Raw genomic sequence first — 72,089 nt, 5'->3', positions numbered from 1 at the left:
AAAAAAAAAGAGGGGCTATATTAAACTGAAAAGCTTCTTTGTAGCAAAAGTAATCATCATTAAAACAAAGATATACTTTATGGAATGGGAAAATATATTTACAAGTCACATGTCAGACAACGGGTTAATAAGCAAGATAAAGAACTCACAAAATTCAGCAACAAAAAATAAAATCAAAGAACGAGATCAGGTGGTGGTACACTTGGTTGAGTGAACATGTTACAATGCTCAAAGACCCAGGTTTGAGTCTCCCCAACCCCTGACTAAATTTTTGGCTGTCTCTGTCCAATAAATAAATAAATATTTTCAAAAAAGATAAACCAATTCTGTTGTGAGAATATTTTAAAATATCAAAGAACCCCATAAAAAGTTGTCAGAAACAACTGAACAAGGTCCACCACACATATTTAGATGGGCAGCAGGTGCATGAAAATGTGATTGGGGGGTGGAGTCAAGATGGTAACTTGGATGCAGCTGCTGGTGTGAACTAGGACAACAACTGATGGAAAGGGTAGGATACCTGAACATCAGTAGGACGGTGAATAAGGGGTCCTAAGTGTGACACCAAAGAGGTGACTATAGCTCAATTTCATTTAGAAAAAAGAAAAGAATTTTTTTATTATTATTTCTGAAGCCCACCCCTCTCCCCTACTCTATAACCAGACCCCAGGGGCTGAAGAGCTGCTAGTAGCAGGCTCACTGCTGAGCTTTCTTCTTTACTAGACTCCTGGCTCACCAGGGGTGTAATTTTTTATTTTATTATTATTTTTTTTAACAATTGGCTGTCTTTTCTCAGGCTGCCTGAGTCAATCAGGAGCCGTCCAAGTTGCAGACTGACTATTAGTGTTTTTCACTCCGTTCTATTTTATTATTACTATTATATATACCCATGTCCCTATCACCCCACCCCTTCAGGTTGATCAAAATTAACTTTTAGTGTATTTTCCATTGCTAGGTGACTGGGTGTCCTATCCATTGTGAGAGGAACTTGTTTCATTCTATCTAACTTCTCTATCCACTCTTCCGCTTCTCCCTCTCCTAGCTGATAAAAAAAAAAAAAAAAAAAAAAACTCTTTCCTTTCACTGCTCTTTTTTTGTTTTACTTTTCTTTTTTTTTTTCTCATTCTTGTCTTATTCTCTTCCTTCCAACTTCTTCTGCTTTCTGAATTCACTGATACTCATTTGTGAATTATTTTGGGGAAGAAATCTGACTCAGAGTGGACTCTCTTCCTGTGTGTCTATTCTCTACTTCCCTTTCTCCTCTTGCTACCTCTAGAATTTACAGTGGACAGTAGATTTGCATAATTGTCTATTCTTGCTTTCCCTTTTTTCCTGTCTTTCTTTTTCATTTGGATTTGGTTGCTATTTTTTCTTGGACTGGAGGCATTGTTTGGCTAACTGGTATTGGTTAAACTGCTCCAATCCTTGCTTAAGTTACTATTGTAATTTCTGAGGTTGGTGACTGCATTTGTCATAAAGGTATTTAGTGTAGTGTGGCTTGTATTCTAAACACAACAACTGAAGAACAAGAGAACACACACACAAAAAAAACCTCAATAAAAAAAATGGTTAAAGCAAGAGCAAATAAAACTGCTACTACAATGAATGAAGACAGAAGCCCAGAAGAAACTCCAAATCAGTCAGAAGTAACCATAGATAAGAAAAGGATGCAAGAATAGTAAACTTAATAATCACAGAAATGAAGACAACTATGGAGGAAAGGGCTAGCACAATTAGGGAAACAACAGGTGAAACCCTTAACGAAAATACTAGCTACCTCAAGGTAATTAGAGAACTGAAAGCTGAAATAGCTGAACTGAAGAAAGAAGCTGAGGGAAGGGCAAGCAGACTAACAGAAGCAGAAAACAGAATTAGTCAGACAGAGGATGAGCTAGAGAAAACTAAGAAAGAGGTAAAAGAGCTCAAAAAGAGATTTAGAGACACTGAAAACAACAACAGAGACATATGGGATGATCTCAAAAGAAGTAACATTTGTATAATTGGCCTGCCAGAGAAAGAAAGAGAAGAAGGGGAAGCAAATATTCTAGAGGAAATTATAGAAGAAAACTCCCCAGACCTGAATAACAGAAAGGACATTAAGATTCGAGACGCCCAGAGAGTCCCAAACAGAATCAACCCAGACCTGAAGACACCAAGACACATCATAGTTACAATGAAAAGAAGTAAGGATAAAGTAAGGATCCTACAGGCTGCAAGAGATAAACAAGAAATCACATACAGGGGAAAACCCATAAAACTGCCACCAGAATTCTCCACTCAAACTCTAAAAGCCAGAAGAGAATGGCACTACATCTATCGAGCCCTGAATGAAGCCTACCCTGAAAGAGGTTCTAAAAGACCTTTTATAAACAAGAACATCACTATAATACTTGCTATATGTCAGAGCAAATAAAAATTGTTGAATAATGGCACTACAATACATTAAATCCGTAATATCAGTAAATGTCAATGGCTTAAACTCACCCATCAAAAGGCCCAGAGTGGGAGGATGGATCAGAAAACATAACCCAAACATACGCTGCCTGCAAGAATCCCATATGACCCAACAGGATAAATACATACTTAAAGTGAAAGGGTGGAAAACTATCAGACAGGCTAATGGAACACACAAAAAGGCAGGAGCAGCCATTCTCATCTCTGACACAATAGCTTTTAAATTAAAGAAAGTAATAAAAGATAGGGAAGGCCATAATATAATGATTAGAGGATCAGTCAGCCAAGAAGACTTAACAATTATTAACATCTAGGCACCCAATGAGGGACCATCTAAATATATCAAACGTCTACTGAAAGAATTATAAGAATACATCAATAGTAATACAATAATAGTGGGAGACTGCAACACCCCACTCTCACACATATACAGATCAACAAAGCAGAGAATCAACAAAGAAACAAGAGAATTAAATGAAGAGATGGTCAGACTAGACCTCCTGAACATTTTCAGAGTTTTTCACAACAAAAAACTGGAATACACATTCTTTTCAAATCCACTCAAGGATAGACCACATGTTAGGCCACAAAGAGAGCATCAACAAATTCAAGAGCATTGACATCATCCCAAGTACCTTCTCAGACCACAGTGTAGTAAAGCTAACATTTAACAACAAATATAAAATTATTAAAAGACACAGAATTTGGAAACTAAACATACTGCTTAAGAACCACTGGGTCAGAGAGACACTCAAGCAAGAAATTCAAATGTTCCTGGAAACAAATGAAAATGAAGACATAAGCTATCAAAAATTACAGACCAATGTCTCTGATGAACATAAATACCACAATATTAAACAAGATCTTGGCCAACTGTATACAGCAGCATATCAAAAAAGATTGTTCATCATGACCAAGTGGGATTTATTCCAGGAATGCAAGGCTGGTTCAACATACGTAAATCAATCAATGTCATTCACCACATCAATAAAAGCAAAGCCAAAAACTACATGATTATCTCAATAGATGCAGAGAAAGCCTTTGACAAAACCAACACACATTCATGCTCAAAACATTACAAAAATGGGAATAGATGGGAAATTCCTCAAGATAGTGGAATCCACATATAGTAAACCTACAGCCAACATCATACTCAATGGACAGAAGCTGAAACCATTCCCCCTCACATCTGGGACCAGACAGGGCTGTTCACTATCACCATTACTCTTCAACACAATATTGGAAGATCTTGCCATAGCAATCAGGTAAGAGAAAGAAATCAATGGAATACAGATTGGAAGGGAAGAAGTCAAGCTCTCACTATTTGCAGATGATATGACAGTATACATAGAAAAACCTAAAGAATCCAGCAGAAAACTACTGGAAGTTATTAGGCAATAAATCAAGGTGTCAACCTACAAAATCAATGTACAAAAATCAGTAGCATTTCTTCATGCAAAAACTAAATCTGAAGAAAACATCCAGAAATCACTCCCATACACTGTTGCAGCAAAATCAATAAAATACCTAAGAATAAAGCTAACCAAAGAAGTGAAAGACTTGTATACTGAACACTATGAGCCACTCTACAAGGAAATAGAAACTGATCCCAAGAAATGGAAAGACATCCCACGCTCATGGATCGGAAGAATAAATATCATCAGAATGAATATTGTGCCCACAGCCAAATACAAATTTAATGCTATACCCATCAAAATTCCACCAAGCTTCTTTAAGACAACAGAACAAAAACTACAATCATTTATTTGGAACCAGAAAACACCTAGAATTGCCAAAACAATCTTGAGGAAAAGAAACAGAAATGGAGGCATCACACTCCAAGATCTCAAACAATATTACAAGGACATCATCATCAAAACAGCCTGGTACTGGAACAAAAATAGGCACACAGACAAGTAGAACAGAATTCCTATCGACATCTAATCTTTGATAAGGGGGCCCAAAGGATTAAATAGAAGAAGGAGGCTCTCTTCAATAAATGGTGCTGAGAAAACTGGGTCCAAACATGCAGAAGAATGAATCTGAATCACCTTATCTCATCAGAAACAAAAATCAACTCCAAATGGATCAAGGACCTGGATGTTAGACCCAGAAACTGTCAAATACTTAGAGGAAAACATTGGTGGAACACTTTCCCACCTAAACCTTAAGGGCATCTTTGATGAAACAAACCCAATTGCAAGGAAGACTAAAGCATAAACAAACCAATGGGATTACATCAAATTGAAAAGCTTCTGCACAGCCAAAGAAACTATCACACAAACAAATAAATCCTTCACAGAATGGGAAAAGATCTTCACGTGGCATACATCAGACAAGATACTAATAACCAAAATATACAAAGAGCTCATCAAACTTAGCACCAAAAAAGCAAATGAACCCATCCAAAAATTGCCAGAGGATATGAACAAAACATTCACTTCTAGGGAGATCAAAAATGCTAACAAACACATGAAAAATTGCTCCAGGTCACTGATTGTCAGAGAAATGCAAATAAAGACAACATTGAGATACCACCTCACTCCTTTGAGAATGGCATACATCAAAAAGGACCGAAGCAACAAATGCTGGTGAGGTTGTGGGGACAGTGGAAACCTTCTGCACTGCTAGTGGGAATGTAAATTGGTCCAGCCTCTCTGGAGAGCAGTCTAGAGAACTCTCACAAGGCTAGTCATGGACCTTCCATATGACTCAGTAATTCCTTTCCTGGGGATATACCCCAAGAATTCCATAATGCCCAACCCAAAGGATATGTGTACACCTAAGTTCATAGCAGCACAATTTATAATAGCTAAAACCTAGAAGAAACCCAGGTGCCCAACAACAGATGAGTGGCTGAGAACCCTGTGGTATATATACACAATGGAATACTATATAGCTATTAAGAACAATGAACCCACCTTCTCTGACCCATCTTGAATGGAACTATATGTTAAGTGAGCTAAAGCAGAAAGACAAAGATGAGTATGGGATAATCCCACTCATCAACAGAAGTTGAGAAGAAGAACAGAAAGGGAAACTAAAAGTAGGATTTTACTTAATCTAGCTTAATCTAGAATAGGGCACCAAAGTAAAAACCCTGTGATGAGGGGGAGGGTAGACATTCTGCTTCCCGGGGTGGCAGGGGTTGTGGGGGGTGGATGGGTGGGATGGGACATGATCTTCTGGTGGTGGGAATGGTGTTTTTGTATACTCCTATTAATGTGTAGTAATATAAATCATTAATTAATATGAAAGGGGAAAATTGTTTGTCTGGAACTTTTTGAAGCACAGACTGTCTTTTTAATATATAGGCTGAGTCTTTGATATGTTGAATCTCTCAAAAGCCTAGACCAGGGATAACAGAAGCAACAGGTGGCACAGTTATATACAAGATGTTGGGTATTATACAGCAAATCCTAACAAAGGGACTTTTCAAAGTTAACCCAATTACCAAATAATGTGATGATAACAATAACTATCCACTATCTTCTTAAACCCTAACACAGCAGGAACCTCATATTTCTACTATAGAGCCTATATTTCCCCCAGTCCTAGATCCTTAGGATAGGGTTAACTTTCCTGCATGCCTCTCTCAATTCATATCAAATAATTCATATCAAATAAATCTGCCGATCCAAACCTAATCAATGCAACAAGTGCCACCTCAGCATGCTTCACTTCAGACTGTGTCCAGAGACTTCCTGTGTGGAATGACAGCCCTTCAGCTTTATTACTCGAGTGAGACCTTTCCTTTCATATTATTCTCTAATTACATTCCAGGTAGTTCACTTCCTAAAAAGTCCCAAATCCTAGATATAGACCTGGTCCCCTGAGATAGAGCATATGTTCACACATATCTATAAACTAGGGCAAAATATATAGCTGAATGCAATAGTATACAATAGTCTGCAGTGAGTACCCCTCAACACTTCATCTGCACTATTCCAGCCTTTAGGTCCATAATAGTTCAACAATTTGTTTGGCTTTGTATGTGAACTCTCTTTTCAGCCACCAGGTTCCAGATGCCAGCATGATGCCGACCAGACTTCCTTGGACAGACCACCTCACCAATGTGTCCTGGAGCTGCGTTTCCCCAGAGACCTTACTAGGGAAAGAGAGAGGCAGACTGGGAGTATGAACTGACCAGTCAACAACCATGTTCAGCGGGGAAGCAATTACAGAAGCCAGACCTTCCACCTTCTGCAACCCACAATTACCTTGAGTCCATACTCCCAGAGGAATAAAGAATGGGAAAGCTATCAGGGGATGGGATATAGAGATCTGGTAGTGGGAATTGTGTGGAGTTGTAACCCTCCTGTCCTATGGTTTTGTTAATGTCTCCTTTTTAAATAAATAATGAATAAATAAATAAATAAATAAAAGAAAATGTGATTAGACTGGGGAAAAAGCATAACTGTTATTCAAAGAGACTTTCATTCTTGAGATTCTGAGATCTCAGGTTTAATTCCCAGCAAAACAATAAGCCAGAGCTGAGAAATATTCTAGTCTCTCTCTCTCATTAATATAAATATAATATAACATAATTAATATAATTTAATATAGTATAATATAATATACTTAAAATACAACTTGCTCAAAGTCACTGTTTAGCAGAGAAATGCGAGACAATGAGATATCACTCATACCTCTAGAATGGCCTATAACAGAAAAAGTTAAAACAATAGCTAGTGAGTATGTGGAAAGAAGAGAGTGCTCCTTTATTGTTGATGGGAAGGTAAATTAGTGCAGCTCTTATATTAAACAGTTTGAATATTCTTGCAAATATTAAAAATCAATTTATTATATGACCCAGTTATTCCTCTCCTATGTGTCTATCCAAAGAACACAAAAATATTTATCTGAAAAGATCTAAACACATCCATTTTTGAGGCAGAGCTGTATAGAAGTCTAGATTTGGAAACAAAGCAAGTGTACGACAATAGATGAGTGGTTAAAGAAGTGTGGCATTTATTATTATTATTATTGTTAAACTCTACAGTTGAAAGAATTGACTATACTACTTTGCTACAATGCTGATGTATCTAGATGGAATCATTTCAGTGAAATTAGCCAGAAGGAGATGGATGAATTTAGAATGATCTCACTCACAGATGGTATATAAACAAATAAATAAGTGGGAAAGGAACAAAACAAAGGACAATGCAATGTGAATCCCCAATACACTGCAGTCACACACACACTTTAGCAATAATATTCCAAATGTTCACAAATAATATATGTTCTCCTCACAGCATTGTGTGAAATACATGGAATTCAGGTCAATCCTAGAAAGCAAATCATAGAAACTGAAGGATTCATGTTTGAAGTTTGTAGGTGGGTAGTAAGTAGGCTTCATGATAATAAGAATTTCTCTATAGACAGGAAACTGGGAAAGTCTTTATTGGGGTGAATAGTAATGAATTTCATGACTGTCATTTTTATATCACATTAAAGATGACTGATAAAAACCATTTAAGCAAATTGTTAAAAAGTATGAAGTCATACTCATAAATTACTATTTCATATGATTTATTAATACTTATAAATCAGATTTTTAGAGATTGTACCACCTACTAGTGTTTGAAAAAATAGATGAATGCAACACATGCATTTAGTTAGAATTTCTATAATTTGGAAGATTATTCTTCCTGGTCAATTATTTGTATTATCTAGAATTGTATAAGTCTTAACCACTGGTAATTCTTTTAATTATATATTGCCACTGTAGTAGCCTCATTATTTTATTGTTTTCTTGTTGACCTCCTGTAGACATATATTGACATGAATAATATTTTTTGTAACAACTTGACTTTAAGAAACATAAGCACTCAGGTTCCAGAAGAAATACTCTTAGGTGGTATTCATTTGGAATCAGGGGACATTCTACACAGTATATGTAGACTAAAGCAGAGTTTTATACTACTAAAAGTTTGACATAAACAATCTAGTTACTATTTCCCAATCAGACCAGTGGCTAACCATTCAAAACTCAGAAAAAAAAAAAAAAACTCCCCACTAATTTTCCCAATGACATAGTACTTAGGGATTAAAGAGAACTGATTCAGTACTATTAATAAACTGACCAATCAGCTTATTTTGCAAGCATTCTTTTTGTGTGAGGAATTGAACTTTGAGAGATAAAATTAAATATAATGGCAAGACAGTTCATGTGGGACAATGCCTGTTTTGCCATACACGTAACCCAAGTTTCACTCTATTTTGGATAGAGGAAGAGGAAAATTGAGAAGAGAAGAGAGATAAAAAGTTGAGGGAGACACAGCACTATTTTATGACTCCAGCAGCTTCCGCTTGTCCTTAGGGACATGAAGCTTGAACCCAGTTCCTTGTGCACTATAATGTGTACACTTAACCGGGGTTCCACTATCAAACCCCTTGCACAGCCCAGGATTGAGCCTGGTCCTACGTACACTGAAGAAAGCATTGGTGTTATAGTCTGTTTCCCTCTCTCCTCTACCTTCTGTCTCTGTCTCTCTTATCTGAAATAGCTGTCTCAGCATTGTGAAGATCCAGCAATAACAAAAAAGAAAGGAAGACTCGGGGATTACTAAAAGTAAATTTGAACTATACATAAAAAATAAAGCCTAATTATTCAGATGTAATCTAGACTAATGACGACTCAGTACTGATGACATATGGATTAATAGTACTTTTGTACAATATCATGAGTCCTGACTTTTCAATATAATTTTATTTTTGTCCTTTTACAAGCAAACTTTGCACTTCTTTATTTATCATTATTAGGTTTTAATATTAATTCTTTTAAATTATTTATTTATTTATTTATTTGTATTTGATGGAGACAGAGATAAATTGAAGGGCAATTGTCAAAATGGCAGGTGCATTGCCATGCCAAAGAGCGAGTAGTAATGTGTATTTTTAAGGCACATCAGACAGTGCTAATATTAATTAAAAATTTCAATAATAATGAGAACCTCATCTCCACATTATCTTCATAATCTCAATTTCATTTAACTTTTGTAGGGCTCACTGGTTCTGCACAAAATCAGAATCATCTTTATCATCCTCATCAATTCTATTAGACTCACTTGTGTAAATAAACTAACTCAAAGCAGCTGCAATGAGAACTAAAGTTGTCCTTGTCAGAGGAGTTTGGGTAGTAATCACACATCTACTGCACATCTATTCTTGTTGATTCCAATTCACTCCATTGGTTTAATCTCAGTTTATGGTGTTTTGAAGAAGCATGTTTAGCCTCTGATGACACATAAGCTGTATGTAATGCAGAAGATAAAAAGCTGGTACATGTAGACAAGATGCTGAAAAAAAAGCACTTGACTTTCAATTTGAGGACAGTAAGTACAAAAGATTTTAGCAAGTTCTATAACTTGAATTTTCCTTTTGTTACGTAATGGTGGGCCAGATGTCTCCTAAGTTCTATGTGACATAATGAATAAAATATCTCCTCTCCCTTCTCCATTTAAAAACTAACTCATATAAATTGGGCAAATGATATTGCTCTATGGGCATAGTGAGTTGGAAGGTAACTAAGCATTTTTTTTCTTCTTTTTCTTTTTCCTTCCTCATCTTTATTCTATCTCCAGGCATCTGCTTTCAGAGCAATACATAATATGCATGATTCATTGTTCTAGATACTTTTTCTTTCAGGAAAAGAAATAAAGAAGGAAGGAAGAAAGGACAGAGAATAACAGAGAGGAGGCAAGAGCCCATAGCACATGAGCTTCCTTTGTTTACATAACACCTCCTCTATGGTGCTGGAACTTGAACTAGGGCCACTTACATGACAAAGTGAACACTCTACTCACTGACCTAACTCTCTGGCCCTACCATTACAATTTTGAAGAAATAAAATTGGTTCTACCTCATACTCAATCTGTTGGACCTGTGATCCTTTATTTTATTACACTGACCTTTGAGTCAAGACCAAAAGGTATGTCAGTTTACAACAGAATCATTCTCTGTATAAGGACTTGATTTTCTCTTGGGTCAGAGACCAATTCATGAATGGGGCACATTTCTTCCACTTGTAGTATGCGTGATTTACTGGAGACCTTTGGAGAATATGCCCCATATCCTCTGATAATGGGAATGATGGTGTTTCTGAATATACAGGCCATCTTCACAGGAATATTCAGGCCCAGCTATTCTAGTTACTCACACTGTACAGAATTGCCAGTGGCAGGGACATTTAACTTATTGTTTGATTTCTGGATTATTCAGTCTGCTTTCATTTAGGTGATGAATGATGTTTATAACCCTAATAAAGTATAAGTCAGCCTAAATGACTTGGGACTTTCTAATTTATGTCCAGCTGAAATAATTATTCCACCTGCATTACCTTGATTCCCAAGAACCTCTAGTTTTAGTGGATTAATATGTGGGATGAGCTCCCTGCCCTGAGAACCAGTATCTGTGACCTGAGAGGAGAACTACTATAAAACAATCAACTTCAGGAAGAAGAGACACATCATTGGGTTTTTGGCCTGTCAAGCCTTATTCCTTTTACAATTCAGGGCACTCTAAGTTCACTGAATATATTTCTATAATGGGAGACTAGTTTCATTTTTATGCCTTCCAGCATAGCATGACATATTCCTGTAGGGTTCCCTAAATTGTGGTCACTACAACAGAATAAAGTCACCAAATCATATATTACCATTACTTTTTAAAATAAGAGTGACACGAGAGAAAAGGCAGTACTTGATGCCTTAAAACTTGAATACCTGTTACTGAAAACCAGGCTACCTTTCAGAAATGCAGATAAGTCTGTGTCACTATTCTGTGTAAATCTCCAAAGCAGTTTCTCATCTCACACTACATAAAATGGACTTAACTAACCAAGACCCATAAGGACTCAAAGGTCCTGAATATCCGTCTTTGCTACAGTGTTATTCCTTTGTCAATAAGCTTCAGGCTCTAAGTCCATTTTTATGTTCCAGGAATGATATTTTTTACTGCCATGTTTATTTCTGGGGCTGTTTCTACACTATTCCCCACCATTCTTGGTGGTCATTTTTTCCCTCTTCATTTCTCTATTTTTTTTCTTTCCTTTCTCTCTCTGTTATTTTTCTCTATTCCTTCCTCTCTCCTTTCTCTCCTTCATTCCTCCATTCATCCCTGCCTTCCTTCTTTCTTTTCTCTTTTTGACAGAGGGAGAGACAGAAATAGTAAAGGAGAGAATAGGCTATTGTAGCACTGTTTCACTACTACAAAATGAGTGAGGACCAAACCCCTCCAGGAATGGTTGCTTTATAAAAATGTATTTTTCTACTTTATGGGGATACAGAAGGTGGAATGCCTAAACTGTATTTTAAACTATTAGTCACTTTCAAGTTTGGTTTACTACAGATCTGCTGCTGTGAACATAACTCTGTATATGGTTCTTGGAGAGATTTGGGGGTGTGTGTGGTGGTGGTGGGGTTCCTCTACATTATTAGTAGGAATGTAAAATGGTCCAATCATTGTGGAAAATAGTCTGGAGACTCATAATAATGTTTAATATGGTCCACACTATTGCTGGTATAGCCTGAGGGTGCTTCTTCCCGAGCAAGTGCTCTCTGGGTTGGAGAGGACTCAATTGGAGCCAACCTAGGCTGCTGCGTGGGAGAGGTATCAGGAACTCATGCTGAGCTAGCATCACAGGAGATAGACTCTAGAACTCTCAGAGCCAGAAGTCAATCCCAAGTGTGTTAAAACAGAAAAGCAGCTGTATATATACTCGCCAAGTAGGGTGGAAACAGGATGTGACATATAGAGGGTGGATCAAAAAGAGATTGGTGGAAATCAGAGTGTGACAAGGAGAGGGGGCGGAGCAAAAAGAGTATGAACCAGAGGGGATTAAACGAATGCCCTGCACGCAAGGTTGTTCTAGTGGTTATGTAAATAGACCACAGTGATTAAGCAGGAGGAAATGGCGTACTGCCCAACATCTCCCCCTTTCTTTTTAACTAATGGTCACAGTATCAGGAGTGTGGGGCACTTTGTGAGGCAGGGAGACTGATAGGAGGCACACCTTTGGGGTTCTACTGTCCCTCCTTCCTCAATCTCTTAGTAGAGAGAGAGACTAACAGGATTGACACACCCCTCAGACTCGAACACTTCCAAGCTCAACCACATCCTCACAATTTCCCAACATCTCCCTCTTACTTAATGCCCATATATAAATGGGTCAATGTCTGTAAAAGGTTCCATCTCTGTCAGGGTAATAGCAGTGTAGGGGTGAACAGAAACCTGTTGGGAAGAAACCTGAATGACAGCATGTAAGCATCTTAAAAAAGAACTAGCAAAAGACAGGGAGGGATAAGTAAGAGTAGCAAGGGACAGAGTGAGACTGAAGAGAGGTCTGGTAGGCAGAGAGGAAGGCTGCCTGATGGATAGAGGAGTGGGGTCCTGATTAGCCTGAGGGGCGAGAGGGGCAATCTGGTATTGCAAAGTCCTGAGACAGCTGGCAGAAAGGTCCATGGACTGCTACAGTCAGGCCTTGAGAAGTCCAGCAGTGTAAAGGGAGTGTCCAATGGTGTACCAGCAAGTCCTATAGAAGCGTCAGTCCAATGTCAACCACCAGGGAAGAAATGCTGCACGTCTATCTCTATAGAGAAGGACAAATACTGTAACTTTTCTTCTCTGTAGAGAGTGAGCTGGAAGTGCCAAAACATGACAGATGAAGCAGAAGCAGGAAGAGCAAACAGCGATGGGTGAGAGAAAGGCAGTAGGAAAGTCTTGTCCTTTGGAATCAGGTTCTCCAGATCGTGTCAGGGCACATCATGGTTTTTTTTTTTTTTTTTTTTTTTTTTTGAGGGGGGGTATCTGTAGTTGTGGGCAATGTCAGAAGACAGGGGTCCAAGATAGATTTCTGAGGATTCCATATGAGCAGACGCTTCATCATGTGAAGGCTTGACATAGCTGTAGTCAATTACTTATGAAGAAAAAACTTGTAACAAATTAGAATTTTACTATAATTGATAACTCAATGATTATAACTGGTTTAGGTAACTTATAATTTTAAAGGTCATCTTATGTGACCACATGCAGCAGTCTCTGTACAGCAAAATTTTCAGACCAAATTTAGATAAAATATATATTGACTTTTAACTATCTTTTACATTGATTGGACTTTTAAACAAACATATATTAGTGACAATGTGGTTTTTTCTTTCTTTATTTTTTTTTTGAACATTTACAATGTTAAATTGATGCCAGATTTGTTGTGGATTAATTTCCACAAGATTAGTTTACGAGGCATTTTGGGGGCCCTTCAAAAATGTCCTGTATAGAGAATGTGTATTTTAACTTTGGAGATGATGAATTGTCACATTGAATATTTAGACTTTCATCTTAAATACTCAGTTACTTTAGCGAACTAATTTTATCTTTCCTAGTAAAAATGTAGTTTCAAAATTACACTTTTAACCATTAAGCTAATGTTTACCAAACGAAACACACACATAAAACATGTAGTTTATAACACATAGGAGGAGAAAAACTTTTGTAACTAAGACATATCATTTCAAACGCGAATTTAGATCCGTACTGTCATAGTTGAACCACCTTTACTCACACAGTTTAAGACTAAACGTTTCATATTTATACCAAGACATAAAAAGAAATCAAAAAGAGGAAAAAAACAATTTTGGACTGTTTCTGAACATCTCCAGAAACCATGGCTGCATCCAGAAAATTTATATAAAGTTAATTAAGTTCCAGAGTACTCTAAGAAAAAATGAGTCATACAAAAAATTTTGGTCACTCAACTCACTTAATTTTTTTTCAGCTCACTCACTCATAAAATACAACTGGCCAGTCATAACATAAGACACTCATGGGGGGGGAGAAATCTGTGAATCAGTTTTTTCAGATTTTGCCATGTCATATTATGGATCCTGGGTTGCATCCTGAAATAAGTCCTCTTGCAGTGTTTATTGTTCCTCAGGGATATCAACACCATCAAGTGGGTATTGCCGGACATGGAGGGCAGGAACCCAGACAGGTTTGGAGTAATTATGTGGAAAAACACATGTGAAACACCTCCCCATGGTCAATAGGGCCCAGGCTCTTTCCAAATTTTATCCAGTGGGTCTTTCCATTTGACTTTAATAGCTGGGAGGGTGGATGGTGTTTGCCAATGAAGAATAATAGGAGGTTGGTCTGAGTTTTTTATAAATATTAAAGAGATTTAAGATTAGTTAAGGCTTTTGCTAGTTGGATATTGGGGGGTAAATTTCCCCTTTTTCTTTATTTAATTGAGCCTTAAGAGATTGATGGGCCCTCCTGAAAATGCTTTGTCCCTGTGGATTATACGGAATGTCTGTAGTATGAGTTATGTTCCAGAAGGAATAAAAATCTTTAAATTGTTTGAAGTAAAAGCAGACCCATTGTCAGTTTTAAGTTGAAGATGTATGCCTATTGCAACAAAACAAGAGAGCATATGTCTTATAAGCTTTTTTGAGCTTTCTCCCATCTGAGCTGTAGCCCACACAAACTTAAAGAAGGCATCAACTGAGACAAACACATATTTTTGTTTGCCAAAGTTGGGTATGTGGGTGACATCAATTTGACAAAGAACACTGGCTTTAAAGCCTCAGGGGTTAACCCCAAGAGTTTTAATAGCAGGTGTTTTGAGTAGACCTGTACAGGAGGAGCATGTAGCAAGAATATGTTTTAACTGTGGCAGAGGAATATCAGGAAATTGAGCTCGAAGACCTTTAAGATTAACATGGGTTAGGGAATGAAAGTCAGCAGGATTAGAGACAGAGGCTAGGAGAATTCCTGCAGAGGCGAGGCAGTCAACTGCAACATTCCCTTCAGACAGAGGACCAGGAAGAGGGCTGTGGGATAGAAGGTGCTGAACATACAATGGTTGGGTTCGAAAACAGAGCATAGAGGCAATCTGAATTAAGAGAGGAGAAAGTGGGTTGTCAACAATTCTCACATAAGATCAAGCAAGCCATGGAAGTAAATTAACAGTCTACACACTGTCAGAAAAAGGTTGAAGGATTCTGGTACTGCATTTAATGTAAGGAAAACACCATAAAGTTCTTTGTACTGAGGGGAATTATCAGGAAGCTCAGTAAAGAGAGGTCTGGGGTATTGCTGATCTGGATAATATATAAGGGCAGCAGCTCCCTTTTTTCTGCCATCAGTGAACACTGTAGTAGCAGAGGGGATGGGACCTCGAGAGAAAAGTTTAGGTACTAGTAGAGGCAAAAGAGGTAAAGAAGCTATAAAATAATTAGAAGGAAAATGATTATCTAATTGTCCTGGAAAACCCATTAAACTTATGGCAAAATGAGAATGGTGGTGTATGAGCCACTCTGTATCTGTGAGAGAAAAGGGAAGAATGATTGAATCCGGTTCCCTTCCTAATACCTGTGTTGACCTGTTTCTTTCTTAGCAAACCATAAATGCTAAGGCGTCAATTTCAGTAAGGAGTCTTGGGGCTCCTCCTATTGGTGTATGAAGCCATTCGAGAACATCATGCTTCTGCCACAGTGCCCCCACAAACGTTGGGGTGGAGTTAAAACTTAGAAGATTTACTGGAGAGGAGGGTGAGAACTGAACGAGGTGCATGTCCTGGAGAGCCTGGTTGACTCTTTCCAGGTGCCAAGGCTTCTGGGGTTAAAATACGCTTTGAGGAGGGCTGTTTGTTTCCTTTTAACAAATCAAACAGCAGTTGCCAGCAGCTAGTAGGGAGATAAAGCTACAGCCTAAGCCAATTTAAATTTCCAAGAAAACTTTGTAAAGAAGCAAAAGTGAGATTAGAAGGAAAAGTTACACAAGGTTTTAAAGGATGAATCTGCGTTAGGGAAATCTCTGAGTCTAAGAAAGATATTGAAGGGATTATCTGTATCTTCTCAAGAGCTACATTAAGGCCGCTTTTCTTTAAAGCAGGGATAAGAAAATCACGTAGGCTGGAGATATCTGTATCTAATTCTCCCCATATTAATACATCATCGATATAATGAAAAACCTTAAGGCCCTTATGAATATACGGAAAAAGGGCAGATTTAACATCCTCTTGACAAATAGTAGGACTATTGGCCATGCCCTGGGGCAGTACCACCCATTCATATCTATTGGCAGGGCTGGCATTATTAATAGAAGGAACAGAAAAATCAAAACATTTACAATCTTGTGGGTTCAAGGGAATAGAGAAAAAACAATCCTGTATATCAATAGCTATGATAGGAATTCCTGTGGGAATCACAGAAGCAAGAGGCAAACCCCTTTGGGGGAGCCCCAAACCTGCATGGTTTTATTAACTGCACGAAGATCTTGGAGGAGGCGCCATTTTCCTGAGCATTTTTTAATCACAAAGACAGGAGTATTCCATGGGCTCCAGGAATGATGAATGTGTCCCAAAGACAACTGCTCTTGGACGAAATCTTTTAAAATTTCTAGCTTTTCCCTAGGCAAAGGCCACTGTTCCACCCATACAGGCTCATTAGAAAGCCAATCTAAGTGGGGAGTTCTGTTACAAACAGTGGCAGTTAGTATTGGAGGTGCTGGTTAGGTCTAGTAGCCTCACCAGTGAGTGTGGTGCCCTGCAGAGGTGTCTGAGGATATAACTACATCCAGAGATTCCATAAAGTCTCTCCCCAATAAGTTGTTGCTTATATCAGCTATTAAAGGCTGAAAGTCCCTTCAGGATCTTCCCACACAAGGGAATCTCGTGTGAGGAATGCTTGAGTCAATCCTCTAACACTATGTAAAAGCGGTCCTGGGAGGAGTTCCCAACTCTAGGGAACCTCTGCTTGTCTTAAGATTGTCTTATCTGCCCCCGTATCAATCAAACACTTAAAAGGAATATTACCAATCCTTATCGTCATAGTCGTGTGACCCCTTTCTAAAATATGGGTGGTCCACAAAATCTCAGTCTCTGAATCTGAACTGTTCTCTTGCTCCAGCCAGTTATTTCTATGCTGAAAGTTCCCACATGCCACGTGCTCCTCCTTCTGCTCACCCTCTGCTATTGTTACTTGGTGTGGTGGGCATAGCGAGGTGTTGGGTCCCAAGCTGGGCTTCTGTTTATGGAAGAAGGGCATGGCACTGAGCAGATGACCTGCTTCATTCCCTCTTGAAGGTGGGGCTAAGGGTCGCCCCACACCTAGTTTACATTCCTGTTTACATTTGGCAGGGTCATGCCATTCTTATGGAACCTTGACCAACAATCTCTCCTCCAGTGAAACCCTTTCTAGCATCTGGGACAAGGCATTTGTGGTCTCTGGTTCCCTGACTGGAAGCGGGGTTGCAGTCTATTCTCTGGACATTGGTTACGCCAATTCCCTTGGTGACCACAGTGAAAACAAGCCCCTTTTTGCTTATGTAGGGTAGCTGCATAGGCCTGCATTGTAGGTGCCCGACAATAGCTTGATCTAAGATCCTGTGTAGCTAAAATCCAGCTATCTGGGTGTTCGGTCTTAAGACTGATAGATGCCTGTTGGAATTCCAGAATCATGCCATCCCAGACAATGGATTGCAGGAGAAAACGGGCATTGGGATTATAAATCTTCCTTTCCAAACTCGATTGGACCCTGGCAATGAATTTAGCCAGGGATTCATCTGGTTCTTGTTGAAGGGAGAGAATGGGAGCTGAGGCCTCTCCCCTGGGTGGTATTAATGCTCTTAATGTGCAGAGGCGTACCTGATCAAAATACCCAGGTGGAAACTTGGCCTCTGCCTGTTGAATTCCAGTTTCCAAATTACTCCTTCCAAAAAATGCATCAAAATTCCCCTCTGGCTGATTTTGACTATTTTTCCATGATTGCTGTAAACACTCGTCTCAAAAAAATGCCTCCCATTGCAGGAAGAGGGGGCTGGGTAGCGTAGCACAAGTTACATCCCTCCATTCTTGGGGGGTATTAAGGCTCTGAATCAGGCCTTGTAAAATGGACCTGGTCCATGAAGCATAAATGCCATCATCTTTAATAGCCTGGTGTAGTTCCTTCATGTCTGTGCCAGAATATGGATACCAGGACTGAGGTTTTTGTCTATTGGGGGCAACATTGACTGGGAATGTGTGGACTTGCTCTGATAGCTGTGTAACAGAAGGGGAGGAGTCACAGAAGTGGAAGCCACTGGATAAGCAGTGGCCAAAGAAGCAGCTGTGGAGGCCACAGAAGAATCCGTACACGTGTCTGCCAAAACGAGAGCCTCAGGGCAAGATGCAGAGGGCTTAGGGTGTGTCAGGATTGGGACAGGCTTTGCTTCTTCTTTTAAGCATTTATGGTGCTGGGTAAGTGCTATGACCATTTCCTTTAATTCTTGGACCTCAGCCTCAAGGTCCATTAGCCTTTTGGTTGGTTGCCCTATATATCCCCTAAAAGCTGCAACCATGGTCAAAAGCATCCATGGTGTGGCCCCGAGAAAAAAGTCCCAGAGATATAAAAATTGTTTATAGAAAATAGAATACCGGATTTGGAAAAGATTGTCCATGGCAGAGAGGTCTCAGGAAAATAATAAGAAAGAAAAGAGGGGAAAAATCACAGTGCCTTAACATGAGGTTGTAGATACCCAAATGGTGTATACTTATCTGGGACATCTTCTTTTAAATCTTCTGCTTATGTGTCCCTGTTCAGGTGCCAAATGCCAGTATAGCCTGAGGGTGTTTCTTCCTGAGCAAGTGCTCTCTGGGTTGGAGAGAACTCAACTGGAGTCAATCTAGGCTGCTGCGTGGGAGAGGTATCAGGAACTCATGCCAATAGCGTCACAGGAAATAGACTATGGAACTCTCGGAGCTGGAAGGCAATCCCAAGTGTGTTAAAACAGAAGAGCAGCTGTATATATACTCGCCAAGTAGGGTGGAAACAGGATGTGACATAGAGAGGGTGGAGCAAAAAGAAATTGGTGGAAATCAGGGTGTGACAAGGAGAGGGGGCAGAGCAAAAAGAGAATATGAACCAGAGGGGATTAAACTAATGCCCTGCAGGCAGGGTTGTTCTAGTGGTTATGTAAATGACCACAGCTATTAAGCAGGGGGAACTGGCGTACTGCCCAACACACTATGACCTGGCAGTTTCTCTTATGGGGACATATCTAATGGAAATATAAATGCTGTCTTAATTTAGAGTCAAATGTGCTCTGCTAAAAATACTGGCCTTCCAAAAATTTGGATTTTGAAATACCTCCCAAAAAGTTAGATGAGGAAAAGTTGACCTTCATCATTCAAATACTGGTTTCAATACCCTTCAATGAAGATCCTCTAGATTAAGGCACATATCCCAGAATTATCTCACCACCTCAGTTTATTTTATGCAGAGAAGATAGTATTTCCTACTATTTATTGTTTGTTTTGCTTTGTTGTCAGTCACTCACAAAGAAATGAGAGCCCTTAACACCTCCTAAATAAATATATGTTAAGTCAAGCAATTAATGAATACAGTTAAATGTAAGCCTTAAATTTCTTTGGGCAGCTTCTTAAAATAGAATGAAATAAAGGAAAATAGATTTATAAGCTATCTTGCGATATTTTCATGTATTTTATTTTCTTCATAGAATGAGTTAGATATGTATTAGTGATACTATGAAGGGAATTATAAGCATAGATATATATGTTTTATAGAAAGATTATCAATACTGGAAATTAGAAGTAGTCAGATTTGTGATGTACTTGTGAGTAGAGCTGTTGATGTTTGCTGACTGATTAGATGAGCTTGCAGAGGAAGGAATGAGGGGAATTTGGGATCTAAGCATATTCGTGGGCGAACCTAGCATTTCAAGGGTAGTCTTTGGCTTTAGGGGAGATGAAGATTCATAAACCTCTTAAACATGAATTTACAAACAACACTGTAAGTTTTTGCATAACCAGTATACTTACAGATCATGATTTATTTTAAACAACGTATAGAGACAGAAAAGAAAATAATGCGGAAAATATCCTTGGTCTCCCCAACATATGCAGGCCACTGACAGGCAACAAAAGATGGAAATTAAAATCTCTTAAATTTCATTGTTTTGGATTGATATATATTCTGGTTTGAAAATATACCACTTTCTTAGCATTTGGCACTATGAAAGAGAAAGTAAAGTGAGGACTTTTACCATCCCTTTATCAATACAGAGAGCTTGACATTCTTTCTAAAATATTCTGAAGGTCTTATATGATTAGTGTATACAGGTAGATGTGGCTGTCCTAACCCACTCTGCACTACTAAGTTTGCACATAAAGCTGATCCTTATACAAACTTGAATTTGAGGTTTCTAATAGATTATCTGATTACTATACACTATTACATCATAAAGTATGGTAACAAATGTTTTTTTTTTCTCAGGGGTGAGGTGGGGCGGTGATACATCTGGTTAAGCACACATAGTACTAACCACAAGGATTCATGCAAGGATGCAGGTTCAAGACTCCAGCTCCCTACGTGCATGGGGGAAATTTCACAATAGGCAAAGCAGGTCTTCAGATATCTTTCTTTCTCCCTTGTCTCCCTATCCTATCTCATTTTCTCTCTATCCTGCCAAATAAAATGGAAAAAAATACCCATTGGGAGCAGTGTAATCATAGTGCTGGCACAGAGCACTAGAGGGAACCCTGGAGGTAATAATAATAATAGATATTATTGTTATTATTATTTCCCTTCTTGATATGAAATGCCAGTACCTCAAAACTGAAAAAAAAATATTCTAAATGAATGAATCCCATTCATTATTTCTATGAAGGGCTTCTGGGACATAGGTACAGAATGATATAGAACTTACTCTTGGTTAATTCAAGAGCTGGAGGTTGGGGAATTAGGCTTTCCTTGGTCCTTTGGGAGGTACGTTGTTCACAGAGATGGGTATCCCTTTTCCAACAAGCCTCAAAAACGTAGATTTTTAGATGATTCACTCTCAAAGATTTGGGTAGCCCAAATAAAGAGAAAAAAGTTCTCCTACTTAAAGTTTTTAATTTGGAAATGAGCTTTCTGATTTGGAGCTTTACCTTGTGTTTCTACAAGGAGAAGTAAAGCAAATCGGAAGTACATGAGCTTGCTAACAATGCAGCATTTTCCCTTAGCAAAGGTGCATGAATTTTCTGTGGAAAAAATGGCTCCGTACTAATGCTGCTTGATAGGACACTGGTAGACTATGTTGGGATGAACACAGAGTTTATTCATGAATGTTACATGTTTCTCCCTTCTGTTAAATCCTAGTCCCTTTGTCAAGCCTCAGTTTCTTATCTTTCATAATCTTCAAAGGTAATCTGTACCAGAATTCTTTATTTCTGGAGGCTGCATCTTACACTTTTCTTCCAATACAGCCAACCTGATTATTCTCATGACATCATGAAGTTCAGACATGTATATTAAAGGCAGTGAGAGTTCTTTTCTTTGATGGAGAAGAAGCACATCTTCTAACTGTGGACTCTGAACATCTTAAACCAGGAGGAGAGAAAAGGAGAAATCTGGGTGGTGATCAATGATGGCTGGCTTCTCTGCTTGGCTCTGACTGGTATCTCAAATAAAATTGATGGTCTAAGAAGTCATCATTTTCTGAAGTAGTTTCCCCCAACAACTAGGAGTAATATGACAGTGATTCATGGGAATAACTCAGGGTATATTCATACAACACCTAAATCACCATAATATAAAGGAGGGTCACTAAGATAACTCACCTGGGTGCACCTGTTTCTTTCCATTTCCCTCAGTATCTGTCTGTCTCTATCTGAAAACGTATATTTGAATAGAGTGGTGAAATCCCCAAAAGAAAATAATTTAAAGAACAGGGTTTTTTAATAGGAGGGTTAATGGTTTACAGTATTGTTGACACATGTTATTGTGGTCAGGTGTTGGGCTGCACTGCGGAGAAGAGAGAGGAAGTCCAGAGCAAGTGGGGTACACAAGTCTTTATTATAGGATGGGGGGGTGGCTCAGGCCACGTGGAGTCAGCCGACAATGGCCGTCCCCACTACCTGACCATGGGGCGAGAGAAGGGAGTGAGATCAGAGAGAGAGCCGAAGGAGCTGAGAGAGAGGGGGAGCCGAGAGCCCAGAGAGAGTGGGGGGGTGAAGGGGCTTTTATTGGGCGACAACCAGGAGTGATATGTGGGGCCAGGATTGGTTGAAGGGGGCACTGCTAGGCTTTTGCGGGGCATGGTAAAACCTGGGGGCGGAGACTGCATCAGAATAATTCCTCAGCGTCATCTCCTTTTCCTTTATATCTAAATGGACACAGTAAAGAAAAATGGAATGGAGCAGGCTTAAATGTTATTAAAGAGTGTCGTGCTCAGGTGGGAATATATAGGACTTTCTGTGGAGGAGGGAAGGCTTAAATGGCTGCTAACCTTGTGAGATTTATGCATCCTCCTGTGCTCAACCCCTCTTTAGAGAGAGAGACTTACCTGGAGGGACTCATCTCATAGTTTTAAGCGCAGCCTGCTCAACCATCTCTTCACAATATCTCTACATCTTCTCTATCTTTCTATCTAGTAACAGCATAAGATGGTTCAAAGTCTGTAAAAGACTATCATGGAGCAGAAACCTTTTGGGCATATACTGCCGCGATGCTAGCCTGGCCAGCTAGAGCCCCCAAACCTTAACAACAAGTGGCGCCCACGTGGACCTGACCTGCGTATCTCTCAGATAAGTGAAGACAATTTGGCTACCTATGCACTATGGCCTTCTCTTCTGCTTATGAAGAGATCCCCAAAGGCCTCTGCCCTTTCTTCATGAGACTGTTTCACTGTTTCTGGAACATTTATCTCTGGACCACTCTGTGGTTTCTGCCCAATGCCAGCTTGCAGGAGCCCAACACTAGCCAGCATGAGCCGGCTTTCCACCGCGTGGCACGGGGCATTGGGCGTGGGCTCCCTCCACGCTGCTCGGCAGATGAGAGAAGGGCAGCAGACATGGCAGGGCCATGGGGCAGGGCCGCGGCTGTCTATCATGGCCGCCACCCCGGGGCACCTCGGCCCGCGCCTTCTGCATGGCTGGCCCTCCCGCCCTCGTGCTATGAAGTCTGGACAGACCCTGGACCACCCGGAGACCATGGGCTCCCTGCTGAAACTGGGCCCCCTGGCCGAGATCTTCAGCTTGGGTCTGAAGGCAGACAAGATAGAACATGCAGAGATTCATCCAGAGATAGCAACCTACAATTCCTAGAAGTGGAGCTGCATGGGAATGGAGCTGCATGGGAAGCCGCCTCTGGATGGTGACCCCCCCAACAACTAAGACAGTACAGATCTAAATTTGTGTTTAAAATGACATGTCTTCGTAACAAAGGTTTCTCTCCTTGTGTATTAAAGACCATGTTTACATGTGTGTTTAAAGTTTGGTAACATTAACTTTAAGGTTAAAAATGTAACTTTAAGGCTAAATCCTTACTAGGCAGACTTAAATGAAAAAGGTTTTCAACGTAATTCTCATAAAGATAAAATTAACTTACATTTAAAGTCTGAGATAAAAATTAGTTAAAAATCAATATATTTTAACTAAGTTAGTCTAAAAAAAAATCTGTGCACACCTAGGGTGTGTCTCCATCTTAAATGGGTGTAACAAAAGGTTAAATAGACTTGCCGATATGTAAAACTCTCGATTACCTTCTCTATTAGAAATGGTAGATTACACAATGGCTATGCTAATGATTCTCATGCCTGAGGTTTTCTTTCCTTGATTCTTATGTCTACCTTTTCATATTCTATTGTTTAAACTTTAAACAACCTTAAAATCATTCTAAAAAAGACTTCTAATTGTAATAGTTATCAATTGTGATAAACTTCTAACCTGCTACAAGTTTTGTTTCATAAGTAAGAGAATTGCAGCTGTCAAGTTCTCTACAGAAAAGCGGAATTCTGATGGCTGACATTCCCCATTGAGACAGACATACAACAATTCACCCCCTGGCAATTCTTCGGTGGACATCTGCTTTGGACTTCTATCGGACTCACTGGTATACCTCGGATACTTTGCACAAAACTAGCAGCTTCCCCTTATGCTGCTGGGTTTCTCAAAGACTGACTGCAGCCATGCCTTGGGACTCTAGGCCTCCCCCTCCCCCCATGCTAGAAAATGCCCGTCGAGGCAAGTACGCCCCCCCAGAGGCAGGAAATTTTTTTAAGCTGATAAAGTTTTGCCCAGAGGCAAAAAATGGCCCCCTCAGGCCTTCCCTTGGCAGCACACTGGTTCTTGTTACTCGCTTACATTTTTATCCATGTTTGTGCCAGTTTCTTTTTTGAAAATACCTGTACGATATAGGTTTCTGTTCACCCCACACCCCTGATACAGTAGTCATTTAGTTAAAAAGAAAAGGGGGGGATTGTTGTATGCTTTACATTGGTTTGGTCTAGCTCTCCCCCCACCAGAAAAATTGGTTTGGCCCCTGCTAGTTTCACAGGTCGCTTGTCCCCACCCCAAGGGAACCCCTACAGAGTCCCAGAGTTCTTGGCGCCACCGCATGAGGAGAAGGATGCAGGAGAGTTCTGTGTGGTGGTTAGTTTAAGGGTCTCTCTCTGCTGCCAGAGGAGAAAGACAGGAGAGCACATGTTTGCCCGCTCGTGAATAAAGCTTCTCTGCCCAGCTGTGTGTCTCTGGTCATCTCTGTCTGCTGCTGCTAAGCTATCCCGGCCAGCTGGAGCCCCCAAAACTTAACAACAGACACATGGATACAATTCCTTACCTTCACATGCAAAACAGTATCACTCCCAACTTGTTTTATCCCATCATCATGTACCAGGACTCACAAAGCCCCACCCCAAACCCTCCCCTAGAAACCTTTGCCTTGATGCAATACTCTAAACATGTTAAGTGAGCTAAGGCCAAAAGAGAAGGATGAATACCAAATGATCTCAGTAATAGGTAAAACTTAAGAAACAAGTACAGAAGAGGACCAGGCAGTGCCACATCTGATTAAGAGCACACATTACCATACTCAAAGTCCGAGGTTCTCACCTCTGGTCCCCACCTGCAAGAGTGGTGAAACAGGACTGCAGGTGTCTATCTTTCTCTCCCCCTCTCTGTCTTCTCCTCCTCTCTTGATTTCTCTCTGTCCTATCCAACAACAAATGACATTAACATCAACAACAACAATAATAACCATAACTAGTCTACAACAAGGGCAAGAAAAGGGGGAAAAAAAGAAGTCTAAATTACAAACTAAACTCTTTAGAAGAGTGATTCCTAAAATATTATGCCTTACTTTAAGTTACTAAATTTTATTTATTTCAAGAAAAACATCATCTTGTCATTGTTTAATTAAAAATAATTATCAAGATTATTGGGCAAATACACATAACACTTACTGTTATCTATTAAGTGAGATTCCATATACCTGTATCCTTTCCTCAGCCTTCACCAGCTGCATGGATGAGTTTAAACATCTCAATTTCCACAGAACATTCCAACATTACTTATGATAGAAAAGAACAACTGGCAAGTAATATACATGACCACATAGTTTCAACGGTAGTTTTCAGATACTCATACTTCAGAATGGGCCCAAATCACTGAGGAAAGGCACACTAAATTCCACAGTAAGGATCTGATTTTTGTACAGAAATTTTTATTTCAGTCATAAATTATGTCTGGTTTATAAATCACTACATTTTTCTTCATATATGCTTTCACTTTAAAAATGTATTGGCTTGAAGATGTCTAAGAAAATGTTGAAACAATCTTTTATGAGTTCAAAATAAATTTCTTTTTTATCCTTTCTTAATTCAAAAGTAGCCGATATGGTTTTTAAGAGTAAAAGGAAACATCTTTTATGCTAAGATGAAAAAGAAGCTTTAGCTCTTATAAACATACAGGCATCTTCAAAATAAGAGAAAAGAACAGTTTAGGTAGAATGACTCTTGACCTTTAATTTTAACATTACCTTTGTTATTTCATAAAAAATTAAAGATTCTTTTCTGTAAAGAATAGATAATGCTTTATTTAAGTCCTGGAATTTTATTATGTCAATTGTTCAACTTGTTCTAACTTCCAAATGTCATTTTCTAAAACTACAGGTATCATTGTGTTGAGGTAGTAAATGGGAAGAAAGGACAACTCAGGGTCAGTGTACGGTGTCTTAATTGAAGCTTTTGTAAATTGATTAATTATATAAATAGGATGGAGGGAAGTCAAAGTCATGTCGAAATTTTTCTAATTATACCTCTACTAGGAAGAATTGTTCACCATACTTTTTTCACCTTAGTGGAGATAAATAAGTCTGAAATCGTGAAATAGATTTCTCAAGCACAATATTTTAAAAAAGGAGGGGGAAATTCCCCTCCAAATAATTTTTAATACTTCTTGCTTTTTTGAATTACATTAAAAATTTTAAATCTTTTATTACCTGTATTATTGAATAGAGACAGCCAGAAATCAAATTAATGTTTTATTAAAATTAATCTTTTATTACCTGTATTTATTGAATAGAGACAACCAGGAGGAAATAGAGAGGGAGAAGCTTTTTCCCTGTAGGTAGGGACTAGGGGCTCGAACCCAGGTTGCATGTAATATGTGGGGTTGACCAAGTGCACCACTGTTGGGACCCTTAAATGATTTTTTTTCTTCAGAGTCATATTCATCTTTCCAATTTACCCACTGAGCTGAATTTTAAATTATTCTCTGTACAGTCTTCTCTCTAAGTGGTTGTTGCTCAAATATGCATCCATTTCCCCCTCAATTTGAACTGTTCTTTAAAAATGTGTGCCGGACTAGCTTCGCGGGTGGGAGACAGACGACCAGGGACTGATGGCTGAGCTGGGAAGCAGTTCAATCTTTATTGACGAGCGGGGAGGAAGTTCAACAATCTAATCTTATCTAATCTCTCTTCATTAGAAAGCCCTGTCTTTTATATCTCCTGAGGTGGAAGTGACAGGAAGAGGAAGTACGTAGGATAGGGGGTGGGGAGAAGGAAAAATAGCACTGAACAAGTGGGGATTAAACCAATGAAAACAATGATTATGTAAATAGTCTACAATGTCAAGCAATGAAACAGAAGGGGTCTTAGAAGCAGAATTTAGAAGCATACCAACATTTTCCCCTTTCTTTTTAACTAATAGCCATAGTATCATGAGTGTGGGGTGAACAGAAACCTGTATCATACAGGCATTTTCAAAAGAACTGGCACAAGACATGGAGGAACAAGTAGAACAGTAAGAACCAGTGTGATGCCAAGGGGAGGCCTGAGGTGATGTTTCCTGCCTCAAAGGGCAAGGCAAGGCCTAGTAGGTGAAAGGGCATTTCCTGCCTCTGGGGGCATCTCTTGACTCTGGGGGCATTTCATGCCTCAAAGGGTGTTTCCTGACTCTGTGGGCAGGACATAGTAAGGAAGGGGGGTTTTCCTGACTCTGAGGGCAGGGCCTGCAGGCAAGGGGGCATGGCCTATAGAGTCCCAAGGCAGATGGCTGCAACATCCATGGACTGCTGTGGTCAGTCTTTGAGAAACCCAGCAGCATAAAGGGAAACTGCTGTAAAGTTGTGTAAAGTGTCCAAGAGGTGTACCAGTAAGCCCAATTGAAGTGTCAGCCCAAAGCAGATGACCACAGAAGAAATGCCAGGGGATGAAATGCTGTATGTCTGTCTCAATGGGGAAGGTCAGCCACTGGAATTCCACTTTTCTGTAGAGAGTGAGCTTTGGCGTCTGTGAATCTGTTTCTTCAGGTCATGCCAGGCCACATCATTGGTTTTGGGGGGGATGCTGTAGTTATGCAATCTTGTGGGTGATGTCAGAGAACAGGGGTCCAAATGGATTTCTGGGGATTCCATTTGAACAGATGCTTTTTCATGTGAAGACTTGACAGCTGTAATTTACTTACTTGTCAAACAAAACTTGTAGCAGATTAGAAGTTTACTATAATTGATAACTCCATTATAATTGGAAGTCCTTTCTAGTATCATTTCAAGGTTGTTAAAACAGTTTAAACTCAATAAATTTATCTATCACTATGACTTGAGAGGTAACTCATGCAGAAAAGATCAAGTGTGCCATATCTTGTTCCAGATCGTATTTTATTGTGGAGAACATTAGTGGTCTACAGTATACTTATTGATACCTGGGTGCAATTTCTCATTTTCCTGTGATAGGTGTCTGTAAAACATCATCACCCACAATTTAGACCATTTTCTATCACTATGCACCATTACCCAGTAGCCTTTTCACCCCCTCCTGTTGTGTATTCCCCTAGAGTCTTTTGTTTTAATGCAGAATATTATTACACCCAGTCCAAGTTTCATTTTGTGTTTTCCCATTGTTCTTGTTTCTTCAGTTCCACTTATAAGTGAGGTTATTTGGTATTTGTCCCTCTCTTTTTGCCTTATCTCACTTCACATGATTCCTTCAAATTCTAAAATGAGGCAAAGAAGAAACTTTATTTTAAACAGTTGAATAATGTTTCACTGTGTACATAAAAAATTTTAAATATTTATTCCCTTTTGTTGCCCTTGTTGTTTTATTGTTGTAGTTATTATTGTTGTTGATGATTTCATCATTGTTGCATAGGAAAAAAAAATGGAGAGAGGAGGGGAAGACAGAGAGGGGGAGAGAAAGATATACACCTGCAGACCTGCTTCACAGCCTGTGAAGCAACTCCCCTGCAGGTGGGGAGCCAGGGGATCGAACTGGGATCCTTAAGCGGGTCCTTGTTCTTGGAGCCACCAGTGCTCTAACCCACTGCACTATTGCCCAACTTCCATACCACTACTTTCTTAGCTGCTCATTTGTCCTTGGGCATCTCCATTGATTCAAAGTTTGGGCTATTACAAATTGTGATGCTATGAAAATAGGTGTGTATGGATCTCTTTGGACAGTAATTTTTGCTTCCTTTAGATAAATACACAGGAAAGAAATTACTGTGTCATAGGAAAGGTCCATTTCTTGTCATCTAAGGAATCTCAATATTGCTTTCCACAGGGACTGGATAATTTTTTTTCCCACTAGCAATATAGATGTGTTTGAAGTAATAAAATAAAGATAATAAAAATTAATTGGGGCTTCATGATGGAGTGTCAGGGTATCTGGCAGGGTGATCTCCAGGGGAAAGGTAACGGAATGGTTCTTTCTCACTCGTGACAGGGGACGACATGAAGTAAAAGACACCAGGGAGACCGGCAGTGTGCTCAGACCTCAGATTTCAAGTCTCAGGACTCAGGTCTCGTTTATTAGCAGGTGGGCAAGGTTTAAGTAGAAAAACAAACAAAGAACATTATTCAAATTTTTCAGAAATTTGATGCAGGCATTTAATTACCCAAAGGTGTTTGAGGGGAGGAGAGGGGTTTAACCAGTTAAGGAAAGATAGAGAGAAGATAAGCAAGGTTTGATGCAAATTGAGGACATCAAAGGGCACTGCTAGGAGTGTGTGATAAGGTGTGTTCTCCTCTGTGAACTTTGAGTAAGACAATCTTAAAGTAGAAGGCCTTGTGACCTGCAGTTAATGGGGAGAAGTATTGGGGTTTCTGTGGGCCTGAGAGTCAAGAAGGAAAGAACGAATCTGAGTTTCTCCCCTTTTGCTCACCTTGATTGAGAGAGACTAACCAAGAGGGTATCTTCTCAGACCTCCATCCAAGGATGGGGAGTTCTCCCTAGCTCTATCAAGCTTACACATAGTCCCAACAATGGAACACCTGGTTGAGTGTACAGGTTATAATGCACAAGGATCTGGGTTTGAACCCCCATTCCCTACCTTCAGGGAGAATGCTTTACAAGTGGTGAAGCAGTATTTCAGTTGTCTCTCTGTCTCTCCCTCTCTATCACCCCTTTACCTCTCAATTTCTAGCTGTCTCTATCTAGTAAATAAAATGAAGACAATAAAAAAAATATAAGTGTTTGAAGTCTTCATTTTACACACAAATCCTACAGTCACAAGATGCAGGGGGCCCATGTGGGAGGATCAACAACAGAGTGGACTTGGTTTGTCACCTGTAGAGCTGAGAGAAGGAGTGAGAAACTAGAGGCAGTTACTTTTATTGGATTTGGAAAAGATGGAGTACTCAGGCAAGTGATGTGATAGGATTTCATAGATGTGTCAAAGTCAGTAGAGGATAAGAAAGGAAACTTTGTGGTAGGGACTAGCCCTATCACACTATGTGTCTGGTCACCTGTGTATAATATCCACTAATAACAGTTTGTCAGGGGTGTCAAACCATCAAGAAAATGGGAGGTTAACAGAATTGCAAATATATCTTGAAGAGATTGTAGTTATAAGTTTATAGCTGTTCCACACAGTGCTGAGAGAGTTGAGAAAAGGGAAAGAGAACATCAGCAGATGATGGGACAGAGGTTTGATGATGAGTCTGCAGTAGATAGTAAACACTGACAGTTATCCTAAGACATGGGACAAATTCTCCATCAAAGACTTGAGAAAAAAGTAAATATGCGGTCATCCTTTTTTTGGTCTCTTAGCCTACAGAATTCCAACTTCCAGAGAACAAAGGATCTGTATAATTACTCAACAGTGTTGAAAGCCATGCTAATATATTTCAGCAAACGTATTACTATCAGGCAAAATGAACCTCTCATTATTTGCCTTACAACAGAACAAAATGGGATCTTTTACTCATGCTTTTATTATTTTATACTTTTTAAATTCTATTATCTGTTTATTGAATAGAAACATCCAGAAATCAAGAGGGGAGGGTATGAAAGAGAGGGAGAGAGATACCTGCAGTGCTGCTTCACCACTCACAAGCTTTCCCCATAAAGGCGGGGACCAGGGGCTCAAACCCGGGTCTCTGTGCATTGTGATATGTGCACTCAGCTACTGTGGCACCATCCAGCCCCCACACTTTTATATTTAAAGAAAAGCTCAAAAAGAGTTAATAGAACTATGCCTAGTGAAAACAAAGTATAATTTTTTTAAATAGACCAGATTTACAGACAGTACATCCAAAATGAAATATGACCATATAACATGATTCAGAGAGTTAAGATTATTACACATTTCTGTTACACATTTCTAGTGACATGCTACATGTCAGTGACTGTATCTCAGCAAAAACCAGAATTCATCAAAATGCATAAAACTTCATTTCTTAAAAAAAACAACAAAAAAGTTCATATGTGCCAGGTAGTGGTGCACTTGGGTAAGTGTACATAGTATGAGGTACAAAGAGCAAGGATCTTGGTTGGAGTCCCCAAGTTCCATACCTGCAGGAGGGATATTTTATAAGCGGTGAAGCAGGCCTACAGCTTTCTCTATTTCTCCCAATCTCCTCCTTCTCACTAATTTTCCCATTGTCCTATCCAATGAAAAATGGAAAAAAATGGCTTCAAGGAACAGTGAATTTGGAGTGCTGGAACAAAGCCCCAGTGATAACCCTGAAGTGGAAAAAAACTTCATTTCTTCAAGAACAAATTAAAAGTGGTAAAAAATAAAATAATGCAAATTTCTCCATATTCACTATTCTTACATTTTCATCAGACAAAAAAAATCCATAAATATCCAATTTCAATTAAAATTAAAATTAAAAGCCAGTTTCTTGGTCACAAAAGAAAAAGGAGCAAGTACATTAATTCTGCTTTCTTCTTGCACTTCTGCTCTCAGAGATAATCACTTGGGCTTTAGATGAAGTTTATAGTCATGTGCAAGAAGCAGGATCTTTAGAATACTTCTCTTGGGGCTGATAGGAGTCATACCCAATTAAGTGTACAAGTTACAGTGTGCAATCACTTGGGTGTGTCCAGCCCCAAGTCCCTGTCTTCAGGGGAGAAGCTTCACGAGCAGTTCTTCTTCTTCTAGAGTTTGCCCTTCTTCCGTAGCCAGTCAACAGCGTCAGGTTGAGCCTGATGTAAAGTTTCCAGACCTCCTTTGAATCTGGAGAGGTGGCAGTCGTTGACTATGTGGGTCATAGTCTGTCTGTAGCCACAGGGGCAGTTCAGGTCATCTCTGGCTCCCTAGCGATGGAACATAGCAGCGCACCGGCCATGGCCTGTTCGATAGTGATTGAGGAGGACCCAATTATAATGTGTTAGGTCAAAGCCAGGTTGATGCTTGCAGGGGTCTGTGATGAGGTGTTTGTTCTTTACCTCAGCTGACTGCCAACTCTGTTTCCAAGAGTCTGGAACAGAGAAGTTCATTGTAGGCATAGGAGACCAGATTGGATGACGAGACGTCAAGCGTTGAACAGGGTGGATGAAGATATCTGCGTATATTGGCAGGTCTGGTTGAGCGTAGACGTGGGAAATGAACTTAGATGATACCGCATCCTGACGAATATCTGGCGGGGCGATGTTGCTAAGAACTGGCAGCCATGGAACTGGGGTGGAATGGATGGTTCCAGAAATTATCCTCATGGAGCAATATAATTTGGAATCAACCAAGTGGACATGGGGACTACGGAACCATACTGGGGCACAGTATTCTGCAGTGGAATAGTGTAATGCCAGAGATGATGATCGTAGTGTGGAAGCACTCACGCCCCATGAGGAGCTGGCCAGTCTTGCAATGATGTTATTCCTCGTGCCCACCTTTGCTGCAGTTTTTATGAGATGTTCGTGAAATGACAGGGTGCAATCAAGAGTAAAGCCAAAATAGACTGGCTGGGCTTCATGCTGGATTCTCGTATCGTCAAGCTGCACATTAAGCTCACGCAAGGCAGAGGCATGGTGTAGATGGAAAACAGATAATACTGTTTTTGCAGTGCTAGAGATTAGTCGCCATTTTTTACAGTAATCAGATATCAGAGACATGTCTTTCGTGAGTGTTTCCTCAAGGATGTCAAACTTGGATGCCTGAGTAGCACAGCAGATGTCATCAGCGTAGATGAACTTCTTGAAGAAGTTTCAGGAAGGTCATTGATGTAAATATTAAATAGCATAGGAGCCAGAACAGAGCCATGGGGGAGGCCACTCGAGACAAGTCTCCATCTGCTAGACTTGTCACCCAGATGCACCCGGAATCTTCTGTTTTGGAGAAGAAACGATATAGTGTTGGCCACCTATGGAGGCAGGCATCTTGAGATCTTGACTAGGAGACCACGGTGCCAGACTGTGCCATAGGCTGCTGTGAGATCAACAAAGACAGAACCCGTCTTTAAATTCTTCTGGAATCCATTTTCAATGTAAGTTGAGAGGGCCAGGACTTGTTCGCAGGTAGATCTTCCTGGGCGGAAACCAGCTTGGGTGGGTGATAGGAATTTCTCTGTAAGAGGAGAAATACGTGACAGAAGCAGCCTCTCAAGGAGTTTGTAACACACAGAGAGGAGAGAAATTGGTCTATAGCTGGCAGCCAGTGTTGGGTCTTTCTTTGGTTTCAAAACTATTATCTTCGCACGACACCAAATTTTGGGCATAGATTCGGATTCCAAGATGTGGGACAGGAATGTAGTGAGCCACTTCTTTGCCGCGGGGCCCAAGTTAAGAATGAGTTCTGGGGTGATGTCATCATAGCCAGCAGCCGTTCCCGGTTTAACCCTCTTCAAAGCGTCTTCCAGTTCAGACAGTGTAAAGGGAGAGAGTTTTGGAGATGGACAAGATAAATGGAAGTGGGATGACCACTCATGGGAAATTTCTCTTTTCCAGACTGGGTCAATCTTAGCATGTCCAACATGAGTTAGGTGACTGGCCACTGAGTTTGGAGATACGGGAGGATGGGAGACGGGAGAGGGTTGGCTACCGGCACCCAGACTATGAAGAAGCTTCCAGGCCTTCCTACTTGAGTGGGTGAAGTTCAGACTTTCTGTGAGTTGTTGCCAGTGGTTTTGGTGTGCTGCATCCAGGGAGGCAATGAGATGGTCGGCTACATCTGGGTCACCTGACTCATCATACTGCTTTAGTAGTTGCTCGCATTCAGCATCAAGACAACACATATAGTTAGCACGTCTCCCATGAGGGATAGCTTGGGAAGCTGCTTTGAGCAGTGAAGCAATGCTGCTCTACCTACCCTTCCCATTTTGATTTCTCTGTCTTTATTCTAAATAAATAAATACTTCTCTAAAATGTTCTGTGAATAAGATATAAACTTTTATTATGTCAACAGTTGCACACACACACACACACACACACACACTTCTGTTAAATAGAGATAGAACACCAGAGAGTTATTGACAGAACCAACAGCATAAAATTTCCCTTTAGTGTAGTAGAAATAGGACTTGAACTTGGGTCATGGACATGGCACAGCTGGGTACTATCCATGTAAGCCATTTTTCTGGTCCTCAACAGTGACCTTTTACAGGGAGTATGGTGAATGGAATATACTCATGCTTACCTTCTGCTATGGACATTAGCTAACATTCAAATATTGTATACAAAATCTTAAGTCTTTAGGACTTAGAAAGAGAGAATTTATATATTTAGCCACACATCTCATGTCATACAATCAAAACATTGAAATTATATTTGTGTGTGAAAGTATTGTATTATATATGAGTGAACTTAAATACAGAATTTACAATGGGTTTCATTATTGAGTCATTCTAGAGCCAAGTCCCATGTGTGTAATCTTATCCCAGGGAGAGTGAGTATCCACGTTTCTAATGTCTGTTTAATGATCCAATAGAACTTGGATAATGAGACAATGGAGGGTTGAGAAAGGTGCACTATCCATCACAGTGAATCTACTGGTAGTGACACAGTGTTTATTTACAGTGCAATATAGGAAGACCCAAGACTTATGCTGTAGACATAAGCAGAACAATAAAAAGTATTTAAGGCCATTTATATTCATTTTAAAATTAAATCCTGTGGGGATTATGTCTAGATTTCTATTCTTTCTCACTAAGAGACTGCATTCATCAACAGCTGTGTGCCTCATTCTTCAAACCAGGCACAGTGGGGACTTGGATTTCTACAATTCTTGTTCCACTCTAAAGGAGAAACAATGTAGTTGGAGATAGAAAAGTTATGAGATCATCTATTTTATCTCCATCATCACTATGTCTATGGCACTTGTTTTCTCTCTTTTTTTAGATCTCTTTTGGATAAGTTCCTACAAAAAGTCTCTATTTTTCTACATAGGAGTATGTTAAAATTCACCAGTCATAGGGGTGATTTTTTCCCTCTTCTTTGTACTTAGTAAATGCCAATTAACAGAGTATGTCTGGTTATTTTCCTTGGCAACCATAATGTTTTTCTACCTATAAAATAGTGATGTGCATATTTAATTCTGATTTAGCATGTAGTCTCATCAGAGATGACTGACACATTCTTGCTTTTCTGATTTTTTTACTCGTAGTTTTAGTCACCACTACACCACCAATGCACACATCCAGAAAGATCAGTTACCAAGGAGAGAGCAAGCATCTAGTTATGTCAGATACTGAGTTAAATCTAAAGACAAAGTATATCACAGTGGGCTAGAAAGGTTCAGAGTTTCTGATGGTTACCCTTCAAAAAGAGAAAAGTTCAGGACAGTCAACGCCACCAATGTGTCCTGGAGGTCAGATTCCTGCCCCACTAGGGAAAGAGAGAGGTAGGCTGGGAGTATGAATAAACCTGCCAATGCCCATGTTCAGTAGGGGAGCAATTATAGAAGCCAGACCTTGCACCTTCTGCATCCCACAATGACCTTGGGTCCATACTAAAGAATTATATTAAATAATAAGAAATCCATCAGGGGGATGGATGAGATATGGAGTTCTGGTGGTGGGAATTGTGTGGGGTTATACCCCTCTTATCCTATGGTTCTTTCAGTATTTCTTTTTAATAATAAAAAAAAAGACAACCAGTAACCTTCACTGTAATTTGACCAAGTAGAGACAAGTTTCTTTCCCTTGCCACTTCACTTATTTAACCCCCAGGACTAATAAAAGTGCCTTGGCTGGAAATACTGCCTTGTTTATATAAACCACCAAGTGCTAGTAGTAATGGAAAGGCCTCACAGTTTTGCTCCATAAAAATTCAGACTCAACAGCATAAGGTTCATAATAAAACAGTGTCAATTTAGACTTAGATGCCCTCCTCAACTATTTCCTATTACAGTTCTCTCACTCATTCCAAAGCTAACCTCATCAAAGCAAGGACTGCAAAAAATGAATAAGGGCAAGAGACTGGCATACTTTAATGATGACTCTTTAGTCACTATCCTCTTTAGTCACTATCAGGCCACCCCATCAGCTGGGGCCCTAGTCAGGGAGTCCTGATATTCCCAAACAGACATTATGGGCCTAGACCTCGAATAAATCCTTCTCTCCATTGTTACCAGTCATTCCTAGCAGGAACAACACAATAGACCCCTTTGTGGGCCCCCCAATAGAACCTTGCCAGCAACTTGGATCAACAATGGTAGAGAATGTTCTATCCTCCGAAGGGAGGCTGGACAACGTACTCCATGCTACACCTGAGGAAGATGGGTCCTGATATTGTGGCAGCTTGGAACATTCCTACTTATGACTGCAGAATGTCAGCTCAGATCTACAGGGATACAGAGGTCACATTGGCTCCTAAGCTAAATATCTGCCCCAGATCATATCAAATCAGTGGGGTTTACAGTCAACAATATTTATACCCCTTTCCCATATTTGGGAGCTATTCTATTCCCTGATTCACCTTTCTGATCCTTCTGCCAGCCATGACACCACTTCCCCAGACAATAATTAGGATCCACCTGCATATCAGATTTCAAGCTCAAGCAAAAAACAAACAAACAAACAAATAAAAAACACTAGGATAGCCACAGGCCCTTTGCAATATAACTAAAATATGCCTACTGACTACCTACAAAATGGACACCCTCCCCCAACTCTTCATCTGCATTATTCCAGCGTTTAGGTTCATGACTGGTCAACAATTTGTTTGACTTTTGATGTTAACTCTCTTGTCAGTCATCAGGTTCCAGATGCTAGCGTGATACAGATCAGACTTCCCTGGACAGACAATCCCACCAATGGGTCCTGGAGCTCCAATTCCCCAAAACCCCACCCCACTAGGGAAAGAGAGAGGCAGGCTGGGAGTATGGTTCAATCTGTCAATGCCCATGTTCAGCGGGGAAGCAATTACAGAAGCCAGATCTTCAACCTTCTGCATCCCACAATGACCTTTGGGTCCATACTCCCAGAGGATTAAAGAATAGGAAAACTATCAGGTGAGGAGATGGGATACAGAGTCCTGGTGGTAGGAATTGTGTGAAGTTGTACCCCTCTTATCCTATGGTTTAGTCAGTGTTTCCTTTTTATAAATAAAAAAATTAAATAAAAAATTCAGACTCAATCTATTGTAATCTATTTATGTTCTTCATCTTTTAAGTAGCATTTCAGTGACACTAACCTTTAAAATGGTTGGAAAGGTTCATAAAATTTTTCCCTTTTTCCCCTTTAATTTGCCTGGAAGACACTCAACTCTGTTGGTCCATTCTCTTTCAGCACAACTGATTGAACTATTCCACTTTTTACTTAAATTTTTCACTAGGAAGATTTATATCCTGGCCATTTATGAGACCCTAGAACATCACAAATAAAATGGATTGGGCAGAATTAATTATATAGTCATTCTCTTTTGACTGAAAAGAGTAAAAAAAAAAAAAAAACACTACCTTATAGAAACTTACTAGTGGAAACTCTTACTAGTAGAAAATGAAACTTGGTTTCTAGAACTTGTTTCTACTTATTTTACCTATCTCTATACTTTTCATCTTTGTGATAATCTTGCTTAGGTTGTATTCCAATTTTATTTCCCATTTTTCCTTTTATGTATTTATTTATTTATTTTTGGAGCTGGGGGCTCACCCATATACAATTCATGGGCAGATATTTTATTTGAAGTGTGAAATAGAAAGAGACATCACAGCACCACAGCCACTTTGATATCCCCATATGATGCTCAAATTTGGGCCATGTTTATGGCAAATTGCATGCTGTCCCTGGTAAACTATCTCTCACATGAAACCCATATTGTTTTAAAAATAATTACCATAGCTGAATTACCTGAGTTATCAAACACCTTCAATGCTTCCTGTACTGGTTTGGTAGTAATATAAACTCGAATATAAACGTCAAATGATAAAGTGATCAGCTTGTAATATGTGTGTGTGTTTGTATGTGTGTGTCAGGCACTTATGTTTTTACTTACTACTACAGAATTGTAGCAATGATTTTTATTATTTTTGGGGAAAAATCCATGTATTCAATATACATTTGAAAGACTCACATTTGAAATTTTCCTAAAGAAATCTTGGTATTAGTGCAGATGAAGAGTTGGGGGGTCCTCCATTTTGTAGATAGCTAGTAGGCATATATTAGTTAAATTCAAAAGGGCCTGTAGCTATACTATACTAGTTTTTTAAGTTTTTTCCTTTGTCTTTTTGCCCCTGCGCCTGAAATCTGATATACCAGTGGATCCAAGTTATTGTCTGGGGAGATGATGTCATGGCTAGAAAAATGACCAGAAAGCTGTATCTGCACAATTCCAGACCTTAGGTCCATGAGTGGTCAATAATTTGTTTCGCTTTGTATGTTAACTGTCTCTCACTTCACCAAAAAGAAGGAAAAAGACCTATTAAATCTTCCTTCACTGCCAATGGACGCACTATAAAATGCCTTCCCAAAAAGATCCCTCTGTTACTTTAGCCTAGAACTTTCCATGAGTTTCTATTTTCAGAATGGGTATTTCTATGTTTGCCATATCCTAATTTGACTTGTGTGAACTGGTGTTAGTCCACTAGACATTGAATGAAATAACAGAGAACTGGCTGGTCCTCACTGCCTCTAAGATTTTGGGAGAACTATGCTGGTTATCATTGAAGGGAGAGAATTATCACTGAACTTCAGTGGTAGGTGTGGTGTGGAATCCACCCTGTGGTATTATAATCATACAAATCATTATTACATCATGTATAAAAATAAAACAGAACTAAATGGTCTTCATTAAGAGTAGTCTGATCATCTTTCATGTATCTTGCACTTTGAAATGGGTATAGTAATGAAATACAGATTGTAGACTTTCTCATTTGAAAAAAGAGCAAGTCTACTTTAAATATAGAGAGGCTACATGTAAGTATTTCAGAAGCAGAGGGCTAAAATGGCAAAATGACTTGCCAACAACAAATGATACGCATATATGTAAATACATTTTACATATCCATGCATATATACACCATTTTTTCTTCTTCAGGGCCTCAGACTCAAACAATAGTATTCAAATTCTCCTGCATGAATGTCTCTCCCTGTGATTAATTAACAAAACCATAGGGTAGGAGGGGTACAATTCCACACAATTCCCACCACCCAATCTCCATATCCCACCCTCTCCCCTGATAGTTTTCCCATTCTCTATCCCTCTGGGAGCATGGACCCAAGGTAGAAGGTCTGGCTTCTGTAATTGCTTCCCCGCTGAACATGGACATTGACTGGTCGGTCAATACTCCCAGTCTGCCTCTCTTTCCCTAGTAGGGTGGGTCTCTGGGGAAGCAGAGCTCCAGGACACATTGGTGGGGTCTTCAGTCTAGGGAAGCCTGGCCAGCATCCTGAGGACATCTGGAACTTGGTGACTGAAAAGAGAGTTAACATACGAAGTCAAAAAAATTGTTGAGCAATCATGGACCCAATGCTTGGAATAGGGGAGAGGAAGTGTTAGGGGGTACTCACTGCAAACTCTAGTGTACTTCTGCTTTCAGGTATATATTTTGCAGTAGTTTACAGATATGTGTGAACATATGCTCTCTCTCACAGAAACTAGTGTATATCTAGTTTTTGGGACTTTGTTAGATAGAAAGTGAACCACCTGAGATGGAATTAGAGTATACTATGAAAGGAAAGGTCTCACAGGATTAATGAAGCTGAAGGGTTGTCATTCCACATGTGAAGTCTCTGGACACAGTCTGAAGTGAAGCATGTTGAGGTGGCAATCGTTGTGTTGGTTAGGTTGTGATCGGCAGATGCAATATTATTTGATATGGATTGGGAGACGCATACGGGAAAGTGGGCCCTATCCAAGGGTTCCAGGACTGGGGGAAGTAGAGGCTCTATAGTGGAGACGTGAGGTTCCTGCTGTCTTAGGGTTCAAAAAGACAATCGATAGTTAATGTTATCATCACACTATTTGGTAATTGGGTTAACTTTGAAAAGTCGTTTTGTTAGGGTTTGCTGTACAGTACCCAGTATCTTGTATATAGCTGTGCTATTGGTTGCTTCTGATCTACTTGGTCTAGGCTTTTGAGAGAGTCTGCACATCAATTACACAGCATATATATTGAAAAGATTCAGTTTGTGTTTTGAAAAACTTTGAGACATACAATTAATTTCCCCCCTCTTGTATTAATTAACTAGTGATTTCTATGTCTACATTTTACTAGGAGTGTACATAAACACCATTCCCACCACCAAAAGACTGTGACCCATCCCTCCCACCCACTCCCACCCCCCACTGGCCCAGGAAGTTGCATGTCTACACCACAGAAACTCATGTTTCCAGAACTCATAAAGCAGAGCACTATTTCTGTCCCTGAGTTTTCTCATAAAACACTTTGTACTAGTGCCACATGGGGTGTAACTACTTTCTACCAGAGTGTTGTAAAAGGATAGGATGTGGACTTTCTAATTGCTGTAGTTTCATAAAGAATTTTTCTCATCTCACCATGGGATCCATTTCTCTACATATACCCTTCCTAACTTAGTGGTTTATTAATTTAATCCATCATTCATTTAATCCTACATTTGTGTCATTTTTTATTCTCAATTTGTGAATAACAGTGTTTGACTTAAATTACCATTATCTCTAATACTCAGAACAATTTGGGGAACACAATAGACACTAGGTGAATACTTTTTAAGAATTAATGAGTAACTGAGTTAATACATAAGTGAATGATATTTGCTTAGCATCAATAATACACTTAAATCTAATTAAATATACAGTGGACATAGAAAGTACTTTGAACTCATCTATATCAATATTTGAATGTGGAACATGTTGCTTGGGAAATAATTATATGAGAAGAAAGTCTTAAGTTTAATGAAAGTCAAGGACAAGTAAGATGAGTTAAGAAAAAAAAAAAAAAAGGATGGGGAATGACAAATGACCAAACTACAATGGGATAAAAATGTGTAGTATGTTAAGGAGTAGCAAGGAACTTTGTCTCTATTATTCAGACTTTAAAATGTTTATTAATTTATTTCCTCATCACTGGGACTTTACTGCTCCACGTCAACTGTTTGAGATAGGTTAGGATGAAAGAAGGGAAGATACTATAGCACAGAAACTTCCTCCAATGCGGTAGGGAGGAAAGCAAGCACACTATCAAGGTAAGCTATTTTGCTGGCTCTTGAATCTTATAACAGTATGGCCTCAGTGCCATAACAGGTCCTTAAAAGTTTTCTAATCCCACACATATCTAAAGTTGTTTTTACTGCCCTGGGCTTTCAATGACCTGAGTAAATTTAGTTCTGAACAATGATTGTGTGTCATAATTACCTTCCTGGCAGCAAGATGGTGGGATAAATGGCTTTTCTGAACCAGGAGTAAAATCACAGCTGGAAAAGGAAGAAAGAAAGAGAGAAAGAAAGGAAGAAAGAAAGAAAGGAAAAGAGAAACAAAGAAAGAAAGAAAGAAAGAAAGAAAGAAAGAAAGAAAGAAAGAAAGAAAGAAAAGAAGAAAGACAAAACATAAAACTGAGGGATTAAGTCAGCTCTTCCATGTTAATTCTATCATGCTTTGAGAGAACTGTTGGTTCTCAGAGTACCAAGTATTCTTTCTTTCCAGATTATTCACTTCATAAATTAATCAACTCTACTATTATGTCACAAGTGAAAGTCCTATGTTGGTCCTTCTGATAAATAGAAATGTTGAGGAAATATATTCATTTACTAAAATAACTTGAATGTTAAGAGTAAAAAAAACATTTTAGATACACACATTTATGTCTACTTACTCTGACAAATAATATCTAAAAATGATTTTTTTTCCAAATTCCTATAAGAGAAATTCTCCATCACACTAGGCACCCTATTTATAAGCAAGACTGCATTCTCATGCTCTCTCTGCTATTTCTCTAACCCACCTTAACTCTCTCTCTATCTTGTCAGACTTTTAGACTGACTGAACAACCCACTATCACAGAAAAGTCATCAACCATGAATAAAGGAAATTGAGTCCCGGTCCCAAGAGTTGCTACTCATCACTCTTGCTACATGAATTCCCACAATAGGCTTGGATAAACTTTAAAATTCCTTCCTGTTGAAAGTTCTATAATTGAGTTTTATGACTGGAGAGCTAGCTTATCAGGTATGGTGGGTGTGTTACAATGCATGGGGCCTAGTTTGAAGCTTTCACAGAATGTGGTAATACTAAGATGGAACAAGGGGAAACTCTGGTGCTTCTCTCTCTCTCTCTCTCTCTCTCTCTCTCTCTCTCTCTCTCCTCTCTCTCCATTTTAGTCTTTGAATGAGAAAAATGCCAGGGAACAGTGAAATCATATATATGACTTGGACTCTATAAAAACATCACATATATGTTAGACATCACATGTATATATGTTTAAAACATCACATATATGTTAGAGTCCACAATGGATTAAGAAAATCCAGTGTCCAATGATGTGGTATAGTGGGTAGAGTACAGGATTTGAATGCATGCATGAGGTTCTGAAGTTGATCTGTTTCAAGTTAATGATAATAGGAAGGAAGGAAGGAAGGAAGGAAGGAAGGAAGGAAGGAAGGAAGAAAGGAAGGAAGGAAGAAAAGAAGGAAGGAAGGGGACTAAAAAGAACTTAAAGACAAATAAGAGGCCCTTTACTTTAGGACACTGGGTTTAAGTCCTTTGGGATTAAATTGAAATGGGAACAGAAATCTCCTCTTCATGCAAAGTGATGGTTGTTGGCAGTGGATATTTGGCACTATGTGTACCATCTGAGCAAGGAAGTGAGTTAGCTAATCAAAGCTCTTCCCAAGCTTATAAAATTGAACTGGATTCCAGAGATTATGCGGAGGTAAGGTCATTAGTACTTTTAGATAGTTTTATGGAAAAGCCAGTCTGAGAGCACAGGCTAAATCACACTGGAAAATGCTACTAAGAATTTAGTCTCCTGAAACCAGATGTGCTACCATTGTACTCAAGTCTTGCTTTGCTAAACTGCTTCTGACTTTAAATTCATAAATACTCCTAGTTTCCTAAGTTTTTACTCACTCTAATAGGACTGGCTGGAAACTGGATAATTACAAAACTGTTGACTAGCTTGGTTTCAAGTTCATAAACTAAAAGATCAAGTGGATTAGATTAAAATAACTTAATATTTATGAAATTAAAGCATGCTTACTGTACAACTAATAAAAGCCAGACCTCCCACCTTTTTGCATCCCACAATGACTTTGGGTCCATACTCCCAGAGGGTTAAAGAATAGGAAAGCTATCAGGGTGAGATATGGAGTTCTGGTGGTGGGAATTGTGTGGAGTTGTACCCCTCTTATCCTTTGGTTTAGTCAATGTTTCCTTTTTATAAATAAAAAAAAGTCAGTTACAATGTTGAAAACTTGGGGGGAAAGCATATATAAAATTAAAATGGCAAGAATAAGGCATTTGTACTATATCATACAGAAATATTGCTGTTGGGGGTAGGGTGGTGGCACACTCGAGTAAGCGGCACATCTCACTGTGTGCAAGGATCCAGGTTGAGCTTCTGCTCTCCAACTATAGGAAAGCAGGTCTGCAGGTGTCTATCTTTCTCTCTCTTTCTCTATCTCCTCTTCCCTCTCAATTTCTCTCTGTGCTGTCAAATAAAAATAAAGTATAAAGAAAAAGAAAAGTGGGTGGGGGAGAAGAATTTAGAATCTTGGGGGCTGAACAGTGATGCAGCTGGTTGAGTGCATCCATTACCATGCAGAAAGATGCAGGTTTAGGCCTCTATTCCCCACCCACAAAAGGGACACTTCAAGAGAAGGGAAGTGGGTCTGCAGGTGTCTAGCTTTCTCTATCCTTTGGTTTAATGAAGATGCATAAAGACTCTCATGCCTGAGCCTCCAAAGTCCCAAGTTCAACCCCTTGTACCACCATAATCCAGGGCGACCTGTGCTCTGGTTAAAAAAAAAAAAAAGAATTTAAAGTCTTGGTGACTTAGGTTATTAGACCTCTGGCTTGTAAATCAAATTTCCATTATTGTTGGAGACCGCCAATTTATTATTGTCTCTTACTTATTGGTACATGCTTTTTTTTTTCTTTTTTTTTTTTTCTGTTGTTCCACTTTCTCTGTTAAGAGTCATGTTCTGGGGTGAGGGGGTAGATAGTAAAAAGGTTATACAAAAGAGACTCTTATTCTCATGCCACCAGTGATTCCTGGAGCCCCACCTCCCCAAATCCCTACCCCACTAGGGAAAGAGAGAGACAGACTATGAGTATGGATCGACCTGTCAACACCCATGGTCAGCGGGGAAGAAATTACAGAAGCCAGGCCTTCCACTTTCTGCATCCCACAATGATCCTGGGTCCATACTTCCAGGGGGACAAAGAATAGGAAAGATTTCAAGGGATTATATATGGAGTTCTAATGGCGGGAACTATATGGAATTATATCCCTCTAATCCTATGGTCTTGTCAATATTTCCATTTTATAAATAAATAAAAAAATAAAGTGATGTCATATACATATTCTATTATTGGCAACTATTTGTACTAATATTTTCATTAGGATTATTTTTTCTAGGGAGATAATGATTTATAATATAGTTACTGACACACAAGTACAATTTCTCATCTTCTTGTTAAAGCTTTCTGAAAAATACTTTCACATCTACAAGTAGATTCTTTTCTCCCATTATGCACCTGAACCCCAGAATTCTCTCCACCCTCTCCTATTTCCTCTTCCCATAGTCCTTTGCTTTGGTACAATAAGCTATCCCCAACTCAAGTTTCATCTTATTTTTGTTAAATTTCACCTATTAGTGAAATCATTCAGTATTTGTCTGTCTCATTTTGGCTTATCTCATGTAGCATGGCCCTATCAATCAATTTCCATCTAAAATGAGAAAAGCATAATTCTAATAGCTGAGCAGTATTCATATATATATATATATATATACATATATATATATATCATATTATCATAATCACATATATGTCCTTGGGCACCTGGGTTGATTCCAAGTTTGAGTTACTATAAATTGTTTTACTATGAATATAGGTGTACATATAAGTCTTTATATAGGTTTTCTTGTTTATTTTGGTTAAATCCTTAAGAGAGAAATTGCTATGTCATGGAGTTAGGCCTATTTCTTATGTGAGAAATATGCAGACTGTTTTCCTAGGGTTGGACCAATTTACAATCATATCAGTAGTCTAGTAGGATTTCTTTGTCTCCACATCCGTATCACTATTTGTTTTTGTCCTTTTTAACGTTTGACAGGTGTGAAGTGATATTTCAGTGTTGTCTTTATTTGTATTTCTCTGATAACAGTGAATTTTACTGTCTGCATCTCTGTGTTTGGTGAAGATTCTGTCCATGTCCTCTCCATGTATTTTTGGTTTTGTTTTGTTTAGTTTTGTTTTCTCCTGAGATGACTGAGATTTTCATGTATTTTGGTTGTTAGCACTTCACATGCTGTATGGAGCGTAAAGATCTCCCATTCTGTAGTGTTTCAATAGTCTTTCCTTCTGTTGTGTAGATAACTTTCATTCTGATGTAATCTCATTGATACATTTTTGCTTTTGTTTTCCTTGTTATCTGACTGGAGTCTTCACGGATATTTCTAAACCTTTTTGAAGTATAGGTCATTAAGTGTTCTACTGCTATTTTCTTCTATGCATTTGATAATTTCTAGTCTCATGTCTATGTCTTCTATTCAACTGGAGTTGACTACTGGGCATGGTGACAGGTCCAAGTTCATTTGTCTGTCTGCTTCAACCCAATTTTCTGACCACCCTTTGTTGAAGAGACTCTTATTTATTTATTTACTAAAATGTAATAAAAATGGAAATAATACTACAGGATAAGATGGGTAATTTCCACGCAATGGTAACCTCCAGAGCTCCGTATCCAATCTCCTTCCTTGATAGCTTCACTATTCTTTATCCCTTTGGGAATATGGACCCAGGATTATTGCAGGATGCAGAAGGTATGAGGTCTGGCTTCTGTAATTCCTTCCCCACTAAACATAGGCTCTTCTTTCTCCACCTAATGTTCTTGTGCTCCCTTATAAAAAAAATAGTTGTTCATGGTGTTGTTGCATATATCTTAGTTCTTAATTCTATTCCATTGATAATTGCATCTATATTTTTTCCAGTACCACTGCTCTTCCTCCTTAAGATCATTTGGCAGATTAGGTATTTTATTTCATTTGTTTTATGTTTTTCTTTTAAAAATTCCATTCTTGGAGGTGTTAATGGCTTTTTTTGACCTAAATACATATTATATGTCTTATCATTCAATTCCATTATGAGTCCCTTCCATTATGAAGAATTTTTGTTTTGGGGATCAGTTTTCTGATCCCAAACTTCTTGATACTTGTTATTAGAAATACTTTGCCTCCAAGGAACCTTCCTATACTGCTGGTGGGAATGTAAGTAGGTCCAACCTCTGTGGAGAGCAGTCTAGAGAACTCTCACAAGGCTAGAAATAGACCTCACATATGACCCAGTAATTTCTCTCCTAGGGATATACCCCAAGGACTCCATAACACCCAATCAAAAAGATATGTGTACACCCATGTTAACAGCAGTACAATTTGTAATATCTAAAACCTGGAAGCAAACCAGGTGCCCAACAACAGATGAATGACTGAGAAAGCTGTGGTATATATACACAATGGAATATTATGCAGCTATTAAGAACAATGAACCCATCTTCTCTGACCCATCTTGGGTGGAGCTAGAAGGAATTATGTTAAGTGAGCTAAGTTAGAAAAATAAAGATGAGTATGGGATGATCCCACTCATCAACAGAAGTTGAAAAGGAAGAACAGAAATGGAAACCCAAAGCAGGATCTGACTGAATTTGGATTAGGGCACCAAAGTAAAAATCTCTGGGTGGTAGGTGAGGGTAGATGTTCAGCTTCACTCAGGGTGGGGGAATGAGACAGAGACTTTTGTTGGCGGTAATGGTGTTAATATGCACTCCTATTAACTTATAGTCTCACAAATTACTGTTCAATTTATGAGAGGGGAAAAATAGATCGAATGTCTCAAAAACTTTGTTGCATAGACCATAGCTCTTAGTATATGTTCCTTCAATCCAAGCAATTAAGAATTCAAATTAGGGGAGTCGGGCTGTAGCGCAAAGCACAAGGTGGCGCAAAGCACAAGGACCGGCATAAGGATCCCGGTTCGAACCCCGGCTCCCCACCTGCAGGGGAGTCACTTCACAGGCGGTGAAGCAGGTCTGCAGGTGTCTATCTTTCTCTCCTCCTCTCTGTATTCCCCTCCTCTCTCCATTTCTCTCTGTCCTATCCAACAACGACAACAACAATAATAACTACAACAATAAAACAACAAAGGCAACAAAAGGGAATAAATAAATAAAATAAATATTAAAAAAAAGTTAAAAAAGTATTCAAATTAGTAATCAGATTTAATTTTGACAGTGGGTTCAAGTTGTTAATACATTTCTAATAATGACTTGTTCTTTGAAATATTAAATTTCCTGAAAGCTTAGCCCAGTGAGAACAAAAGCAACTGGTAGTATTCCTTTATAAGATACAACTATAAGTAAATAGCATAAAAGGACATAAATTATGGAGGAGTCTTATATGCTACAGCAAATCCTAACAATGGAATCTTCAAAGTTAACCCAATTGCAAAATAATTTGGTTATAGCTATAACTATCTATTGCTTTCTTAAACCCTGAGACAGCAGTAAACTTCCCCTTTCTCTATAAAGCCCATATTTCTCCCAGTCCTGAAACTTCTAAGGTGAGGCTCACTTTCCTACATGCTACTCCCAGTTCATAACAACTATCTGCTGATCTCAACCTAATCAATACAACTAGTATCACTTCTGCATGTTTCACTTCAGACTGCATCCAGAGATGTCAGGCTTAGAATGTGAACCCACCAGCTTCATTATTCTGCTACCAGCTTCCAGATGCTACCATGATCTCAACTGGACTTTCCATGGCAGATAACCCCACCAAGTGTCCTGGAGTTCAACCTCCACAGATCCCTGCCCCACTAGGGAAAGAGAGAGACAGGCTAGGAGTATGGATTGACCTGTCAACACCCATCTTCAGCAGGAAGACAATTACAGGAGCCAGACCATTCACCTTCTGCACTCCTTAATGGCCCTGGGTCTGTGCTCCCAGAGGATTAAAGAATAGGAAGGTTATTGGGGAGGCAATGGGATATGGGGTTCTGGTGGTAGGAATTGCGTAGAATTGTACTCCTCTTATCCTATGGTCTTGTTGGTGTTTGTATTTTAAAAATAAAACCTTAAGAAAAAAAGAAATTTTTTGCCTCCATCCATGCTAAATATATGTTAGCCCTGGCAACTGGCAAAGTTTTTCTACCTAAGAAGTTGCCATAACTCAACATACTTAATTATTTTTGCTTGTATGTTTCTTCCCAACTCTGAGAATAGCATGGTACATCAAGATTTCCATTTTATAGTTTCCATTAAAAGTATCTCCTGTGACTCAATTGACTCTCAAACATAATACAATTCATGTGAGATATCTTTCTAGTGAAGGCAATAAGATTTAAAAGAAATGAATAATTTTATATAAAGTAAGAAAAGTCACACATTAATATTAACATGCAGGATATGTTTAACTCAGTTCTTTCTTCCTGAAAACTTAATTAATGAACAATAAAATAAAGGCCTTATACATTATCAACTTTTAAGAAGGTATTATAATGATATTACTTACTGAATTTGCATGAAAAACACCTAGTCTATCTCTTCTAGTAAACAGCCTTTGGGTTATACCTCTCTTTAAACATCATAAAGACTCCAATTATGTACAATATCATCATATATGCTTAGGCAGAAAATATTCTAGAAGCATAAAAGGAATAACTTGTGACAAATTCAAAGAACATTGTCTTTGACACATGTGGAAATAAAAAAGAAAGGAAAAGTTATCTTAGGATTCTACTCTCTCAGCAATGTAAATCATGGATGACTGCACAATGTACTCTCATCTCCTGCAGTCATTTCAGCAAGTATAGATAAAGAGACATACACCCATAACTAAAAAGAATTGTTGAGGAACAAATGCAGGACACGGTGGGGGGGGGTGTTCTAAGTCTTCACACGTGGGACTGGGATGCACACTAGCACATTTTTGTTTTAATTGAGATGAACTTTGGTGGGAGGAGCTTACTCCACTAGGCCAATGCAAAGTGGGTCCCAGTGTGATATAAGGATTATGAAGGAGAGAGACTTGTACAGAGAGAGGTCTTTTGGAGTTGTTCTTTTAGGCTTACGCCATATTAGTCAAGGTCCAGAGACCCTTTATACCACCAGCCTTTGTATTGTAACTTTACTTTTGCTCTACTAATAAAGAACGAATTTAAAAACAGCACACCTGACACGTGTATCCTTGAAAATTCATTTTGAGCGAAGACGCAGTCGAACCCCAAAGGCAATCCTTGGTCCCAAAAACCCTTCAACAGAATCACTGCTACCCTTATAACAACCCCAGTGTCCCAGACGTAAGTCACAGGAGCTGTTTGTAGAGTCTGTTTCACTTGTGGTTACCCTTCACCTTTCCCTTTCATTATCCCAATTCATGTCTTCTCCTAAATTTGTCATTTTCTAAGGATACTAGTATACTTAATATGTTAGAACCACACCAGGAAATGTGAGAAAAATTAAATAGTGACTAATTACACAGATATGAGCAGTTATAGTCCATAGGCCCAGGAAAGTGATGAGGAGAAGTAAGAAAGGAAGAGGTGTTGTGTAGAACAAGTCACCTTAAGACAGGACCTTTAGATGGGTAGCATAGTTATTCTGAGATACTTCACTGAGGGAACCAGTAGAGTTAATATCCAGCCCTGCCTCCAAGGCTTCCCATGCCTGGAGGGTAAGGGGATACTTGACAAAGGCCTTGCAGATTCTCCTCAACAGAATGCCAAGAAAAACACAAAGAAATAGGTGCAATGGGGTGGTCCGGGAGGTGGCGCAGTGGATAAAGTGCTGGACTCTCAAACGTGAGGTCCTGAGTTCAAGCCCAGCAGCACATGTACCAGAGTGATGTCTGGTTCTTTCTCTCCTCCTATCTTTCTCATCAATAAATAAATAAAATATAAAAAAAAAAGAAATAGGTGCAATGGGAAAAAATGTTGTTCCATTCACTTAACTAGACCAAAATGATACCCTGCATCTTTTCAAATAGAATACACTATACCAGTTGCCAAATAACACCGCCCTATGGCCCTATGGCTTAACAATCAAATAACACTTCACAGCTTATGAATGAAAATAACCATCTGGTCCTTGCAGTTACCACTGCAAACCACTTTAGGAGTGGGCTCTTCTGATGGCTACATTTGAACTTTTAATGAACTCAAGATCCTATTTCTTGATTCTTTGATTTTAAAGGCTGACTGTAAGTCTTGTTCTATGAAAGACAAAGATTTTGTATATTTACCAATAAGCCAGCCTTTTTTCTGGTGTTACTCAAAACTGTTTATTGAATTCTCTGAAAGATAACATTAATATATAAAAAGAAAAATAGTTTTGCTAAGAGCTTTCTTTTTTATTTGTATAATTTTTATTTATAAAATGAAATATTGACAAGACCATAGAATAAGAGGTACATTTCTACATAATCTCCACCACCAGAGCTCCGTGTCCCACCCCATCCCATCATTTGATAGCTTTCCTATTCTTTATCCCTCTGGGAGTATGGACCCAGGGTCATTATGCAGTACAGAAGATGGAAGGTCTGGCTTCTGTAATAGCTTCTTGCTGAACATGGCCATTGGCTTTTAAGAGCTTTCTTGACTTACAATGCAAATTATCTATCTTATTTGTTGAGACAGTTGATAAAGAAAGTATATCTTTCAAAGACATCTATTAGAGTTTACTAAATCCATCCTTACCCAAGTTGTCTGGTCAAACTAACATTTTATGCAGCAACATAAACAGCATTTTGGCATGCATTCCATGAGCTTTAGCAAATGCATACATATAAAAGTATAGGATATCTCCATCATTCAAAAAAATCCCTCAAATAAATAAACTCCTCCTCTTAAATAGAAACTTTGGCAAATATCTTGCCCTCAATGTGGATCAACAATGGTAGAGAATGCTTCATCCTCTGAAGGGAGGTTAGATAACATACTGTATCTACCACCTGAAGAAGATGGGTCCTGAAATTGTTGCAACTCGGAATGTTCCTACTGATGACCACAGAAGGCAAGTTTGAACCTACAGGGATGTAGAGGTTACATAGGCTCCTATGCTGAATGTGTGCCCCAGATCAAATCGGTGGGGTTTACAGTCAGCAATATTTATATACGTTTCCCATATTTGGGAGTCAGTCTCTTCCCTGATCAAGCTTTCTAGCCCTTTTTCCAGCCATGACATCATCATCCCAGACAATAACTTGGGTCCACTTGCATATCAGATGTCAGGCTCAGGTAAAAACTAATAAAGTAATGGGCCCTTTAGAATATACCTAAAATAGACCTACTAGCTATTTCCAAAAATGGAGACACCAAATCCTCATCTGCTATATTCCAGCCTTTAGGTTCATGATTAATCAACAATTTATATGGTTTTGCATGTTAACTCTTTTTCAGCCACCAGGTTCCAGATGCTAAGGATACCAACCAGACTTCCCTGAGCAGATGACCCCATAAATGTATCCTGGAGGTCTGCTTCCTCAGAGCCCCGCCCCACTAAGGTAAGTGAGAAAAAGGCTGGGAGTATGGATTGACCTGTCAACACCCATGTTCAGCGGAGAAGCAGTTACAGAAGCCAGACTTCCTACCTTCTGCATCACACAATGACCCTGGGTCCATACTCCCAGAGGGTTAAAGACTAGGAAAGCTATCAGGGGAGGGGATGGGATACAGAGCTCTGGTATTGGAAATTGTACCTCTCTCATCCTATGTTCTTGTCAGTGTTTCCATTTTATAAATAAATTAATTTATAAAACCTTTTATATACCATAGCACTTAATAAGCAGTTAAGTAACACAATTGTTATTTATTAATTGTTGTTTAATTTGAGTGCAGATAATTAAACCAATATTAATCTAAAAAAATGCTGAATATGAGCCTCAGGTCAAATCAATGGAGTTTATAGTTACCAATATTTATAGATTTTTTCCCATATTTGGGAGCTACTCTCTTCCCTGATCCAGCTTTCTAGTCCTTTTTCCACCTATGACACCATCTACCCAGACAACCTGGGTCCACCTGCATATTAGATGTCAGGCTCAGGCAAAAACTAGTAAAATCATGGACCCCTTGGAATATAACTAAAATAGAACTACTAGCTTTTTCTAAAAAGGAGGCCTAAAACATTCATCTGAAATATTCTTGCCTTTAGGTTTTTGATTAGTAAACAATTTGTTCTGCTTTATATCTTAACTCTTTTTCAGCTACCGAGTTCCAGATGCTACCATGACGCCAAGCTGACTTCCCTGGGCAGAAGACCCCAGTAACGTGTCCTGAAGCCCTGCCTCCACATATTTCTGTCATTCAAGGAAAAGAGACAGCTTGGGAGAATGGATCAACCTGCCAATGCCCATGTTCAGGGGGAAGCAATTACAGAAGCCAGACCTCCAACCTTCTGCACCCCATAATGATCCTGGGTCCATACTCCCAGGAGGATGAAGAATAGGAAAGCTTTCAATAGGGGGAATTGGATATGGATTTCTGGTGGTGGGAACTGTATGGAAATGTACCCCTCTTATCCTGTAGTCTTATCAATATTTTCATTTTATAAATAAAATCTTTAAACAACACACCTTAAAAATAATGTAGGAAATATTTTAAAACTCTAATCTAATTAATATCATAAAATATATAAAATTGAAATCTAATTAAAATTAATTTTAAGATATTAAGTGATTAAGTGTTACTTGTAAATAAATGGCTATTTTTATTTTTTTATTTATAAAAAGGAAACATTGACTAAACCATAGGGCATACAACTCCACACAATTCCCACCACCATAACTTTGTATCCCATCCCATCCCATCCCATCCCATCCCATCCCATCCCATCCCATCCCATCCCATCCCCTGATAGCTTTCCTATTCTTTAACCCTCTGGGAGTATGGACCCAAGGTCATTGTGGGATGCAGAAGGTTGAGAGTCTGGCTTCTGCAATTGCTTCCCCACTGAACATGGGCGTTGACAGGTAGATCCATACTCCCAGCCTGTCTCTCTCTTTCCCTAGTGGGAAAGGGCTCTGGGGAAATGGAGGTCCAGGACACATAAATGGCTAATTTTTACAGGTCATTGGCTTCATAATGAAATATACCAGTACAGTGCTTTAATTTCAAAGTGTTATGCCATTTCTATTTTCCAACTTATCAGTGAAGAGCACATATATCCTGTGGTAGAAACAAAAATATGAACTCTGAAAACAATTTAAGGAAGATGCCATGAAGGGCAACAAATAGGATAGATTGGCAAAAAAAGTAGAATCATTTTTACCAAATATCACTAAAGAAATATATATATATATATATATATATATATATATATATATATATATATATATATATGTGTGTGTGTGTGTGTGTGTGTGTACACATATGGAATAAAAGTATCTTTTGTTAGTTTTTATAAAAGTTATCAAAACATGATAATATAGAACTTCATTTGGGAATAATGTTATTAATAGTGTAAGATCAAAAGAAAATGACAAACAGCATTTATTTAGCTAAGAGTGTTTGCCAAACTGAGATGATTCATCCAAAACTCTTGAAGTCCTGGGAAGAAATATCTGAGAGAAATAAAAGTAATTTTGTCTAATATGAAGATGAAATAAACAGATTGTTAGTTGCTTATGAAATCAGAACAAAGCCATGGCAAGAAAATGATAGCAAAGAATAACTTTTGAAAATAAGGAACAATTAGTTTTTATAATTCTTCAGAATTTTTTTTTCTGTTGCAAATTTTGTCCCTGAGGTAATGCTGTTTCTGATATTGTACTGTGCTGTTTACCAATGCATATCAACCCCATTTAAAAAAAAAACGAATCCCACCAGTTTTTAGATACAGTTCTAAATAATGTTATGATCTTTTCAAATTCCACACCTGTTTTTTTTTAGCTAGCATAGATTATAAAATAGCATTTGTGAAGTTAAGCAAGACATAATAAAAATATAGTGTCCCTCAAACAAGAAAGTTTTATATATGTACAGATGTTACAGTAAAGAAAAGCCATGTGTAAAGTAATAATGCTGAAGAAATTTACACTAAGAGCAGGAAATATGAAAGCTAGTTGACATTAAGTGAGAAGTGTTAGAAAGTTTTAGTTTGGGGCTGGGCAGTAGTGCAGAAAAGCACACATGGCAAAAAGCTCAAGGACCAACACAAGGATTCAGGTTTGATCCCCTGGCTCCCCACCTGTTGCTTCATGGGTGGTGAAGCAAATCTGCGGAAGGCTATCTCCCCCCCCCCCCACCTCTGTCTTCCCTTCCTCTCTTGATTTCTCTCTGTCCTATCTAACAACAACAACAGCAATGGTAACAATGACTATAGCAACAAAAACAAGGACAACAAAATGGGAAAAATGGCCTCCAGGAACAGTGGATTCATGGTGTAAGCACCCAGCCCCAGAAATAACCCTGGAGGCAAAAAAAAAAAAAAAGAAAAAAAGCTAGTTTTAGTCTGTTGTTTCACTCTTCTTCCCCCAAATAAAAAATATAGATAATTATAAGAAAATGAAAACAGGATATCAAGAACAAGTCATGCATTCATTGTCCTAGGAGTAAAGAAAGGATCCCTGGTTTTGATAAACCAAGGTGACAAAATGAGAGGGAATTAATGAAACATGCATAGGCTATTGGGGTGGTAAAATGGAATCATAATATCAGCTGTATCTAAATTGAGTAAGTTTGTATTTCCATGAAACTATCTCCTGTTGTGGCCACAGGTTATATCTTTGGATTATAGTCACCCAATTTAAGAAACAAAGACAGAAAAGGAAAAGACAAAGTGAAACTTGAACTGTGTGTGATGAAATTCACCAAAGCAAAGCACCTTGAGGAAGTTAGGGGAGGGAGAGGAGAGAGGGTTTTGTGGTCCTGGTGCATGATGGGGTTGTTTGTTGGTATGTTGTATGAGCATGTTTTACAAACACCCTTTCACAGGGATATGAGACTTTGTACTCACTGACAACGGTACTCTAAAATCATTACTCCCCCAACAAAATGAAATACATTTCTTTGGTAACAAGAGTGATGGTTCAACTGATAAGAGTACTTAGATATGCATGCTTGGGGTTCCAGCTGTAAACCAATGCACCTCATGCACAGAAGCATAGGTCTAGCTTGTATCTCTGTATCTCTATCTCAGTCTCTCTTTTTAAATATTTTATTTTTTTATTACTGGAGAGAGACAGAGAGAAATCATGAGGGGAGGGGTAGATAAAGAAGGAGAAAAAAAGACACCTGCAGACCAGCTTCACCACTGAAGCTTTCATCCTGCAGGTGGGAACCAGGGGCTTGAACCCAATCCGGGTCCTTGTGCAATGTAAAATGTATGCTCAACCAGATGTACTACCAACTCTTTCTTTCTCTACCTACTGCTACCTCACCTCTATCCCTATGTGTCATTTCTCCCTTATATGTAAATGCATTTTAAAAGTCTTTATAAAGTTATCCCTGCCATTCCTGAGGGGTGTGGACAACCTATAGACAAAAAGACAGTGGAATGACATATTCATAGTATTAAAATCCAAAAATTGCTACCCCTGAATACTTTATCTTGCTAAATTATCCTTCAAGTACAAAGCTGTAACATAAAGAAACTGAAGGAATTCACTATCAAAACCATTGTATTGCAAGAATTACTGAAGAGATTATTACATGAAAAGAAGCAAAGGAACCCCAACTCTAAAATAGGTGACCTATGGTGTCAATAGAATAGAACCAATAACACAAACAATAGAAAGAGAAGCAAATACATAGGACAAGGTAGGCTAAAAGAGACATAGTGAAAAAAAAAAAAAGAGTGAGAATGATATGACCAATGTTGGTTAATCAAGACCAACTATCAAAGACCTAGATATTAGACTAGAAACGTTAAAATCCCAATCTATGTCCCACCTTGGATGGAACCTGAATAAAAAAAAAAGTGCTGGGGAGATGAGTCAGGAAGATAGGGATGAATATTGGATAACCTCACATATAGGTGTAACTCTGAAGACAAGTCAGAAAGGGAGAACACAGGGTGAATCTTATACTTCGAGTGGTTTACTACAAGAAATTCTGGGGAACCATCAGAAGGTGGGAGTTGGGCGGTAGCGCAGCTGGTTAAGCGCATGTGGCACAAAACACAAGGACAGGTGTAAAAATTCTGTTTCCAGTCCCAGACTCCCCACCTGCAGTGAAGAAGGTCTGCAGGTGTCTTTTCTCCCCCTCTCTGTCTTCCCCACCTCTTTCTATTTCTTTCTGTCCTGTCTAACAATGACGACATCAGCTACAACAACAATAAAAAACAAGGTCAACAAAATGGAAAAAAAATATATATATATGACAGAGACTTGGGGTGGGGGGTGTAGGTTGGAGTTGAGAGTATTTTGGAGACATCTATTATACAGATCTGGGAAATAATCCCATATGTAGAAATCTGTGCTATAAACAATTAGCACCCCAGTAAAATTGAGGGAAATTTATTCCTTTGATACTGTGCATTGATTGGATGGCATCTGCACTAGTGGAAAATAACACAAAATCAAAGTCACAAAATATTAAACATGGTTGTTTATCTAGTCACTTGTCTCTGGCATTTAGAACTGGAGGTGACTGTGCTAAGTGAAATAAATAAAGTGAAAGATGATGTCCAGTTACTTTTGCTTTTACATAGGGTATAGATGATTAAAGTAAATGAACTTGCAAAATAAAAGTTCACTGAGGTGTCTCTCAGACTTTTTAAGAACTATGGCAGTTATGGAGGAAAGATGGGACTTTGGTGGCGAGTATGGTCACTAAACTATACCAATTATACCACTGAAATGTTACAGTTCTGTAAGACTCTATCAAATCACTAATACAAACCACTGATCTCAAGCAATAACATGAACAGTCAAAATGGAAACTACTAAGTAGACACATCTCAGATTCATCAGTGAATACACTATGAATTGGCACTACAGTCTAAAGTGTTCAAGGTCATGTCAGAATCTGGGTCCCTAGAGTTCATGTTAAGAAAAAAAATGGAACTTTATGGACACTAGAAGAGGTCTATTGAGATAAGTGCTCTAATGTTCCCCAAGAGGTTTTCTGTTGCCTTGTAAGTAGGATAATCTTGGTATATTCACATGTCCAAAAATATTCAATGAAAACACTAAAAGCTGGAGATACAAGAGCAAAAAGGACAAATTTCACTCCGTCTTGGAAATCAGAAAAAGGTCAGAAGTAATAGAGGCTGTCTGAAAGGAAACAGCAAGATGTCACAATGAATACTTTGCTCTCAGGAAGGTATGTGGAGTTTTGTGAGAAAAGAAGTCTGAGAAAGTGTGGCATGGAACTGGAATCTCCACAGTGATTACTTAGTGTCAATCCTGAGGATATCCCAGAGAGGAGAACAAGGACAATCTAGGTATGTTGCCTAACCCCTCAGATCTTCGTTTCTTCAGTCTGTGAGTGAAGATAACAGTACTTATTCAGTGAGAATGATCCTGGTGCATAGTCTGCCTTGGGTTCTTTATTTCCCTTATCATTCTTATTATCTGACTTGATATATCTTTCCCTTCCACAGGGAGATCCTACCCCCTCCCCACCAACTTTCAGAGTCAGTAGCACATCTTTTCAAACAGATACTAGAGTTGTTTGAGGGCAAGTAAAACTATGGGGAGGTAACTACCAAGAAGCAAATATGCAATGGAAGGATAGAGAGATAACTTACTAGATATGATGCATGCCTTGTCATGCATGACTCAAGTTTGAGCCCAGACACGACATGGCTATAACACAGCTGTAGAAGTTCTTCTGCAGTTGTGTTTTGTACTTGCTCTTGGTCCCTCTCTGGCTCACATTTTGTCTCAATAAAAGAGTAGCCTTAGAGTAACATATATATCCCCATTTATGAAGGCTTTATATCTAAAACATAAAATAAAGCAGGATCTGAGGTTAGGAGATGTATTTACCAGGTTGAGAGCCCTGGCAACATATGGGAACACTTGCATGCAGAAGCTTCAAGAGCAATCAATGTAGAATCTTTTCTTCTTGCTCGTCCTCTCTCCCCCTCTCTGTATTTCTCCCTCTATCTAGAAAGAGAAGAGAAGAAAGGGAGATCACTAGGGGTGGTGGTCTTCTACATGATGAAGCCCAGAGAAATCCTGGAGGAAACAATCAAACAAAATAAATAATACCAAATCTACAAAAACTAAGAAGTGCCATGTGCTAGAATTCTCATAGGACAAGCTAGTAGGTTTACCTGAAGATTGTCATTTGCCTGAAGTCAAATTCTAACCCTCTACCATTTCAGTTCTTAGCAAAATAATCACTGCACAACCTTTCTAGGTTAAAAGAAACAAGTAACTTTTCCTATTATGTTCTTTCCTTTTTCTCAGAAAGACTGGTAAACCTATTTGTCCTACTTCATAATTCTCCAAGCCCTTTTCATATAATATTCTACAAAAAGAGAGAAGACAAAGGAAAAAGAACAGAAAACCATGGTCTATTGAACCTGACTGGAGAGGTTGGGGGTCGGGGTGGGATATGACCTTTCTCTTTCAGGTTTTCAACCATGTTTTTTTTTTCCCTTGTCCTATTACAGACATTTTGATCTAAACTAAAACTACTGAAATTATAGTAAGTGACTCCATATGGAAAATGAAACAGAAGAGTTTTTTCAGAAAAGTCAATGGAAGTGCAAGATTAGAGAAAAATAATAATAAAAATTAGGAGAGAGGAAGGAAGAAGTTAAGTATTAGGAAAGAGTCTCTATCTGTAATAATCCAGTCACAATTGTGGTCCAGTCACCCAGAAAATTGCCAAAAACACATGTTCTCAAAGAAATAAGTATACTACAAGCATGAGTATTCCTGTTTGGAAGTAGAATCTAAACCACATACTAGAACATACTAGTGAATGAAAAGCAGTTTGGAAGGGAATTGAAAGAAACCTATCACTTCCTTTATACTCAATCTACATTTTTAACAAACAGTATGTTAAAGTAGAATGACACAAGAGCCTGAATTTTCATTCAGTGAGATAAAATGTATATGAACACCTTTACAAAAAGCAAGAGATTTTATTCCTATTACTTCTAAAACACTGGCTAATTCTGTCAGTCTGAAAAAATGTGTTTATTAAATTCCATTTGGAATGATTCTGGTTTACTTGCTTGCTGATTTCCAGGAAAAGACAGACAACTGGTGACATTAACAAGAAGCAGACCTCTGTTTCTCAAGAACTGTTGGGAAACATCAATGACTCATTTATAGGAGTAAACAAAAGTATTGAGAAAAGCTCTTTCACAATGATAAATATATCCTCAAGTTACAGAGTGCCTTCCCAAAAAAAACCTATATAGAAAATTATATGCAGAAAAGGAACATAAAATGAATTTTACAGAATATAAACACAGAAGAAAGCAGTAAAAGGAAGTTGTGTAACTGTAGCCTAGATCCAAAGCATTTGGCTTCCAAAGAAAGTAATATGTTGGAAGGGTTATGCTGTTTTATGTTTTCTCCATTGAGTCATTTCTCATCTTCGTATTGAAATTCATTGACTTTAGTCAAAGTACCAAGTCTTAAGTTATTTAATTCTTAGTGACAAAATAGAGAGATATTTTGGAAAAGGTGGGGAAATCTAGACATGAGTATGAAGGATGGAATTAGACCAAATGCAATATATATATATATATATATATATATATATATATATATATATATCACATTTAATGTTATAAACCAATTTACTTTGATTAGAAATCAAAAGTGAACTTATTTAATCAGTATGATCTATAAGTAAAATATATTAAATTTTAATAAATGACTAAGGGTATGGATTCTTCTGGCACAATGATGAATCTTATATTAAAACATATCATTCAAAGTTTCACTTTTTTAATTTTTAACTAATATCAAATCAATAGAATACATTACACAGTAAAAATAACTCACATTCTCTTTACCTAGAGCCTTCAAATATTAATCTTTTACTAAATTTGCATCACTACACTTTCACTATCTCTCTGAATAGTCATTTGTCTTCTGACAGGAGCTGAGATTACTCCAGGTTTTGTTTCACATGCCACAAATATGATGGTTAATAGCAGATAGGGTTTGTGGAGGTGATTAAGATTAAATGAATCTAGGAGTGGGAGAACTCATGAATGGGAGTAGGGCCTTTTCAAAGTTATGACTTGGACTTCCACCCTCCAGAAATGTGAGTAGATTCTATTTACTTTCTCACTGGAAAAGTCACCGGGTTTGCAATTCATGTAACCAAAGTTTTAACCCCTGACTAGCAAGGCACTGGAGCAAATATTGGTGCTCTGGTTCTCCTTCTAGCTCTCTTTCTATCGGAAAACAAAACAAACAAACAAATAAGATACAGTCATTCAGAAGGGTGAAGTCCTAGCAATGTGGGGGTTGGGAAGGGGTGAGAGGAGGAGGATATAGAACTCAACAGCAGACCCACTCTATGGTATTTGTTACTACAACTATAACCTAGGCAATGTGCTTGCAATTCTGAGGAAAATTTGTATTCTAGTTGATACACTTAAACTGTTCAGAAAAAGAAGTCAAGAATCAAAATATGGGGACAGGAGAGACAGCTCAGTGGATGCATACATGCTTTGTATGAGAATTGAGTTCAATCCCTGGCATCCACCAAAAATATCAAAATATGATAATGTACTAATTAATGAGTGTTGTTTTCGCCGGGCTATGTTGTTTTCGCCGGGCTGGCTTCACGGGCGGGTAACAGATGACCAGGGACTCATGGTTGAGCTGTAGGCAGTATCTCTTTATTCATGCAGGACACAGCACAATCTAAGCCGAGCTAAGCTAAACTCTCTAAAAACTACAATCTTGTCCTTATAAATATACTAGCCCAGTAGGGTGGGAACAGGATGCGACACAGAGAGGGTGGAGAGAAAAGTGACTGGTGAAAATCAGGGTATGACAAGGAGAGGGGGCAGAGCAAAAACATATCATGAACCAGTGAGGATTGAACCAATGCCCTGGAGGGAGGGTGGTGCTTGTTAACAGCAGTTATGTAAATAGAATGAAGTGGTTATGTAAATAGAATACAGTGTTAAGCAGGGGGTATCAAACCAATGAAACAGAAGGGGTCTCATGCATACCAACAATTCCCCCTTTCTTTTTAACTAATGGCCATAGTATCAGGATTGTGGGGTGAACAGAAACCTACATCGTACAGGCGTTTTCAAAAGAACTGGCATAAGACATGGAAAACAAAATAGGCGAGCAGCAATAACCAGTGTGATGCCAAGGGGAACGTATCTTGCCTCAAAGGGCAAGGCCTAGCAGGCGAAAGGGCATTTCTTGCATCTGGGAATGCTTCATGCCTCTGGGGGCATCTCTTGCCTCAAAGGATGTTTCATGCCTCTGGGGCATAACCTAATAAGGAGGGGGAGTTTTCTGACTCTGGGGCAGAGCCTGCAGGCAAGGGGACATGGTCTATAAAATCTCAAGGCAATTGGCAGAAGTTAGTCTTTGAGAAACACAGCAGCGTGTACCAGTAAGTCCAATGGAGGTGTCAGTTCAAAGTAGCTGACCACAGAAGAAAATGCCAAGGGATGAAATGCTGCATGTCTGTCTTGATGGGGAATGTCAGCCACCAGAATTATGCTTTTCTGTAGAGAGTGATCTTTGGAGTCTGTGAATCTGTTTCTTCAGGTTGTGCCAGGTCACATCATTGGTTTCCGGGGGTGTGTTGTAGTCATTCCATCTTGTGGGCAACGTCAGAGAACAGGATCCAAATGGATTTCCAGGAATTCCATTTGAGTAGATGCTTTTTCATGTGAAGACTTGACAGCATGTAGTATCATGAGTCCCCGGAGGGTGTCCTAGTCCAAAAAGCTCCTCGAAATTCCATTTAGGGTGCTTCTGACTCTTCCTGCTGGATTGCTTCAGGCACCCATTTTTAAAAGCGTCTTCCCATCAAAGAAAGAATCCAATCAGGAGAGTAGAACTAACCATGTGTCTCCATTCTTGGGGACTGCCAGGGTATTGGAGAACGCTTCTCAAATTAGAGCAGTCCTTCTCCATGGGAAACATGCGACAAGAAGTCCAGAAAGTCCTAGTGGAAATCCCCATGCATATCCCAAGGTCTACGATCACGGTCATAAAGAACCAAATTGTGGCCCATAGCAAAATGCAGTCCTTCTCCTTGGGAAACATGGGCAAGGGAATCCAGAAAGTCCAAGGAGAAATCTCCGTGCATCTCCCAAGCTTTATGATCCCGGTCATAAGAAACCAAAGTTCCCGGTCAGGGAACCGAAGTGTGGCCCAGAGTAAAATGTTCCAGAGACAGAGAAACTGTCTCATAATGAAACAGTAGAGACTTTGGCAAACCTCTTCATAAGTAGAAGAGAAGACCATAGTGCATAGGTAGGCAAAGTCTTCACTTATCTGGGAGTTGTACAGGTCCAGCCCCACATTGGGTGCCAGATGTTGTTGTGCCAGATGTTGTTGAGCGCGGGCCATGGAGATGAGAGAGAGGAGGTCCTGAGCGAAGAGGAAACACAAATCTTTATTTGCGCTGGCACCTCAGAGTTGGGTGCTAGAGAAGCAGGTTGGGCCACATGGAGGTAGCGAAAATGGCCGCCTCACACAGTAACTTTTCCTGCATCTGAACACCGGAGTGAAGCGCTGGCAAGAGAGAGAGGTGCGGAAGAAGAAAAGCTTTTATAGGAGCAGCTTTCATGAGAATGGGAGGGGGGAGGAGTAACGGATATCGCGGGGATATAGACAATGCCCTGAGGGCACAACATGGCGGAACAGGCACTCCGAGAATGTCCCAACTCTCGCGGGAACTAGCAGTAGCCTGAGGAGACAACATGGCAGATGTGACTGCATCAGCATAATTTCCCAGCAAATGAGCATGATTTTATTCTCAGAAATTGCACATAGGTTTGAATATGATGTCATCTAGTGGTTCCAAGTAAAAGAATATTCAATAAAGAAATATTCCCAAGTTTTTGTGCTATTTTCTTTTCTTTGCCTTTAAGGTTATCACTGGAGCTCAATGCCTGCAGTATGAATCCACTGCTCCTGTGGCCATTTTTTCATTTTTTTTTTCATAGGACAGAGAGAAATTGAGAGGGAGGGAAAGACAGAGAGGGAGAGAGAAAGACACCTACATACCTACTTCACCACTTGTGAAGCTGCCCACCTCCCTCCAGGAGGTGGGGATCCAGAGGCTAGAACAGGGATTCCTGTATGGATCCTTGCACTTCATACTATGTATGAAGTGTGCTTAACCCGAGGCATCACCACCTGCCTGATCCCAGTTTTATATAATAAATTTTGTACCATTTCAGCTTTGTTTTAATGTGGTAAAAACCTATAACCTGATAAACACATTTTAATAGTATATTCTTTTTAAACGTTTACTTAATGAATAGGACAGAGAGAAGTTGAGAGAGGATAGAGAGACAGAAAAGGAGAGAGACACCTGCACTGCTTTATTGCTCATGAAGCTTCTCCCCTGCAGGCAGTGACTGGGAGCTTAAACTTGGGTCCTTGAACATGGTAAGACATGTGCTCAACAGGATATACAACCAGTAGCCTAGTTTATTTTTTATAAGATATATGGGTTGAGGGAGTCAGGTGGTAGCATAGCGCGTTAAATGCATATGGTGCAAAGAGCAAGGACCGGAATAAGGATCCTGGTTCAAGCCCCCAGCTCCCCACCTACAGGGAACTCACTTCACAGGCGGTGAAGCAGGTCTGCAGGTGTCTATCTTTCTCTCCCCCTCTCTGTCTTCTCCTCCTTTCTCCATTTCTCTCTTTCCTATCCAACAATGACGACATCAATAATAACTACAATGATAAAACAAGGGCAAAAAAGGGAATAAATAATATTTTTAAAAAGATATATGGGTTGATTATTAAATTTTAAATATCAGATATTTATAGAACTCCATATATATATATATATATATATATATATATATATATATATATTTCTTTTTTATTTATTCCCTTTTTGTTGCCCTTTTTTATTGTTGTAGTTATTATTGTTGTTATTGGTGTCATTATTGGATAGGACAGAGAGAAATGGAGGGGGAGGGGAAGACAGAGAGGGGGAGAGAAAGATAGACACCTGCAGACCTGCTTCACCACCTGTGAAGAGACTCCCCTGCAGGCAGAGAGCCGGGGGCTCGAACCGGGATCCTTACACCGGTCCTTGAGCTTTAGCGCCACCTGCGCTTAACCACTGCGCTTCCACAGACCCCCCCTCCATATATTTCTTTTTTTACGCCTAAAATATAATATAGTAGAATTTTCCCTTTATAATGTATAGTTCTAGGACTCTTGACATACAATTATATTAAGACAAATTATCTTATTAAATTTTTGTATTATCTTTATTTATTGAATAGAGATAGAAATAGAGAGGAAAGGGGGAGTAAGAGAGGGAGAGAGAGACACACACACACTGCTTCACCACTCCTAAAGCCTTCCCCCTGCAAGTGGGGTTCGTGGGCTTGAACCTGGGTCCTTGTACATTGTAACATGCACTTAACCAGGTATGCCATCACCTGGCCCCTAAGAAAAAAATTATTATTGCGCTCAGATTAACCTTTGGATTTTAAAACAATTTTCTTATACTATATAACTTGGGCTGGGGATATAGTATAATATGCAAAAGATTTTTATGTCTGAGGCTCTGAGGTCCCAGGTTCAATCCCCCGCACCACCAGAAACCAGAGATGAATAGTGCTTTGGCCTTTCTGCCTTTTTCTCTGTATGCTTCTCATTAAGATAAAAATAAACTAGGAAAGATATAAATTATACAAATTAATAAAGGGTTACATTCCTCTCGTTAGCTACAATTATCATTAGGATAAATAGGTCTTTATCTGTCATTTTCTCTCTCTACAAGAAGCCATTATTCTCAGTTTGGGATCTAATTCATATATATATGAATTAGAGCTAAGTTGAAGTAGTCTCCATGAAACCTTTTTTCCCCCCATTTAAATGATATTTTGGATGTTGTTTCTCATAGTCTGGAGAGACTTTATCCCAATCTTTTAATATGTAATGCTTAGGACTTTGCATTGATGTTCTAGTTTGAATAGTTTTCCCATTACTCTTCTAGTCAGTTGAGTTTTGAATTGTATATTTTGCTTTGCCATTTTTATAGTGATAATTCAACTTTTTTTCTGTACAAATGAACTAAAATGTTCTAAAAAGAACTAAAAAGTTTTTCTCTTCTAACACTGTTCATCATATCGTGAAGCACATAATTTGTAAAAGTTTATGTTCTCAAATATATTAATGTTATGGCTTAAGATTTCTGAACTTATATCATGAATAAACAATGTTTCCCTATTGCATCATTTAACCTCGTTTTTGTATTTGTTTATTATAATTTGTTGCTATTACATTTGGGGAGAAGGTAATGTAAACTAGACTCACAATTTATAATTTTCAAAATGGATAATTTTATTTATCAAACTAAGCTCAATAGACCCCTTTGTTGGCCCCCCACGAGACCTTGCCCTCAACTTGGATCAACAATGGTACAGAATGTTCCATCGTCTGAAGGGAGGCTGGACAACATATTCTGTGCTACACCTGAGGAAGATGGGTCAATACTGGGGTAGCTTGAATGTTCCTACTTATGACCACAGAATGTGAGCTCAGATCTACAGATATGCAAAAGTCACATAGGCTCCTAAGCTGCATATGGGCTCCAGATCATATCAAATCAATGGCGTTTACAGTCGAGAATATTTATATACCTTCCCCATATTTGGGAGCTACTCTCTTCCCTGATCCAGCTTTCTGGTCCTTTTTCCAGCCATTACATCACCTCCCCAGACAATAACTTGGATCCATCTGCCTATCAGATTTCAGGCTCAGAAAAAAAAAAAAAACTAGTATAGTCACAGACCATTTGGATTATAAATAAAATATGCCTACTAGCTATCTACAAAACCCCCTCTCCCCAACTATTCATCTGCACTATTCCAGCCTTTAGGTTCATGATTATTCAACAATTTGTTTGGCTTTGTATGTTAACTCTCTTGTCAACCACCAGGTTCCAGATGCTAGCATGATGCCGATCAGACTTCCCTGGACAGACAACCCCACCAATGTGTCCAGGAGCTCTAATTCCCCAGAGCCTCACCCAACTAAGGGAATGAGAGAGGCAGGCTGGGAGTATGGATCAACCTGCCAACGCCCTTGTTTAGCAGGGAAGCAATTACAGAAGCCAGACCTTCCACCTTCTGCATCCCACAATGACCTTGGGTCCATACTCCCAGAGGGTTAAAGAATAGGAAAGCTATCAGGGGAGGGGCTGGGATATGGAGTTCTGATAGTGGAAATTGTGTGGAGTTGTAGCCCTCTTATCCTATGGTTTTGTCAATGTTTCCTTTTAATAAAATAAATAAAAACAAAAACTATGCTCAATGTAGTCCTTTTGTCCCAAGTGGTGCAATATAGTTTACAGTTCCTAATTTACCACATCCTAAATGACTTCTCTACATCTCATTTTGTTTCTGCAAAACAGAAAACAAAGTTTTGGGAATGAACAATGCTATGATAGCTATGTCATTATAAGCAACAAGCTGTGCCAGAATCCAAGTGTTACCATGCTTAAAAAAGGAATAATACCTCCTTACTTGCACTATTTTAAGATTTCATGAAATTATAAAATTAGTTTGCCTGATAATGCCTAGGGGTTAATTTATGTCATCCCTTGCCCTATCTCCTTCTAGCCAGGCTTGCTAAAAGATTTTATTTTATTCTATTTATTTTATTTGATACTAGTGTTATTCCTTGGTTTTAGTGACTACAGTATAAATCCACCACTCCCTGCAGCCATATTTTTTTTCTTTTCTTTCTTTCTTTTTTATTGTTGGTAGGTCACACAAAAATTGAGAAGGACAGGGGAGATGGAGAGGGAAAGAGAAACACATAGGTAGCACTGCTTCACCAGTCAGGAAGCTTCCCCCATATGAGGGGACTAGGACTTGAGCCTGGATCCCTATAAGTGGCAATTTTTGTGGTTTAATGACTGAGCTACTGCCTCATCTCCACTAACAGTGTTTATAATATTATCTTAGGTAATATACTTCACATTGGCTCCATTTTATGGAAAACCAACATTGTAATTATAGAATTTTAGACATTCTAGGAATTAATATTAAAGTCCCTCAAACAAAAAGTCCCTCAAATCCCTTTACATTTGCCACTTTGCACTGAGATATTATTTACAGCGCCTCATCTATGAAGACTTACAGAAACACAGTGTAACCCGGTGAGAGAGTGAATAATTTAAAGTTCCGCTGTCATTTCATTTTGAAAGATGATTGACTACTTTCCCAATTTTAAGTCAAATAACATATCATTTCTGCTAAAGAACTCATTTTCCGTCAAACTACTCAGTCAAAGCAGAAAAAAGACATAGAAGCTCAAGGTTCAGAAAGGTGAAATAGATTGTAATGAAGATCTCAAGAGCTTTTTAAAATGGGCAAATAGTCAGTATTTCAATAAAATAGAGTGTTCGTGGAGATTTAAAAAAAAGTCCTTAAGGAGAGTAAAAGGAAAAATAACTAACATATATTATCACTTGCACTTTCATAATGAATACAAGATGGCCTGTAGTATTATAGATGTAAAGCATGATGGTATATCTTTAAAAAGAGCAGTTAAAGCCAGTAGTAGACATCTTTGTTCATGTTTTAAAGTAACGACATTAAAGTTAACATGTATTTCATGAATTACCCAATATTGTCAGGCACTGGGCCAGGCACTAGAAGTTATGGTTTCACAAAAGCATGCTTTTGATGCAACTAACATACATTTGATTTCATTTTAGTTATCCACTCTTACAAAAGTTTCCAGGCAAGTTAAAATAGACCTCTCAACACCCATAATCAGCCAGGAAGCAATTACAGAAGCCAGACCTTCCTTCCACCTTCTGTACCCTATAATGACTCTGGGTCCATAATCCCAGAGGGATAAAGAACAGGAAAGCTATCAGGAGAGGGGTTGGGATATGGAGTTCTGGTGATGGGAATTATGTGGAATTGTACCCCTCTTATCCTATGGTCTTGTCAATGTTTCCACTTTATAAATATATATATAGTAACTGTGAACAATTCATGACGTTAATGACCTTATCATTTTTTTAAACTCTCCTCCTTTGGAGATTAAAATAGTTTGGACTGCCTTAAAATAATATTTTTTGAAAGGGTGAAGGTGTGAGTAGTGGTGAAACAAGCTTATTATTGGGATATAAAGGATATAAAGGGATATAAAGAAATATTTTCTACTTTCATATAGAGATCTGAACTTTTCTATAAGTAAGTTTTCCAAATTATTTTATTAAGAAAATAATGACTTATAAAATAGCTGTTTTTACATCATACAATTTTCACCCTTCTGTGATAGATATATGTTAGGTCCTCCTCCACCATTGTGCACTGAGTCCCCAAGACCTTCTCATCTTTTTTATCCTGCCTCTCTCCCACTTCTTCGACTTCGCTGCAACCATTTAACCCAAATTTTCCCTTGTGGTTTGCCTTCCCTCCTTTCTTAAATTCTTTTTTTTTAATTTTTTATATTTATTCCCTTTTGTTGTCCTTGTTGTTTTATTGTTGTAATTATTATTGATGTCATCATTGTTGGATAGGACAGAGAGAAATGGAGAGAGGAGGGGAAGACAGAGAGGGGGAAAGAAGGACAGACACCTGCAGACCTGCTTCACCGCCTGTGAAGCGACTCCTCTGCAGGTAGGGAGCCGGGGGCTCGAACCGGGATCCTTACGCCGGTCCTTGCACTTTGCACCACCTATGCTTAACCCACTGTGCTACCTCCCGACTCCCCTCCTTTCTTAAATTCTACCTATAAGTGAGATCATCCATAACCACATTTCTCCGAACATGTAAATTTCTTAACCACATGTAATAATAAAGTACATGAGTGTTGTTGGGTAGCATTCCTACTTTATTCAATGGGGAATTATAATTCCCCTAATATGATTAGATGGATTCACAGTAGTTCAAATCATGTGGCTTCATATCCCATATTCTGTTACTTACAAGTCAAGCTATATTAGTTAAGTCAATAGATCACTTTGATCCTGGGTCTTCCCACCTATGTAAAATCACCTAGATGTTGATGTGAAGATTAGTTAAGTCCATCCCAGTTAAGTAGCTAGAATATTGCCTGATTACAGATACTCAATATTTGATTATGATATATTTTCATATACTAGAAAAATATATCTTTGGTGTCCTAGTGCATTACTCACATGAGATGAAGCTTCGAATTACACCCTCATCTGCTTGTTACTTTCTTTTTTAAATTTTTTTTATAAAAAGGAAATACTGACAAAAACCATAGAATAAGAGGGGTACAATTCCACACAATTCCCACCACCAGAACTCTGTATCTCATCCCCTTCCCTGATAGCTTTCCTATTCTTTAACCCTCTGGGAGTATGGACCCAGAGTCATCACATTTAGTCAAGATTTAATGTAAAAACCCCACCATCTGCCCCTTGGATGAGCTGGATAGGGGCTTTTTCCATGTATCCTTGTGTAATACCCCTCGGTGGCATGTATTATGTTATAAATGCTCTCTTAAAGCTGTCAAGGGAAGGACATGTGCATTTTATTTCCACATTACCAGCTCTGTGGACAATGTATCACAGAGCTTGTAATCAATATGTATTTTCTGAATGAATGTGTGAGTTTATTAATGAGCTAGAATACAAGAATAATTTCTTTTCTATGTTGTTCTGATTTATTGAACTTGGATAGATACATGATATGGTTACCATTTTAACTTGAGCACAAAGGTACCATATCCTAACCCTAGCCAAGTATAAAACTATAAAGTAAGTATTACTGATTTAACCTCATTAGAAACACAATTAAGAGTGGCAAATTGAATACTTAGTGGCTGGATCTACAGAACACCAGAAGAGAAAGATAAAGCTTTTCTGTATGTATAATTACATGAAAACAATAATATTTGCCAGTATGTCTTCTCATTTTAGAATATCTCAAAATCTAATAAAAATCCACTAATTAAAGAGGGTTTTTTTAATCCCCTCAGAAAATGACATATTGACATTTCCCGGATGCCTTACTACATTTTTCACCAGAGAATGTAATGAACTTCCTTATTATTTCCAAAATAGTTTTCCCCAGATTACCTTATATGCACCTTTTCATCCTAATATGACAAAACCATTTTTAAAAAAATTATTTGAAAGGTGGAAAAACATGTATATGTTACTGTCAGTTCAGGTTGAATTCAGAGGCACTTCACATTTATTTGAGATTAAGAAGGATTCTGAATTGCTTGTACTTATGGATGCCAGTGCCCTCAGGGCTGTCTCTGTTTAGCTCACCTTTGTATCTCCATGGAAACTATTTCTTTTCATCAGTTCTAAAAAGTGAATCATGGGGAACTCGGATTGTGTTCCCATGGAGATGTGGAAGTCCATATTAATCTTTTCTTTTGAACAACATACAAATAAGTGGTTTGTCTTTCTCACATGTAAAGGCTCATCCATGCATTTTACTTAAATATTAAATTACTGACAGTTAAAAAAAATGAACATGTAAAACAAAGAGGAAATGTATGCTAGAAAAAGTTCACCTCCATGCAACTAAAGAAGTAACAACCCTCATGTCAGAGAGTGTATCTAAAAATCACTATGAAGTCTATACTGAAGTTACTATGCAAGCTAGAATAAAGAATCTTGAGGTCAGCTGTTGGTACACCTTGTATAGAGCACACATTACAGTGCACAAGGACCCTGGCTCAAGCCACTTGCCCCTATCTGCAGAGAGAAGGCTTCACGAGTGGTGAAGCAGGGCTACAGGTGTCTCTCTGTCTCTTTCCCTATCTCTAACTTCCTCTTCCCTCTCAATTTCTGTTTCTATCCAGTAATAAATAAATAAATAAATAAAATATGTAAAATATTTTAAAGAGCCCTTAATTAGAATTTTATTCAGCTATTAAAGTTTTAGTTTATTTTATTTGAGATTATTTTCAGAAAAGAAATATTCCTTTAAAGACAAAGGAATACTTTGTCTTTGTTTTTGTCAAATACCTACACAAACCCACACTATAAATTTTCTTTCATTTCTGGAAATATATTTTATTTAACACCCTAACACTCATATATAAATCCTGAATGAGAGACTATGCATAACTTGTAAGTTATTTTTTCTTTAAAAATATATTAAACTAAAGTAAGAATAAATGAATGTATAAAGAGTATATGAGTTTTTGTATACATTCACATGATTCTGGTAGACTAAAAAGTCTGAATGTCAAATAGTTCAATAATTTATTTAACTATATACCATAATTGACAGTTATAGTGTATAATAATCTCTAAATTTTATTATGGAATGACATTCTGTAATTTAGAACCACATCATTTCTATCATGGCTTAGCCCTGCATTATTCCACAACTGATCCTATCACAGTCAACATGAGGTGCTTATGACTCAGTCATAAGCATCTGAGTTCTCTAACTGTAGACATAATTTAGCCTGCTCTAACATA

The sequence above is a fragment of the Erinaceus europaeus genome, chromosome 2 (assembly GCF_950295315.1).
Source record: "Erinaceus europaeus chromosome 2, mEriEur2.1, whole genome shotgun sequence".
Lineage (NCBI taxonomy): Eukaryota > Metazoa > Chordata > Mammalia > Eulipotyphla > Erinaceidae > Erinaceus > Erinaceus europaeus.
This window is presented reverse-complemented; position numbering follows the sequence as displayed.